The sequence below is a fragment of the Tenrec ecaudatus genome, chromosome 8 (genome assembly GCF_050624435.1).
Source record: "Tenrec ecaudatus isolate mTenEca1 chromosome 8, mTenEca1.hap1, whole genome shotgun sequence".
In the NCBI taxonomy this organism is placed as follows: Eukaryota; Metazoa; Chordata; class Mammalia; order Afrosoricida; family Tenrecidae; genus Tenrec; species Tenrec ecaudatus.
Genome location: NC_134537.1, coordinates 85007340 through 85068287, shown reverse-complemented (window position 1 = coordinate 85068287; position 60948 = coordinate 85007340). Strand labels below are relative to the sequence as shown.

General features: G+C 44.7%; 1 protein-coding gene across 1 annotated transcript; it reads right to left on the bottom strand.

Moving 5' to 3' along the window:
* Positions 1-21239: 21239 nt before the first annotated feature.
* On the bottom strand, positions 21240-28097 carry PNMA2 (PNMA family member 2). The gene is made up of 3 exons (XM_075556484.1): positions 27975-28097; positions 25240-25350; positions 21240-24927 (listed from the first exon to the last, which is right to left on the bottom strand). Exon 3 carries the CDS (start codon positions 24644-24646, stop codon positions 23552-23554), a length of 1095 nt encoding a protein of 364 aa, XP_075412599.1. The 5' UTR covers positions 24647-24927; positions 25240-25350; positions 27975-28097; the 3' UTR covers positions 21240-23551.
* Positions 28098-60948: the final 32851 nt, after the last annotated feature.

Here is a 60948-nt window from a genome sequence, read left to right as displayed (position 1 = left end):
CTCTTCTTGAGAGTCGTGGCCAGCACTGGCATGAGCTAAGGCTGAGGTCGCAGCAGACACAGTGAAGGCCATTCTCGGAGCTCTCCTTGGCAGAGAGGGGCAGAACTCCAGGTCTACCTCCTCGGGGCCACACTGGTGTTCACACAGGACTGAAAAAGATGGCAGAGAGAGGTCTGACAAAAGCTGACAGCATTAACAGCATCTATTTAGAGCCACACAGCCAAGCAGAGCGCTCTATTTTTGGAAAAGGGCCGTGTTCGCACATTCTAAGCAACCATGTCGGCCCTGGATGCCGACATTTGCTCGTTGTCTGCCTTAGCTGACGGGCTTCAGTTTCCCCGCGAGGGGTGCTGTCCCCGGCCCTCGCCCTTACCCCGCTCAGTAAGCCCCACTGACTGCAGACACTCTTTCTGAGACGGAGACTTGGAGGCACCAACGTGAGGCCATTCTGGTGATCGCCCTGCTCTTCCTGGAGGCCCCACCCGCAGCGCATCACTCTGTAGGGTGACGCTGTTCTAGCTCGACGCGCCTTCATGCCGGTGCTCTGCTGCGCGCTCCTGGTGTGCGCGGAGTAACTGAGGGTCCCGGGTTTATGGGTGGCAAATGGAGGCAAAGAAGGAGCCAAGTGGCTCGCCTTAAGGAGCCATGGAAGACAGGTGGAAGGGCCTTTGCCCCTTTCACACACCCCACCTTTGCTGGGTTGTTAGTGTCTGTGTCCTCCCCGAGCGGGAGTCTTTGAATCGGCATTGCTAGTATAGTTCTCTCTATAGCAGCCCTTGAACTCCCTCTGTCCCGTGTACAGTGTAACCAATGGCTCACATCTTGTATGTGTTACGTTTCATGAACCAGTATCGACAACTCACTAAGCGCAGGGTTTACATCAGGGTTACAAAGTCCCGTGGGCTTTTGGACCATGCCATATGTTTACCATTGCAGCGTCCTGCAGGATCAGTCCTTTCATCCCTCGGGCACGTCTTCTGGAGGAGGGTAAGCATCATCAGGCCGCAGAAAACTCCAGGGAGATGTAAAACTGAAGCGTTCTCGGACCCCTCACAGCGATGGGAGACGCACGCAGCATGGCTCTTTGACCGGACACCTGGAGGAGTCCTCACGGACTATCTGGAGAGGACTGCGAAGGCACAGGCAAAAGAATGGCTGCATCAGTGACGCCCACTGATGACACTGAAAAACAAGCCTGCACCAGTCCCTGCCTCCCAGAACTCGCGTCAACACGCTTTGAGAAAGCGAGCAAAAGCCACGATGTCCAGGCTCTTAGTCAAGAGTTCATCCAGAGGCACAGAACCATACGGAATGCCAAAACCAAACTCGCTGCCATCAAGTCCTTGTGGACTTATAGCGACCCCCGGTGGATTGCCAAGACTAACTTATCGGAGCAGAAAACCAGTCTTTCTCCGGAGAATCTGCCAGTGGTTTCAAACTGCTAGCCATAAGGATTGCAGCCCACTGTAGAACCACGACACCACCAAGGCTCCTACACACGCGCACACACACACACACACACACACAATAGTTATTATAATTATTATCACAAGGTTTGTTGCTTTATGCAATTGTGGGGCTGACGGAGCAAGCCTAAAGTGCACAAGGCAGCCAGGAAGGCAGGCAGGTTCACAGTGAAGCACAGCTATGAAGTAGCAATGAAAATAATGTTATGGTTGGGGGTCACCACAACATGAGGAATTGTATGAAAGGGTCGCTGCCTGAGGAAGGTTGAGAGCCACTGAACTATGGGAACCACATGCTGTTTGAATGAGATCGGGGGCGGATTAGCTATTGCAGATGACCAGCTTAAGGAACCAGAGGAGATAGCACAGAAGTGAACCAAAAAGTGAACCCTGTAAAAGTGAGTTGTGAAGCAGCTCTGGGACATACTGTGCCTGTGACTGGAATCCCCCAAACTCCCTGCCATCGACTCAGTGCTGACCCCCAGCGACCCTCTGTGGGTGCCCGAGCCTCTAACCATTGCTGGGAGGAGAAAGCTTAGAGCTGCTGGTGGGTTCAAATTGCCAACCATGTGGCTCGAAGCCCAAGACATCATCACGCCATCACCAGGGCCCCTCACTCAAGGCGAGGAAATAGGAAAACAAGAAACAATGGCCCGAAGCTCCCTATTTGATGAGGACTCTAAACCTGCAGATCCAGGATGCTCAGTGATCCCTAAGCACCAGCAACACGAAGACTCTACACCAAGGCACATGATAATGAATTGACTTGAAGCAAGTGATAAAGAGAAAATCCAAAGTCCGAGATAAAATATATTACACACGAAAGAACAAAGTTCCGATGACAGCAGGCTTTTCCTACTAAAGACAGGGAAACTCTAAGGGGCACAGCAACATCTCGAAAACACGGAAAGAAGAACGAAGTCGTCAACATGGAATTCCTTCTCTCACTGTCATCGAGTCGATTCTGACGCGCAGGGGCCCTATAGAGCAGAGAAGACATGCTCTATGGATTTCTGAGACTGTCTTAAGGGGAGCAGAAAGCCTCACCTTTAATTTGCAGAGAGGCTGGTAGTTTTGAGCTGCTGACCTTGCGGTTAACAGCCCAGTGCATAACCCATTACATCACCAGGGCTCCTTATCCAGCAAAAATATCTTTCAAAAGAGGCTGAGAGAAATGACATTTCCGGAATACAAAGGTGGAGGCACTCATTCAGCAAACTTACATTGTAAGTACAATGTACGAAATGCTAAAGGAAGTCTTTCAAGCACAAGGGAAAAGAATGACACGAGGTAAAAACGTGGATCTGTATAAAGGAATGGGAGGCAAGACCTTGGGAAAGGGTAGCTCCATGAGTCAACACATATGATGTTAAAGCGATTCAAATTGCTGTAACAATAATGGACTCTTTAAACCAGTAATAGTCGCGTTAGGCTGGGCCACTTAGAGAAACAAAACCAATGATCCTCATATATGTATTAGGATGAATTTTATATCAAGAAGTAATTTTATGTCAAGAGGGCATCCTGACTTGCAGAAAGATAAAGCGAGGAGCAGGCTGGTGGGTACAAGAGTCCTGTGGATCCAAGGCCATGGTAGCATGGCTGGGCACTGCCAGTTCCCAGTGTTGTTGGTGGCCCAGAAGAGGCCACTGCTGTTGGCAGACACTGACTCCAAGAAAGGAGGAAGGTCAAGGGTCTGAGAGAGAAGGTTCTTAGTGTCCTTCATAAAAAGGCCACATCTCCAAGGAGGAATTACTAGGCTACTTCATTGACTGTTTAGACTCCATCCCTACCTCCACATGGCCCTACCATCATACTGGCATAACATCTAACCATCACAATAAGCATTTGGTTTTTATAATATGTGTAGTGTTAAAATAATCACACAAAGTCTGGAAGGGAATAAAATGGGAGTGTACCAATATAAATATATGAAATAATATACCATCACTTGAAGATGGATGTGATAAATTGTATGTCATACATCCTAAAGCACCAGGAAAATAATACAGCAAATCACATTTAAGAAGCCAAAAATGAGATTAAATGGATTCGTTAAAAGAAAAAGCTCAATCCAAACAAAAGCAGAAAAAGAGGACAGGAGGAACAGAAAACAGATGGGCCAAATAAAAATCCAATAAGGAGATGGTAGAGTGACTCTTCACCACATTGTCTGCTTATAAGAGCTGCTACACCCGAAATGCCACAGCAGGTGGCTTTCCTGAAGAGAAATCCACTTTCTTACAGTTCCGGCGGGGAGGATTCTGACTTCAGGGCACTGGGGCTAAGGGCACAGCATTCTCTCTCAGTTGCCTGCAAGAAGGCCCTTGTTCCGCCTCGGCTTCTGCTTCTTCATCCCTTGGCGATCTTCATGTGATGCGCTATCCATTTTCCCATCTGTGCTTGCTTCTCTTGGTGCTGAATCTCTACTTTTTATACCTCAGAAGTGATTCGGCCTAAACCATGCCCTACACTGGTAGAGCGGCTCTAACAAAACATAAGCCCTATTCCCCAAAGGGAATTCCATGTAGCGATAGATCGTTCTTGTGTGTCCTGGGATCGCTTCAGATGTATGTGACCCTGTACAACACGGTAGAACTTCCCCATAGGCTTTCACAGGTGGGAACCTGTAGGGAGTAGATGTCCCTACACTGCCTAAGGAGTCTCTGGAGGGGATCGACTGCAGTTGAATTCTTAACCATTGTGCCAAGTGTTCTTTTCCGCTGGCATAAAACCTTCTGCCACTGGGTCACTTCTGATTCATAGCAGCCCTGCAGAGGGTTCCAGAGGCTCTCAATGTTTACAGGATCTCCCAGCCTCACTTTTCTTCCTCAGAACGGATGGTAGACTTGAACCTCCACTCTTGCAGGTCGCAGTCCCATGCTGACCTGACAGTGCCAACAGGTTGCCCTTTCCATGGGTACAGGGCTTGGGACTCCAACACAGATTTTGTTTGGGTGGGTGGGGAACACAGTCCCATCCCTAACCCCAAACCACAATCACATTAAATGTAACTGACCTTAAGATCCTAATTCAAAGAACCCAAACCAGCTCAAAATAAAGCACCCGCCCCCCCAAACAAAAACCTGTTGTCTTTGAGCCAGCTCACATTCATGACAACTCCAGGCCACCTTCATGTGTGCAGGGCTGAACTGCACTTCAGAGAGTTTTCAAGCCAGCTAGCTGTTCACCGGGTCTTTCTTCTGAGGCTCTGCTGTGGGTTTAAACAGCCACATTGTTGGTTACTATGTGAAGGCTCAACAGTTTGCAGCACCCAGGGACTCTGAATGAAAAGGCTTTGTCGTCGTCTTGCTAGATGCCATCAGTTCCATCTCAATTCCTCGTGACACCCTCAGCAACGGAATGGAATACTACCCGGTTCGGCTCCATCCTCACAACTGTTGCTTCAGCCTGTTGGTGCAGCCGCTGTGTCAATTCACCGCCGTGAGGTCGTCCTCTTCTTCCCTATTTTACTAAGCAGGATGTCCTTACAAGGGACTGGCCTCTCCTGAGAACATGTTCAAAGTACATAAGACAAAATCTCACCCTCCAGCTTTCTAAGAAGCATTCTGGCTACGCTCCTTTCAAGAGAGATTTGGTTGCCTTTCTGGAACTTCATGATACTTTCAATATTCTTTACCAACACTGGAATTAAAATGCATTGATTCTTCTTTAATCTCCCTTATTGATTGTCCAGCTTTCACACGAGGTGATTGAAAATACCATGCCTTGACTCAGGCACACGTTAGTCCACAAGGTGACATCTGTACTCTTTAACACTGTCTTGTGCAATAGATTTGTGAAATGCGGTGCATCAGGTTTTTGACTACTGCTTCCATGAGCATTGATTACAGATTCAAGTAAAATGGAATCCTTGGCAACTTCAATCTTTCCCCTGTTTATCATGATGCTGTCTATTGGTCCCATGGTGGGGATCTGGGCTTTCTTTACACGGGGTTGTAATCCATGCTGGTCTTTGACTGTCACCAGCAAGTGCTTTCAATTCTTGTGGCTTTGGGTGAGCAAGGTTGTGTCAGCAACACATCTCTGGTGGTTAGTAAGACTTTCTCAATCCCGATGCCACATTCTTCTTCATAAAGTCCAGATTTTCAGATTGTTTGCTCAGTGAGATAGTTAACGTTTACTGTGCCAACATGGCCAAGGAACACAGGTGGGATTCATTGAAGGGTGGTGAGATAAATGGCTTGGTGAGCCTCACCTTTCTTGTCTCTTGCTCGTTGATGAGCAGCTGCAGTGTGCAGCTGCCTTGCTTGTTCTGTGCCTAAATTTTCAAGTTACACTACCTGTGGGACACCTAACCCGTGTCGCTGTAATTTGAGGTTCCTTCAAGACCTGCTTCGCCACACCATTGGAATTTATATCTCTTGAGCTGGGGACTGTCAGACCCTGTCATCTGGCTGACTGTTGGTCACCTGCCTTGCTGTTTGCTGCCTGTGCCCAGATAGCCTGAATTGCTCTACAGAGAACTACCCGGCGGAGCTCAAGACTTGAAGGGCTGCCAGTGTCTCACAACTGTCTCACGGGAGTGAGTTGCACTGAGCCATTTGTACTGCTTTATAATTTAACTGTTATTCTTATGTTATCTATCTATATAAATATATATAAAATTATTAGCATTCTTGTTTTGTTTCTCGGGAGGACTTTGTCTAACATACTCAGTATACAAAGTAAATGAGTATGCTGAGAGGAAACAACCATGAAGCACACCGTTCCTGGTTTTAGACCACGCAATACTCCCTTGTTCTGTTCAAACTACTGCTTCTGGGTCTATGTGTAGGCCCCACATGAGTACCATGAATTGTCCTGGGATTCACACTCTTTTCAGGGTTATTCACAGTTTCTTATGATCCACACTGTCAAATGATTTTTCATTGATTTTGCAGTCAGCGAAACACAACTGAACATCTTCAAAGGGAGAGGTTTGGATAAGACCCAACTATATGCTAGCAACAAGCAACATACATTAAGTGAAAAGATTCAAATAAGCTGTAAATAAAAGAATGGAGAAAGAACTATATCATGTTCATACAGATCAAAGGAAAGCTGAAGAAAAAAGTAGATTTCACAGCAAAGAATATTCCAGAGATAAATAGAATAATTCTATAAAGGAGTCAGTTAATCAATAGGACAGAACAATCCTGCACAGACAGACCTTGTTTCATTGTACTTTACTGCATTTTGCAGATATTGCTTTTAAAAAAATGATACGATCGCCGAGGACAAACAGGTGCATAAGCAAATGTGGTAAAGAAAGCTGATGGTGCCCAGCTATCAAAAGATATAGCATCTGGGGTCTTAAAGGCTTGAAGGTGAACAAGCGGCCATCTAGCTCAGAAGCAACAAAGCCCACATGGAAGAAGCACACCAGCCAGTGCGAGCACGAGGTGCCAAAGGGACCAGGTATAAGGCATCATCAAAAAAAAAAAATCTTATCATAGTGAATGAAGGGGGAAGTGCAGAGTGGAGACCCAAAGCCCATTTGTTGGCCACTGGAAATCCCCTTGCAGAGGGGTCTAGGGGAGGAGATGAGTCAGTCAGGGTGCGATGTAGCACCGATGAAGAATACTGCTTTCTCCCAGATCCTGGATGCTTCCTCCCCCGCAACTACCATGATCCGAATTCTACCTTGCAAGTCTGGCTAGAGCAGAGGTTGTACACTGGTGCATATGGGAGCTGGAGGCACAGGGAATCCAGGGTGGATTATACCTTCAGGACCAGGGGTGTGAGGGGCGATGCTGGGAGAGTGGAGGGTGAGTGAGTTGGAAAGGGGGAACTGATTACAAGGATCTACATGAGACCTCCTCCCTGGGGGACAGACAACAGAGAAGGGGGTGAAGGGAGACTCCGGATAGGGCAAGATATGACAAAATAATAATCTATAAATTATCAAGGGCTCATGAGGGAGGGGGGAGCAGGGAGGGAGGGGGGGAAAAAGAGGACTTGATGCAAAGGGCTTAAGTGGAGAGCAAATGCTTTGAAAATGATTAGGGCAAAGAATGTACAGATGTGCTTCATATAATTGATGTATGTATATGTATGGATTGTGATAAGAGTTGTATTAGCCCCTAATAAAATGTTTTTAAAAAAACTCCAAAACAAATGGAAGGTTTGCGTCAAAGCTGCATCAAAAAGTGTGTGACACCAGGTTTCTGTGTCACACTTGGCAATTCACCCAACATCTCAGCCTTTTTCATAATGTACTAAGTGAATATAGCTTCTTTCTATATGTGCTGGGAAACCAAATAATTTCATGTCATTCACTTTATTGTGATGTTCACTTAGTTGTGCCTTTAAACACAGGAAGTTTGTTGTATCTAGGTTGAAACTGTTGAGAGGGTCATATGCTCTCAAAGGCGCTAAGGAGAGACCTTGCCTTATTTCTTCTCTCCAGGTCCTGCAGGCCCTCTCTGTGTGGACGCATCTTCAGATGGATATATCTCTCGCTCAGATTGGATTAAGTAAGACTCAATCTACATTGGTTTGATCTCATGTTAGCTAAAATCTTCAAAAATGCCATTTCCCAAACAAGGCTATGTTCACAGGTTCCATGAGTGAATATTTCAACATAATTCTTTTTATGAGTGCTAGTAGATTTTGTCAACTTAAACCTGTGTGACAGTGTAAGGGGTGGAGTCCAGCCTATCAATCAGATCATAGCCTGATGATGCCTTGTTGGGGTGTGGCCTTTTTAATAAGCGAGATAGTGAGAACTGCCTCCCACCTGGCTGGGACTCTGTATCTGCCTCCAGGGAATGGCTCCTCCCACCCCCACCCCGTGGGCTTCTGACTGGGAGAGCTGTGGGAGCCTGCCATGTTTCCCCCACCTTGGATCCACAAGGTGGCACCCACCAGCCTGTGAGCTCCCTACCTTCCACTTCATCTTTCTTCGCTACTGGTCTGCAGCTGTGTGAGTCTGGAGAGGGCTCCGGCTAGCATCAGACCCATGGGCTTGAATTGGACTAGGCTGAGATGTCTTCTTGATATAAGATGACTTCTTGATATAAACTTCTTTCTGATCCATATATGAGTGTCACTGGTTTTGTTTCTCTAGACCACCCGGCCTAACGATTCAATCCATGACAAATTCTCTATGTTTTTTCACCCAATAACAGAGCCTCAAAATGTGGAGCCCAAAGGCATGGGACTACAAGAGAAGATAGACAAACTCACAAGTACAGTAAAATATTCAACCACTCTTCAGATGACAGGGCAGAGGAAAAGTACACTGAAATTCAGTAGGGGTGGAAAACACTCGAACAAGATTGTCAACCTAACTGAAATTTATAGAACACTTCACCCAACAGAGGCAGAATGTACGTACATTCTTTGTACGTTTTTGAGGAATGCCAAACTAATCTCCATAAGTTAAAAAGAATTCTAATCACACCAAATATGTTCTTTGACTATAATGGAGTTAAATTATAAACCAAGCCCAGAAAACTATTGGGAAAAATTCACAAATATTTGGAAATGAAATAGCACACTTCTAAATAGCCAATGAGTCAAAACAAGAAACAAAAGCAGCCATTAGGAAGTTTGAACTAAATGACAATTTAAACATTAAAAAATTATTCTTTACGCCATCAGAAAAACGTCCATTTATTGAGAATCTTCAATATGTTCACACTTCAAAATATATAAATCCATTACACTCCCCTACCCCACCTCTCTCCTCCCCCTGAGATGTCTGGGAGTCGGGGCTCAGAGCCCACAGCCAACCTCCGGTAGCAGAACCCAGACCCACTCTGACATCCCAGGGGAAGTTCTCTGACAGCTGCTGGGCTCAGCAAAAGGCAGTTGTGCACGGCTCCTGGCAGATGGTGCATAGGTGCCTGAAGGAGACGCTCTGCACACCAGATGGCCACAGGGCACAGTAACCACACCCACCGAGCAGTCCAGGTGCAGGAACAGCAGCTCCTTCCTGCTCCTGGCTCCTGAGTACTCTGTGCCCTTAAGGTTGGACATCCCTTCTGAGGGTGGGGTGACCGGAGGGCCATCCATAAGAGCAAGGTCTAGAAGCAGGAGGGCCCAAAGGCCCCTCCTAGGGTTGCACAAATCACAATTTGTGTGATGCAATTAAAGCAAAAATTTACAGCGCTGAAACACACACACACATATACATGTTTTTATTAATTCATCATTTCACTGGGAGCTCTTACAGATGTTGTAACATCCCATAATTCAAATAGCTGAAGCATAATTATACAATTGTTACTACAGTTTCAAAACATTGTCTTTCTTCTTGAGCTCTTTGATGTGAGCTTCCCTTTTCCCCCTTGCTCTCCCACCCTTTCCCCCAGGAACCCTTGTTGTTATTGCTATATATTATTATTATTCTATTATATATATATATTTCACCTGCAATTCTGTTTTTGAGCCCATTGAGTGGAGTTATACCGTCATCATCATTTTTTAAAATTTAATAAATCTTTTTATTGGGGCTCATACAACTCTTATCACAATCCATACATACATCAATTGAGGAAAGCATACAGTCATCATCATTATCACAAAACACCTATATTTTAAAAGAAGTTACGTCTCAAATCAATGACCTCAGCTTCCACCTCAAGAAATTAGAAAATTAAGAACTCAAAGTAAGCAGAAAAAGTAGATTAAGAAAGATCAGCGTAGAAATAAATGGGGTACGGGAAAGAGAAAGAAATGGGGGGAAAAAACCAAGGAATCACAATAGAGAAAATCAAAAGAAAAGAACGGATTCTTGGGGAGCCGTTAAATTGATGAAACTCCTCCAGGCTGATGCAGAAAAGAGAGAAGACAGGTCACTAACACAAGCCAGGTATAAGAAACGTTGGCGTCCCCACAGAGTCTGTAGATATGAAATGGACTATAAAAAATGTTATGAAGAACTCTATGCTCATTTGTTTAACAGCGAAGGTCAAATGGTTACATTTCTTGAAAGGGACAAAATCAAACTGTACTCGGGATGGTACAGATAACCTAAGTAATCATCTATCCATCTATCATCTATCTATTAAATAAATTGGATTTGTGGTTAAACCAATTTCTGTAAAGAAAACTCTAAGCAAGCTAATTTTTTGGGGTTTTTTGCTTAATTTTTAAAAAAGAAGAAATAACAACAAAATGTCTGAACCAACGTTGTTAAGAAAATTGCAGAGGAAGCAATATTGGTTAACCATTCCTAAATAGTCCTTAAATCAGAGAAAAATTAGATGTTATTTTGAAATTACTAGTGATAAAAATACATATGAAAATTTGTGGCATGAAGGTAAAGCAACTTATGGAGTAAAATTCAAGACATTAGAAACATATGAATAAATTACACATGTAATAAGCATAATACAGAAGATAAAAGCACACATCAATGAAATACACTAATAATAGAAAAATTAATGAAACCAATATTTTTTAGAAAATCATTTAATTGGGGGCTTATATAACTCTTATCACAATCCATACATACACCTATTGTGTCAAGCACATTTGTACATTTGTTGCCATCATCATTCTCAAAACATTTTCTTACTACTTGAGCCCTTGATATCAGCTCCTCACTTTTCCCCCTCCCTCCCTGCACCCATACCCATGAACCCTTGATAACTTATAAATTATTATTTTGTCATGTCTTACACTGTCCGACGTCTCCCTTCACCCACTTTTCTGTTGTCCATCCCCCAGATAGGAGGTTGTATGTAGATACTTGTAATCCGGTTCCCCCTTTTTACCCTCCCCTCCCTCCACCCTCCTGGTATTGCCACTCTCACCACTGGTCCTAAAGGGATCATCTGTCCTGGATTCCCTGTGTTTACAGTACCTATCTGTACCAGTGTACATCCTCTGGTCTAGCTGGATTTGTAAGGTAAATTGGGGTCATGATAGTGGGGGTGGGAGGAGGAAGCATTTAAGAACTACAGAAAAGTTGTGTTTCATCATTGCTACACTGAACCCTGACGGGCTCATCTCCGTGACCTTTCTGTAAGGGGATGTCCAGTTGCCTACAGATGAGCTTTGGGTCACCAATCTGTACTTCCCCACATTCATGATGATATAATTTTTTGTTCTTTGATGCCTTATACCTGATCCCTTCGATAACTTGTGATCACACAGACTGGTGTGCTTCTTCCATGTGGGCTTTGTTACTTCTAAGCTAGATAGTCATTTGTTTACCTTCAAGCCTTTGAGACCCCAGATGTTTATCTTTTGATAGCCGGGCACCTTCTTCATCACATTTGCTTAAGCACACATTTGTCTTCTGCGATTGTGTCTGGAAAGTGAGCATCATGGAATGCCAATTTAATAGAAGAAAGTATTATTGCATTGAGGGAGTAGTTGAGTGGAGCAGGTCAAACTATTAATCAAGCTTTCTATTTAGAGGTTCTGAAAAGATTGCATAATAGTGAGTGACAAAAAAAGGCCTGATGAGGGACTAGTTTTGCCACAACAATGCACCTGCTCACACAGCCATCTTAGTGCACCAGTTTTTGGCAAAAAACAGCATGCCTTTCTTGCCTCACCAACCTGACTCACCTGACCTCGCTCTTTGGGACTTCTTTTTGTTTCTCCGAATGAAGAGGGCCATGAAAGGACAGCCATTTGATGATGTAGAAGAGGTGAAGAAAAAGATGAGGAAGGTGTTCAGCCATCCAAATAGATGAGTTTGAAAAATGTTTCCAAGAATGAAATTGCAGAATTGACAAATGCATTAAGTATAAGGGAGAGTACTTTAAAGGTGATAAGGCTGTTTTGTAAAACTAAATAAGTAAATATATCACTTTTGGGGGAAAATTACCATTTTGGGGGGGTACCTTCTCATATTGTGGGCAATTTATGACAACAAATTCCATTCCTTTGATGAAATGAACAAACTCCTGGAATGATATGAATTACCAAAATGGACTCAGAAAAAGTAAAAAATTGGAGTGATTTGGATTTGTAATTAAAAACTTCTCCAAGAAATCTCCAGCCCTTGTTGGCTTTACTGCTGAATTCTAAGCAACCAACTGAGGCAACAGTGAGAGTCTGATAGACCTGTGGCTTAACGAAGCACTCACAGTTAAATAGGGTATCCAGCTCCGGAGACTGTGATTGCAGAATGCAATGGCATGTAGACTTAGAATACCTGTTTTAGCTGTTTATTAGTGTTAATAGATCACTAGTAAAATTAGTGTAGTTCCTCAGAGTTTCTGTTACTTTGTTTGTAGAGTGGTATAAAGACAGTATTTATATCACAAGTCTTTGGGGAGAATCACAATGTATGTGAAGGTAATTTATTCTCTAAAATATTAATGTTGATAGTGATAATTTTAATAACAATAGGCTGGTTGTCTTTTCACCAGCTTTAACATAATTACTTTGTCTTACTTTGGAAGCACGGAGTTTACGCTCATGGAGAGGGAATCATTTGGAAAGAGAAAGTGAAGGATGTAGTCACTGTCGCTGAATTGTACATGGAGAAATTGTTGAATTGGTGTATGCTCCGCTACATATATATTCTCAACAATAAAAATAAATTATCAAAAAATTACTTTTTCTTTCTAAGTCATTTATTGGGAGCTCTTACGGGCCTGCTCTGGCTCCCCAGCTAGCCCCCACACTCTCGCGATTTTCTGATCTAACGAAGGGAGCACAGAGCAGGTGCTTCTACATGGGCGCCATCTTCCTGGACGTCCTCATCATGGCTTTTTCATGGTTGCTTGAAGGAAGTCATCATGATATTGTCTAGCTTTATCCAATAGGGACATTTATCATCCCCCATTATCAATCCTGACATTCCAAATTTCCAAAGTGCATCCTTCTCCTTTAGCCTGAATTTTGCCTGATCATTTATTATAGAGGAAGTCATTTGGCAACAAATTTCTTCTGCTTTTGTTTATCTACTATTATTTTCAAAAGGGTTTTTACACTGGTTATAAAATTCTGGTGTTTGAAACTAATTGTGGCAGCAATGGTACACTGCTTGGTGTGGTCGAACCATGGAATGTTATGATATCTGTCAGAGCACGCAATAAAATGATTTTAAAAATCCAAACCCATAGTACCAAAAAATAAATAATTAAAAATTTGGGTTGCCAGTTTTACTCATGTTTAATTTTGTTACTACTTACCATTGAGTCGGTTCTGACCCGTAACAACGCCATGCATAACAGAAGGAGACACTGCCTGGTGCTGCACCAGCCTCACAACTGTTCCTAGGCCTGAGCCCACTGTAGCCCCACTGCGTCATCTCCCTGAGGGCTTTTTGTTTTAGTGTGGTAAAAATGTTCCTCCCTTGTCTGTTGACCCTCATATCTCCCAAGAGAAGTCAGTCATATTAGAAGAATTAACCATTTGAGATTTAAAAAAAGGCAGTATTTACATAAGGACAAAGTTCAGAAGGGTTGCAGAAGGAGGGATGGAAGGAAATAAGAAACACAGGGAGGAAAGGGACCGAGTACTGTTTGTGGGGATTGCCATCAATGAGATGAAACAAAATGTCTATGGACTGTTGAACGGGAAACAAATCTGCTGTGTAAGCCTTCAGCCAATGCAGTTAAAAATGTGAATGAGAAGAAAAGTCATGACTATCATCGTGATTATTCTATATGCTATGTGCCATTTTTCCTTTTTTTTCCATATTGCTTTGTGATTGGTGACCTCACTTGCCATGTTCTTTGCTTTTTTTTTCTTTCTTTTTTTTACATTTTATTAGGGGCTCATACAACTCTTATCACAATCCATACATATACATACATCAATTGTATAAAGCACATCTGTACATTCTTTGCCCTAATCATTTTCTTTTTTTCTCCTCTTTTCTTTTTTTTACATTTTATTAGGGACTCATACAACTCTTATCACAATCCACACATATACATACATCAATTGTATAAAGCACATCTGCACATTCCCTGCCCCAATCATTCTCAAAGCAGTTGCTCTCTACTTAAGCCCTTTGCATCAGGTCCTCTTTTTTTTCCCCCTCCCTCCCCGCTCCCCCCTCCCTCATGTGCCCTTGGTAATTTATACATCGTTATTTTGTCATATCTTGCCCTATCCGGAGTCTCCCTTCCCCCCCTCCTCTGCCGTCCATCTCACAGGGAGGAGGTCACATGTGGATCCTTGTAATCGGTTCTCCCTTTCCAACCCACTCACCCTCTACCCTTCCAGTATCGCTCCTCACTCCTGGTCCTGAAGGTATCATCCACCCTGGATTCCCTGTGCCTTCAGCTCCTATATACACCGGTGTACAACCTCTGTCCTATCCAGCCCTGCAAGGTAGAATTCGGATCATGATAGATGGGGGGAGGAAGCATCCAGGATCCGGGGGAAAGCTGTGCTCTTCATCGATACTACCTCACACCCTAATTAACCCATCTCCTCTCCTAAACCCCTCTCTGAGGGGCTCTTCCTTTGGCTGCTCTTTTATCGTCACTTTCCAGCAGTTTGGCTTCCATATGCCAGTGTGGCTTCCTTCAGGCTCATTCTGCTTCGGGTTATTTACTCCCATCCTGACATTGCTAGGGAACACTTGCGGTACAGGGGACTAAGCCTTGGATCCTAACGGAGAGGTCGGTGTGGTTTGAGCCCACTGGACAGAGGAGACAGTCTGTTTCTGTGAAGATTTATCGCCTTGGAAACTCTTTGGGGGCGGTTCTACTCTCCTCGAGGTTACTGAGTCAGAATCAGATTGATGGCGATGTTTTTACATAGCTAGGTTTTAGTTTCCATCTATTTCTGGGCTTTAATCCCCATTGCTTTATTCACTGTTTCTGTTGGAGGTCTTGGAGTACGAACATAGGGGATGAGCATTTCCGTTGTCCCTTTTCTTAGTCCTCAATCTGTGTTTGTTGCCATCTTAGTGTCTATGAAGGTTCTGTCCGTAAGTAGATTATCTGCTTTCCACTCTTGGAAGTCACCACAGCCCCAGGTAACACGATGAAGTAAATGTGTACAGCCTTACATCCTAAATTGCAACTTTGATAGATTTCCAAGTTGAGCTAAAAGATGGACATTAGGCTTCTACTCAAGTACTCCCTCAATGCAAGAACACTTTGTTCTAATAACCTGTCATTCTGTGATGCTCACTTTGCTGACACCATCACTGAAGAAAAAATGGGTGCATAAGCAAATGTGCTGATGAAAGCTGATGGTGCCCGGCTATCAAAAGATATAGTGTCTGGAGTCTTAAAGGCTTGAAGATAAACAAGCAACTATCTAGCTGAGGAGCAACAAATCCTACATGGAAGAAGCACACCAGTCTGTGTGATCATGAGATATTGATGGGATCAGGTATGAGGCATAAAAGACCCAGAACAAAAAGCCATATCAATGTGAATAAAGGGGAGTGCAGAGTGGAAACTCAAAGCCCATCTGTAGACAATTGGATATCCCCTTACAGAAGGGTCCCAAGGAAGAGAGGATCCAGTCAGGGTGCAGTATAGCACCAATGAAACACACGACTTTCCTCTAGTTAAAAGTATTAAAGAATGCTTCCTCCATGACACTATCATGATCCCAATTCTACCTCACAAATCCGATTAGGCCAGAGCATGTAAATGGGTAGAGATAAGAGCTGGAAACACAGGGAATCCAGGACAGATAAATCTCTCAGGACCAATAATGGGAGCAGCGATACCAGGAGGGGAAGGGGAAGGTGGGGGAGAAAGGGGAAAGTCATAATGATCTACATATAACCCCCTCCCTCGGGGACAGACAACAGAGAAATGGGTGCAGGGAGAGAGACATCAGTCAGTGTAAGACATGAAAAAGTACTAATAATTTATAAATTATCAAGGGTGAGGGAGGAGGAAGGGAGGGTGGGGTGAAAACGAGGAGCTGATACCAAGGGCTCAAGTAGAAAGTGTTTTGAAAATGATAATGGCAACAGATGTACAAATGCACTTTACACAATGTATGTATTTATGTATGGATTGTGATAAGAGCTGTATGAGCTCCCAATAAAATGATTTTTAAAAAAGGAAAAAAGCGTTGAGCTAAAAATTATTCTTGTTATCAATGGAGTGCATGTTGGATACATGCAATTTTTTATCGTGAACTGTTAAAAAAATCTATGGACACTGGTATCTTCCCTACCACAGAGAAATGGGGTTCACCTGAAGGGTGGTGACAAAAGGGTGAGCATGAGTGCCCTTTCTGTTGATGCCCCGTGTTTGTGATGAGTAAGATAACTCTCTCGAAATTGTTAGCAATGCCTCATGTACCACCAACTGCTTGGCTCCCCCAGCCACGGTCATATATGATAACTTTGACATTGTGGAGGGACTCATGACCACAGTCCACATCCTTACTGCCACCCAGAAGACTGTGGATGGTCTGCAGCCATGGAGCTGCCCAGAACATCATCCTCACATCTACGGGTGCTGCCAAAACTGTGGGCAAGATTATCCTCGAACAGGAAACACACAGGCATGGCCTTCTGTGTCCCCACCCACAGCATTTCCGTTGGGGATCTCACCTGCCTTCTGGTTAAAGTTGCCAAATAAGATGACATCAAGAAGGTAGTGAGGTAGGTGTGAGATGGTCCCCTAAAGGGCATCCTGGGCTACACTGAGGACCAGATGGTCTCCTGTGACTTCAACAGTGATGCTCAGCAAGAGTGGTGGACCATATAGTCCACATGGCTTCCAAGGAGTAAGTGCCTCCCCAGACCACCAGCCCCAGCAATAGCACTAGAGGAAGATAGAGGCCCTCATCTGGGGAGTCTTTGCCTGAACTCAAGTCTCCCAACACACTGGAGAACATCCCATCATTGGGAGTTTCCATCCAGACCTCCTGAAGAAGGGGAGGGGCTTAAGAGAGTACACGGTATCTAACCCAAACAGAACAGAACCTCCAAAACTTGTGGACAACCCATTTAAGAAGAAATAATTCCCAAAGTGGTGAAAACTTTATGAGCCCTAGTGGGAAAGTTGACACACGGATTCCATGACTGCCAAGTGGTCCCTTTAGGGATTTGTAGCGCTAAAACTAATGTCATCACGTGGACGCCGTAGTCTTGACCCTGGCCTGGGCCTATAGCCTACAAGTGGCGTACAATATAGTTTGGTGCCATTGAGTCAGCTCTGACTTGTAGGGCCCCTATGTACAACAACACGAAACACTGCAGGTCCTGTGCCACTCACCGTTATGGTTATGCTTGACCGCATGGTTGCGGCCACTGTAACTGTGTTGATACATCCCATTGGGCATCTTTTTCACTGACCCTTTGTTTTACCAAGCATAATAGCCTTCTCCAGGGGCTGGTCTCTGATAGCACGTTCAAAGTCTTGCCATTCTTGCTTCCATGGGGTCTTCTTAGAGGATTGATTTATTTTGGTGGTTGGTCTTCTTAGAGGATTTATTTTGGTGGTTGGTCTTAGAGGGTTGATTTATTTTGGTGGTTGCTCTTCTGGCAGTGCACGGCGCTTTCAATATTCTTCACCAGCACCATAACTTCAACGCATCGTTTCTCTTGTTCATTAGTCAGCTTTCACATGCATGGTTTAGCTCAGGCACGCACTGGGCTACAAAGTGACATCTTTGCTCTTTAATACTTTACAGAGGTCTTGGGCAACAGATTTGCTAAGTGAAATAGCTGATTTCATTTCTTGACTTTTTCTTCCACGAGCATTGATTATGGATCCAAGGTAAATGAAATCCTGGACTTCAATTTTCTTTCCATTTATTATGATGCTATCCATTAATTAATTTGTGAAGATTTTTCCTTTCTTTACAATGAGTCATTATACTGAAAATTGTATTCTTTAATCTTCATCTTGGGTTTCAGTAAGCAATGTGGAGTCATCTGCATATTGTAGGTTGTTAATGAGCCTCCAGCTAATCCTAATAACAGTTTTCTTCTTCACATAGCCAAATTTCTCAGATTATTTGCTCAGCATAAACATTGAATTAGTATGGGGAAAGAATACAGCCTTACCTAACACCTTTCCCAATTTTAAATCACGCCTTTTGTTGTTTGAATAGCTGCCCCTTTTTCTATTTATGGGTTCTGCATGAGCACAAATGCTTTCAAACTTCCATTCTTCATAATATTGTCCATATTTGTTTTAATCCCAAAGATGAATGCCGTTGTATTGTCAATAAAACACAAGTAAACATCTTTCTGATATGTTTTCAGTCAATGTGATCTATGTGATATCGGCAATGTTTAATTTCTGGCAACTTCTTGTCCATATACTAATGCATTGTTTAAAATTATCTTCAGTAAAATTTAACTTGCATTTGCTACAATTAAATGTTGTTCAATAATTTGTGCTTTCTATTGAGTCACCTTTCCTTGGGAAGAAGACAATAAAGAATCTTCCAGTTGGTTGGCTAGATAGCTGTCTTCCAAAGCTCCTGACAGACTAGTGAGTACTTCCAGTGTTGCATCATTTTTTGAAACAAATCAACTGGTATTCTATCGATTCCTGCAGCCGTTTTTCATTAATGCCTTCGGTACAGCTTGGATGCCTTTAGTACCATTGGTTCTTAAGCATATGCTGCCTCTTAAAGTGGTTGAGTGCTGACCAATTCTTTTTGGTACAATGAGTTTGTGATTTCTTTCATCTTCTTTTGATGTTTCCTACATCATTCCTTCAGCTCTTTAAGCTTGATATGCTGAAGTCTTCCCTTTTGGTTTCCTAATGTCTAATTTCGGTTTGGTCTCTTCTGATATCCACTTTGATCTTGTCTTTCCTGTCTTTTTAATGACCTTCTGCTTTTTTCATGTATGATGTTCTTGATATCATCCAACTCATCTGGTTTTCCATGTGTTATGTTCTTGAGATGGTCTCTAAATTCAGGTAAGCTGTATTCAAGGTTACAATTTGGTTCTCATGCACCACCACTCACTAACATCGTCAGTGCCGACTCAGTGACCCTATAGGACAGAGTAGAGCTACCCTAGTGGGTTTCCAAGACTACCTCTTTAGGGAAGGTGGCCACATCTTTCACCCATGGTGGTTTTGAACTGCTGTCCTTATGGTTAGCAGTCCAACTAGTAATCACCATGGCCCTAGGGCTCTCATGGACTTCTCTTACTTTTCTTCAGCTTCAAAATGAACTTGCTTATGAGCAATTGATGATCTGTTCCACAGTCAACCTCTGACTTTGTTTTGAACTTCTCCATTTCAGACATATGTAGTTAATTTGGTTCCTGAATATTCCATCTGATGAGGTTCACAGGCATAATCACCATATTTGTTGTTGGAAAATGGTATTTGAAATAAAGAAGTAATTGGTTTTCAAAATTCTAACATGTGATCTCTAATTTCATTTTTATCACCAAGGTAATATTTTCCAACTAGTGGTCCTTCCTCGGTTTCCAACTTTTGCATTCCAATCACCAGTAATTAAGTATGCATCTTGACTGCATGTTTAATTTAGAATGAATTTAATAAATTAAGCTTGAGAAGCTAGTATAATTTCTTCATCACTGGCTTTAGTGCTTGGTCAATTTGAATAATAGTTGTATTAACTTGTGGTAGTTACATAATCTGGTTTCAATTTGAGGATTAAGTGAAGGGGTGGAGTCTAGGCTGTCAAATGGGATACAGCCAATGAGATTTCTATGTGGGCATGGCCTTCCCCTAAGGCAATGGTTGCTCAACCTTCCTAATGCCATGACCCTTTAATATAGTTCCTCATATTGTGGTGACCCCCCCAACCATAAAATTATTTTTGTTGCTACTACATAAGTTTGCTATAGTTATGAACTGTAATGTAAATATCTGATTTGCATGATACATTAGTTACCCCTGTGAAAGGGTCATTGGACCCCCAAAAGGGTCTGGACCCACAGGTTGAGAACCGCTGAATTAAGGGAATATGGGGGCAGATTTTTCTGTGAAGACTGATAATCCAAGCTAGTTCCTGTCATTGTAGAACGTCCAGAAAGTATGTTGGAAGGTCTCAAAGATCAGCGTCAGCAAAGAAATGCATTTCTGTACAGAAATAATACAAAAGAGAATTACCTAAGTCTTGCATTAAGATGAACAGAAGGTAAGGTGAGGACTGACTGGTGGTGTGTGGGTGGTTTCCAGGTGGCACTCAAATTCTGAAGAGGAAGGAAGATGATTTAATCACCATTCTGTTGTATACACTCTAATTCAGAGGCTCCTGGTGAAGTCATATTCAAGAGGAATTCCTATTTTCTTGGCGGTCTCAGTCTCCATGGGTCAAGACTGGAGTCAAATTGTAGAACGCCAAGACCAATCTCCTTGGAGGTTTTTGTTTAAGTGATTGGGGAAGAGTGTTAAGGTTCCCCCAGGACTCCCATCTTTTAATGGATTGATGTGCGATGTATGTGGTCCAGTGAGGGATGAATGACCTGCCATAGCACTACAGAAAAGAGGAAATGTCAAGAAGGCAAATGACAATAATATTTTTCATTTACACAGCCATCTCATAAAAGGTGACTGTGGCCCAGGAAGACAACTTCCACCCCTGGCTGAACAGAGGCTAGTGACTTGCTCTCCGCATTTCCCTAAGCAAATGTGTTGTAGGTCTCTGAGGGACCTGCCCTCCTTCTGTGGTTTTTGTGTAAGCTTTCAAAGAGCAATCTGCAGTGGGCGGGGCCAAGCTCGATGGAGCTCCTGAGACAGTTCAAATGTTGGTAACCTAATGCTTCACCCTCAATTTTCTTGCCTAGAGGTGCTTCGACCTTTTGGCTTGAACCTGTCTAACTTATCGTTCAAAAGTTCTTTTCAGAATGAAACATCTTCTCCAAGCAATAGTTTGTACAGACCCCCAATACATGAAGCAGAAAAAACAGTACTTTATTAGCATGTATTTGTTTTGTAACTTCACATTTATCACAGTTACATACGTTTAGTAATTGAGAACAATGAAGCCTTGTTCATGGCTACAAAAACATGAAATCGGAGGACAATTATCTCATTTTGAATAGCAATGAGAACCTGTGTAACTCAGAAAGATAAATCATCGCAAATGGTTACGGGTACATTTGGGAAAATGTGTCTCTTCCAATCTCTTCTGGTATTCTTCAGGTCAAAGGACCCGTAATCAGAAGGGTAAACGATTGTTTCAGAGTCAAATCACCGACAGTAATCAACAATGGGGTGACTACTTATCACAAATATAAAAGATAGCAAGTACTCAACACTTACAGTCAGCGCGAAAAAGGTTTCTAATGCAACGTCATTACAAGCTGACGGACAGATTACATATGTGCTTTTTACTGCACAACTCTTAACAAGAAAGCATGCATTCAACAGACAATCCGCATCACGAAAATGATGAGTGTCAACTTACTGAGGGCTTTCTATGTTCCAGGTATCATGCGACATGCTTACAAGGCATTCCGTCATTTGGGCCGATCCTAGCAACCCTCTACCTTTTTTCTCACACGGGGAAACAAGACATTTAGAAAAGTTAAGTAACTTGTATTTAGCTGAAAGGTGTGCGTTCAACTTTACCAGCACACTTTACATGACAAGACACACGGGTCTGATGCTGACACCAGGTGTGCTGCGGCTTCCTAACTCGATGAACAACGGAAAGAAGTTTGAATGTGCGCTCGGACTTAGCAAAAGCAGCTTTGTTCCAACGCCTGCGAGAAAGGAGTCCGTTTGGCAGTAACAGGGAGCCTGTTGGTAAAAGTCAACATGCTAAAATTTGGTTATAAACACTTTTGAGTCTGTTTGTTATCATGTGTTTCAATTGCATTTTAAAGTGTTTTTTAGTACCGTATGTACTCGTGTATAAGCCGAGTTTTTCCAGCACATTTTTTAATGCAGTTTTTGTGGTAAAATCAGGTGCCTCGGCTGATATTCGGGTTGGCTTATACTCGAGTATATACGGTATGTATTTAAATTGCATTTAAAAATTGGAACCAATGCGGGGAATCTCTGCAGAACATAATTTGACCAGCTCTGTCAGGGTGGGGGGTGGATTCACACGAGCCAGGCAGCTTCAGCTCCTGTTACTTCTACTTGCCATCTTTATTTTGAGAAGATCACTTAACTACCGTATATACTCGAGTATAAGCCAAGTTTCCAACACATTTTAAATGCAGTTTTTGTGGTAAAATTAGGTGCCTTCGCTGATATTTGGGTCGGTTTATATTCGAGTATATATGGTACCAGAGCATATTTCTCTTTGTAAAAGAACAGAAATGATACCATGTTAGGGTTGCTATTCACATTCAAGGAAAAGTATGTCACACACCTGGCACACAGTGGACAGACCCTCAATAAGCATGCGTTTCCTTCCTCTCCTCTTGGCGCTAGGTCCCCACTGAGCCTTCCTCTCTCATCTGTGCACTCGACTCAAACATGCCCTGCACGTCTCCACTCTTCTTTCTACCCCTTCTTTGAGGATGCTGCTCTGGTAGTGGACCTCTAGAAAGCAGGGGCCACGTGTCTTTAGTCCCTTACACAGTGCCTAGTCCTGGGACCACCTGTCCGGACAGCTCGCAGGGAAGCGATGGGAGCACTTCCCAAGGAAGGAGGAAGAGGAAGAGGAAGAGGAGGAGGAGGAAACCGAAAGGCCCAGATGGTAGTAATTCATTTGGCAGCAACACTTTTATTGGTGCTGTAAGCTTATTTACACGTATGGTTTTTTAACTTTCACAGGTCTAGGCCACCTCCTCCACTAGACTGTAAACTCCCTGAGGGCATGGCCCGTGTTTGGTAGGTGTCTAACTCTCCACACCTCCTTTGTAAAGTGCCTTACAATGCTAAGTACTTAGAAGGAATTTGCTGATTGGAGAAAGGAAAAGATGTGATCAGCAAAGCAGCTTAGATTTTCAAATACTATACAATTTTTTTTCCCTAAAGCCAATTACTTCTTCTGTTTATGGGTAACGTATGGTGTATTTTAAGGAAACTTGAAGTTCCGGTGTTTCTGATTCCTTTCAGTTTATGACCTAATTGCCAGAATGTCATCTTTTGTTAGCAATAATTATGTAAAGTCTCAAGAAACACTTGCATATTTTAATTATTTGACAGAGGGCTAAGACTTGGACTGAATGCTTTGATTTTAATGCAGTCCATTAAAAAAATTTTTTTCTTTTCAAATGAAACTGTCTTAGCTTCCTTGAGCATCCCTAAGCCTACTGTGATCTCACCCCAAATTGGTGCTTAGGCATCGGCCTGGTTAACCCACTGCCCAGAGCCTTCTGCCTCATCTGGATCTTCAAGGTTCTCATGTTCAAAAGAGGCCTCTTCCTCCTCCTCTTCCCGTATCACCTTCATTAACTCAAGGAAGCTGGGAGGTGGCCCCTGATCCTTGAGCTCCCTGAGCCGGCACCACAGTATTTCACTAAGGCTTGCCCCCGCCATGACTTGCTCCAAACGGACCTGATCGGCAATGTTTCTAGGGATGGCGCGCTTCGCGACAGCTTTCCGGAGCAAGGTCTCTAACCGGAGCACATAGGCAGAGACGTTCTCACCTTCCTCCTGAAAGGCCTTCAGATACCTGACCTGCGAGGTCCTGCGACTCTCCAGGCTTCCGAACACCTGCTTAAATGCCTCCAAACACTCTTCCACACTAATGGACTGGTTGTCCGCCTGCACTATGTGCATGAGGTCCAGGGCGGGGCCTCGCAGGCTTTCCATCAACCACCTTTTCTTTTCTGCCTCTGCCACTGGCCACTCTTTAACTATCTCAGTGGCCTGCTCAAACCAGATTTCAAAGGGCTCTTCCTCTGGGGCCGGAACAGCACTGCCTGAGAATATCCTGAGTTTTCGGTATCTCATGGGCAGTAGAGGCTGAGGTGCATGCGCTATTGCCTGTCCCACCAAATTGGCCAGTAACTCTGGTGAAATGGAAGGGACTGCTGCTGGAGACACTCCCTCATGTCCAAGGGCTCGGAACATCCCGGCTAAGGTCTGGCCCTCTTGTTCTAGAAAGAGGTTCAGTCTTTCGAGAAACTCAGTGTCCTGGTTAGGGGTCTTAAAGACCACTTTCCAGACGCCGCCTCTTGCCTGCACCTCACTGGGGATAGCCGAGGTATCAAGATCCTCCATGAGCTCCAGCAAGACAGCGTTGGCATTATCCTGCTTCCGGAATATTTTGCCGAGCAGCCTATAGCTACCCAGGGCCTTTAAATTCTCCTGAAGCACCTCCTGCACCTCAGCCTCGTCACAGTCCACTGGGATCCCCGTAACCATCAGTGACTTCAGAGTATCCACACTCATTATCCCACACCAGTCCTCCAACAGCGCCAGTGCCATGGCCCCAACTATCTGCTCTAACTCTTCCGCTATCAGCTAATTGGTTGTGAGGTAGGCACCGTCAGGTCACGCTCCGAGCGGTCTCAGAGTCTTACAACAGGCCACAGCAGTGCAGTCCTCCGGCTGCTCCTCAGAGATGCCGGCAGCCACGCCGCGGTGTTCCCGACCCTGCTTGGATCACCCAGGCACCTGGAACAGCTGCGCCCACCACTGTTTCCTGGTCTCTAGTTGGCGTTGAAACACTCTCAAATAGGAGTCTCCCAGTAGAGTGGCTTGGCGTCCTAGTGAAATAATGTTCAATTTAATCACGGGCCCTTCCTTTCCCAAGAAGCACACAGATTCTAGTTTAGGAAGGAAGTAGGGTCCCGGGGGGTTCTTCCTTACACTATACCTGTGTCTGACCAGATGAAACCTCTTTGTTTACAGTACCACCACCCCACACCCAGTGACTACGGCCTTGGGGACCCTCTGCACTCCAGTTTCCCCCATCTTGTGCTCATTGGATATGTCAATCAATGCCTAAACCCCAGTTGCGGTCAGGGTTCAAGATCTTATTCTCGGAAAGGATAAAAGCAAGAGGTGTCACTAAATACCTGTGTAGAGCTTCCACAATATTCTGCAAGAGCCACGAGCTTAGCTTCTGGCAGAGGAAGGTGTCACCCAACTCCACACATCGGTGTTGCGGTCCTGGCTCCAGACAAGCCCTGTTACAGCGAAACATTAAGAATGTGCGGTTATGGCTCAGTAACATGTAGTTATCAAGCCAGTTACTATGCTTATTAAAATCATGACAATATTCTTCACAATTTAGTTAGGACTACTGGAGCAGCTACCGAGTTACCTCTCTTCTTTGGTAAAACAATTTATCTGGTTAGGAATTGTCCAAACTTCTAAAAATAATTTAGAGCAGAGATTAGATTCTAATTACAGGGCCCGCCACATGCGGCCCACCGAGGACATTTATCTGGCCCACCTGGTGTTTTTTCCCCCCTTTTGTTTTTTTTACTTCAAAATCAGATATTCGCAGTGTGCATAATAATTTGTTCATAGTTTTTTTTTTAAACTATAGTCTGGCCCTCCAACGGGTCTAAGGGACAGTGAACTGGCCCCTGTTTAAAACGTGTGAGGACCCCTGAATTAGAACATCATCTGGGGCCAGTAAGTTAAATTTGGAATTAGGAGTTAATTCTTTCTTGGTTCTACCTCATTAGGCTTTAGCATTTCCTTTGTTGTTTCTCTCCAGCATTTGAGTTCACATGGGCCAGTGAGGAGGACAGCAGCTTATGTGTGGAGCTTGTCCTGGCGAGTCAGTGGACAGAAGCATTCCTCCGCCCTCCTGGTTACCTCCCTGGGGGAGGTCATGTTAGGGTACTACGATAATTTCCCCTTGGCATGAAAATCGGTATCGTTCTGGTCTTTATGTCACAATGCCAACCTGGAGCTCGAAGAGCAGCTGTCCCTTTCTGCAAGCACATTCCCCGAGTCCTCCTGGGAAGTGTGAAAGCCCCTTAAGAGAACTGCTACTTTATATCTAGGAGTCCTTATCTGCATGTGCAGGAGAAGATGGCAAGTGAAATGCACTGGATACCCAATGGGACACACAGGGAAAGACAAAACAAAACACCCTTGTGTTTCCTCACAAAAACAGAAGTGTTAGGATAAACTGGAAAAAGAATTAGACTTCAAGTCCCTCACCAATGGAATGGAATTGTTGTATCAGTGAACTAGGTGATCCTGGCCAAGGTCGCCTCTTCTTTAACTCTGTTTCTTAACCAGGAGAATCCTGACAGTAAACCTGTCCCATCCCCCTAGCAGGCTGTTGTGTAGGAACAGATGTGATTCAGGTGGAAACCTTTCATTTACACGAAGTCCATCTGGTACTACATGCAGAATGCCTGCCTCTGGAGTCTTGCACTCACTGGCTTTTCTTACTCATTCTCCCCTTCTCATTCAGAGATTCTTCTGCTGTCCTCCACATTTAACCCCACTCATTAAGCCACCACACAATGCGCGGTGGGGAATCCGAATTCAGTCTTTTCAGGGGAAAGGATTGACAAGGGACTGGATCCTTGACCAGCACTGAGGGCAGGGGTGGGGGTGAGACTGCGTCTCTTAAGCTGAAACCCACCCAGCTCACTGGGCATATCCTGATGTGTCTTCTAAGCCTCCGTAAGTAGGCATCAGTTCTGCAGAATTTTGCCACAGTGGGGAGAGAGCGGGGCTTCACTTGATCAGAGGCAAAGATGGATCTACGGAAAGGAGGGGCTTGAGGAGTCAGCAATGACTGCTGCTACTGACAAATCAAAATGGCACCTGTTTGCCCACCGAGCCGGCGGTCAAGGTTGAAACACCGGCATGTATGCACCGTGCCTCCAGTCTTGTCAACGCATCCCCGCACATCTTGTTCTCAGCACTCTCACTCACAGCCCGCATCCACTCCCTAGATGCCCGTGGCCGTGCACCCGCGTGCTGAAGCCCCAGAGTGTGGCGTCAGGTCGGGCTGTGGCGCAGTGCGCAACGGGGGCGGGGAGGGAGGGGGAAGGGGTGCCGGGGTGCGGGGAAGGACTGGAGATTAGGGGATCGGCTTTACTCTGTGAGCTTTCCAAGGCACACTCTGGGGCCCTTCTGGGCGCAGTGGTGCAGAAACGGCGTCCACAAGGTCTACAGCCGGTTTAGAGCCTGTCTTACCATTTTCAGGTGGCCCATCTGGCTCCCTCTCATAAACCAAAGATCTACGTCTTTATCATAAAAATTTTTAAAAAGTCCAAACATAACAGATACCGTCTAGCGAGCCCAGCGTATACGATGGTAAAATCTATCTCCCTTGACAAGGCAAGCTAGTGGATTCAAACCACTGACCCTTTGGTCAGTAGTCCAGTGTATTTACTACTGCGCCACCAGGGCTCCTACGTATCTCTACTCCCTCACGTCCCCCCCCCGCCATATTGTGCGCCCACCCCCACCCCTGAGGATACAGCTAAAAAGAATGCTCCCGCTTCCATCCTCGCGCCCGAAACCCACCCAGGTGCGTGAGTGGAGGGAGGCTTTGCTTTTCCGTGCCCTCCAAGGGCCCCTGCTCTGCGCCACCCTTTCCCCATCCCCAGTGACACCCCCCACCCCGCCTAGGTAACTGTGCGCCGCTTGCGCTTCGTGTCCCCATCCCTCAGCTCGTGCAAGTGGGGGTGTGTGAGGCGTCCCCATGCGCGTTCTCCCGGCCCCCGGCCCAGCGGAGAGGTGCTGGAGCTGGGCAGGTGGGGGAGAGGGTCTCTGGGGGCTTCCAAGTGCGTCCTCGGATGCTCGCCTGCGCGCCTCTAGACCACCGACTCACCCTGGCGCCCGAGAGCGGTCAGCAGGCCGTCCGCTCCGCATCCATTAGCTGGTGGTCTGGCGCCTTCACTTCCGGAGCGCGGGGCTCTGGCTGGCGTGGCCCTCCCCCCTCGGCGCCCCGCCCCGCCCCGCCCCGCCCGCACGCGCACGCGCACGCGCGCCTCCCCACCCCGCGCCGCTGCCGGGAACTGGCTGCCTCCGCGCTCGCTGCCGCAGCGGCCGCCCTCCCCGGCCGAACTTTGCAGCTCGCCGAGCTCGCGCGGCGGCGGGGGGCGTGGGCAGGGAGGGGAGGAAGAGGGGCCGGGGGAGGGGTGGGCAGCCTGCTGGAAAGCCCTCCTTCCTTTCTGTACACCTTGCGGTAGGCAGAAGGCAGCAGCCGGGGGATTTTTGCACAGCTAGAGGGAGACTTAGGGACTGACGGACGGACGCAGAGGACCCTTCCCCAAGCTCTCGCGCCATGGCGGAGAGGAAGCAATCCGGGAAGCCGGCAGAGGACGAAGAGGTCCCTGCCTTCTTTAAAAACCTGGGCTCAGGCAGCCCCAAGCCGCGGCAGAAATTCTGTGGCATGTTCTGCCCGGTGGAAGGGTCCTCGGAGAACAAGACCATCGATTTCGACTCGCTGTCGGTGGGCCGGGGCTCGGGGCAGGTGGTGGCTCAGCAGCGGGACGTCGCCCACTTGGGCCCCGACCCGCAGGCGCCCTACTCCCGGCAGGGCCGGCGTGCCGGCGGGGAGCCATCTGTTGAATCGGGCCGGAAGGTGGAGATCCGGCGGGCCTCGGGCAAGGAAGCGCTGCAGAACATCTACGACCAGGTTGGTATGGGGGGCGGCGGAGAGCAAGGACGGAGCGCGTGGGGGGTGCCCTCCCCCTGCCAGCTCAGTGCAGCCCCGAGTGTCCGGGGGTGCCCTCGTTGCTGCTGCTCCTTCCTTAATATCTCTGCATCGGCACACACACCCTACCCCACCCCGCCCCTTCTCCGCCCAGGGTGCGGGGAGGCTCGTCGGCGGGCGGCTGCACGCCCACAAAGGCGAGCCCGCACCTCCCTGGACCTGGGAGGTGGAGGGGAGGGGTACGGGGTAAAGGACCGGCTGATCCCGGACTGGGGGGTCTCGTGGAGGGCGGTGGGCCGCGGTTTCATTCTTCTTAAATCCTCCCGGGCGGCTTCCGATTGCAGCTGTGGCTGGGTGCCCCACCCTTTTTCGCTGCAGCTCACAGCGTGCGGAGGAGGGGTTCGCGTGAAGGCCCTCGAGTTCCTCCGGGGTCGAAAGGGTCTGAGCTCCCTACCCGGCCCTGAGCGCTCTCCGGCTGCCCCTGGAGCTCTCGGGTCCTGAGATCGGAGGCCAGCACCATGGTCAGCGCCACTCCGGAGGAGAAGCTCTCCACCCATAACTGTTGTTGGCCGCGGGAGAAGAGGAGGGAGACTGTGGAGTCACCCCAGGAAACCGAGACGCTGTTCAGTAGCCCATGTGGAGAACAAAGTTCCTCTAAGTATCTCAATGGGGTCTTCCTGGAACCATAACCCCACTGCTATTTGAGGGGCGTTTTGTAGAAGGGGACTAAGTGGATCCTGTTCCCAGGGTGAAAAAGGAAAGGAAAAAGCAAGGGAGGAAAAAAGGCGCTGACAGTTTTAATCGATCGTCAAGGAAGATTAGATCTCCTTTCTGTTCAGAGTGGGAACAAAGGCGTCCAATTTGGTGAATCTTGACGTTAGAACACGTGGACTATTTATTCTCTGACAAATATGGCCAAATGTGCATATTAAGGGCTGTGTAGTTCTATTACATCACTTTTTTTTAAAGTCTGGGTGACCTTCATACTGTGCTTTTTTTTCCTCCCCAAAGCCTCAGTTTTTCCCACGTAGGTTCACCAGGGAAAACTATTTTAACACTCTTTTGTGGCTTCTCTAGCTTTTTGTGAAGATGGGCAATCAAGGAATACTTACTGAATACCCCGTGCCTTGCCTTGTGGGACCGGACCATTAGGAATAGAAACTCCAAGACTGGTCTCTTCTCCCGGGGTTTGCGGAGTTGCTGGGAGTGGCCTGCTCATAGTCATTGTCAGGCTCAACAGCCTTTACTTGACACGCAGGCTTTGGTGCTGAGCAATTGCACGTCAGTGATAATGGCTCCACGTTTGCCACTGGTTCTTGATGGGAGTGTTGGGTTGGCAGCTTTTGACTCTTAGAGGGACAATTCTAAGGAAGGTAAAGCTTTTACCGTCATTTTTCTAAGGTGGGGCAACAAATCTCTAAAGTTATCTGCCTTCCACACCAGCTCTGTTCTTTGCTTTGTTCATACAGCAGAGTATCTCCTGTAAGTGTTTTATGCTCAGTTAACGAGAAGAACCCAAATGCAAACAATTCTCTTGGTTGCAAGTGACCAAATAATTGAGGCAAGGTTTTCTAATTGGGTAACCTATGCTAAACGCTGAATGTGAAGTACTGGCCTGTATGCATACTTTGGGTTAGGGCCAAACCCAGAGAGTGCCACTGTTAGGTGTTTGACCTCATGTACAGCAAGTTGTGCAGGTAATTCTAACAGCCCAGGGTCACAGTGTGGAGAATAAGGAAGAGGCTATTAGAGAATGGCACCTGGGGATGTTAATAAAGGCAATAAATTAAAACTCAAGTTTGAAAGGCAGAGTTGCACTGAGTTAGATAACACATCTCTTTCTCCTGTCCATGCAGAAGCTTAGGTGTTTGATCACCACCTATACTTAATAGAAATTCTAACCTGTGTAACTAAGACACATAGAGGGAGAGATTTCAAGAGACAATAGCCAACTAAACCTAGACGAGCTTACCCTCACCAAACGTTGGACTCACGTATGCTTCAGTTGGCTGCATATCTGTACTAGAGGGCCCCTCTGTTGTGACGTTCCTGCAGCGCTCCCTGAATTTTCGTCTTCAACCTGGCTTTCTACTGTGAAGACGGTCCCTCTGGCGCTCCTTTCCCTCAGGCCTAACATTTACCTGGATTGGTAAATGTGTTTCAGCATCTCACGTCTATAAGAGAGGGAAAAGACATTTGATGTCCATGTGTGTATACTTGTGTAACAATCGTGTGCATGCATGTGACTGAAAGGTTCGCGGTGGGAACCCACCAGCCACTCTAGGGGAGGAACAAGCCCGGTGATGTGTTCTTGTCAAGATGTCAGCCTAGAAAAGCCCGTGGAGCGATTCTGTTCTCTTCCGTAGGGTCTCTGCAAGTCGGAACAGACTCCCTGGCCCACGGCAGGATGGTGATTTTGGAAACCACAGCGGGGCCCACCATTTTGACCAAACTGATCAATCACTATGTGCTTTTCATCTGGTGGGTGCGGTGACTGCCACCATCTTGGGCATTCCTATGGGAAGGCCTGGCACGAGAGTGTGAACCCTGGGGTGCCTGACGAATGCTGTTCCCATTCCCCTGAATCTGAATTTCCAGGTGTTACTAAAGCACAGCTAGAAGAGGCTTGGCCACCTGCCCTCGTAGGGATCCTGCATCTGGCAACACCTGGCTCATGGGTATGGGAAGGGTGGCGTCTGCATTCCGGAAGTAAATGAGATATGCTGTAGGGTAGGAGTAGCTCGATGCCAGTAAAGGTTCCGATTGGCTGAGAGGGAAGGCTCAGGGCCCTGGATGTGAATGAAGAGGAAAGAGAGGCTCCTTGGCTGAGCCCACCTGGGGCTGCAGCGAGGTTAAAGGGACTCCCAGCTCAAGCTCCTGAGTCTCTTGGAGCAGAGAGCACAGGACAGCGGTGCTGGCCTAACCGATCCCTCGCCAGTGACCGTGGGTCTCTCAGCTTCCTCCCTTCCTTCTAAAAGTTCTCCTTCATTCCATCCCAGAGAGGGCATGGCAAGAACCCGCTGGACAGCTAGGCTCTTGGCACCGGAGCATCAGGCCCTGCTCACAGCAGCAAACATCCTAAGTAGCTAGAGGGCCAGTGGAGGGATTCTTCTCCGTCCTGTCGGCAGGGGCCTAGGGCCCCGCCCCATGCTGATGCTCCCTAGCCCGGGGTGCCAGTGCCACAGCCAGGGTCTGTCCTCATGGCGAAGCCTCTTCCATATCTCCCTTCCTCTGGAGGGTAATCATTTCCGAACAACTCTCTCCCCTTCCATCCTGTCTTCTTCCATTCAACATTCCTTCTAGTGACATTCGCAGCTATAGAGAAGGCCCCGTGAGTCGAGCCATCTGCACCTTGTGGGCATGAGTGACGGCACAGAGTGCCTGCCCTTGGAGACCCTTGTTTGGCCTATTAAACAAATTGAATGCCTAGTTAGTGGGATGTGTGGTCGAGATTTGGCTGGGTGCCTAGAAGAAGGGCAATGGTTTGATTCATTAGCGGTCACATTGGTCAAAGGGGGAGATAGTAATATGAACATGGTTCAGGTCAGGATTTCAAACACCTGACTCATCCAGGTGCCAAGGGGAGAGATCACATCAGGGCAGTGGGGGAGCTGCTGATAAATGGCTCTGGATTGCCCAGGTGATAATTGAATTCATTATATAATTAGGTAAAGCCAAACAAATGATTGATGCTTTTTTCGAATTGTTGCTTAACTAACAGTTCGGCAATTCATTTGTTGTAGATGGAAGTAAGAAGGGTTACATTTGAAATGAGAGTTCCCTACCTGGGTTCAGAGTACAAGAATGTTCCCACTAGCTCAACGGTCTCTGCCATATTTCTCCTTTAGAGCCTAGTGGGGAGAGGAGAATTGGTGTCATGGAACCTTCTGGAGCCTGCTCTTTGACCATATTGGGCCATGGCATCTTGAGCATTCCCTGGAACACATACCTATGGCTCTGTGCTCTGGGAGCCGGGGATGGGACAGACAGTTTTCCCAGCTCATGTAAGGACAGACCAGGGGTTCTTAAGGTATCTTCGGTGACACCCTCCCCCTCCGTGGGGAAGAAGGGGAAGTCAGCTTTCCTCAAGGACTCCAACATATACTACTGCAGAATGTCAGATCTCAAATGAGACCCATGGACGTTTAATCACCGTCTTCTGAAGGTCAAGAAAGTGCCCAGAAAACAGTGCTCCTTCCCTTGGCCCAAGGGGACAGTCCAACCCTAAGATGAAGCCCCTTGCTGCTGTCCATCCCCCTGGCACCCTTGCCAGCAGAGCCCCAGCAGTTATGTGGCAATTCAGTACTGTCGAGTGTGCGTTTACCTTCTAGAGCAGCGGTTCTCAACCTGTGGGTCATGACCCCTTTGGGGGTCAAACAATCTGTTCACAGGGGTCGCCTAAGACCATCAGAAAACACATTTCCGATGGTCCTGGTAACCGAGACACTGCTCCTCTATCCGTCTCCAGGTGGGTCCGCCCACATTACAGATACGCCCACATACGCGTACCCATGCTACGCCGTGCTTCAAGACAAAATTTCATTTATTTGTCATTAGAAATAAATATTTCACAATAATGACATTGTTTTGTGATTAATCACTATGCTTTAATTATGTTCAATTTGTAACAATGAAAATATATCCTGCATATCAGATATTTACATGGCAATTCATAACAGTAGCAAGATGACAGTGATGAAGTAGCAATGAAAATAATGTTACGGTTGGGGGTCACCACGACATGAGGAACTGTATGAAAGGGTCGCAGCATGAGGAAGGTTGAGAACCACTGCTCTAGAGCCTACACTTGAGGATGTATGGAATATAGGAGGTATTATTTTAAATTGTGTGCCAATACTGAGATGATAATGTGAGGTGAGATTGCGTCAGTTCAGGCTCACGGTGACTATATACAACAACGAAGCATCCGCGGTCCTGTGCCATCCTCACAAGAGTTCTGTTGGAGTTACAGTCACTTTGTCAATCCATCTGTCAAGGGTCTTCCTCATTTTCACTGTCCCCCTACTTACCAAGTGTGATGCACTTTTCAGGGGCTGCTCTCTCCACTGTTTCCTTGCTCTGATCATGTAGTGTTTATACATTGGGCTGCTAGCTACAAGTCAGCAGTTCGAAACCACCAGCCTGCTCCTCAGAAGAACGACAGGGCCCTCTATTCTTGTAAAGAGTTGCAGTCTTGGAAACTCACAGGGGCAGTTCTGTCCTGCCCTATAATAGGGTAGCAATGAGTTGACATTTACCCGATATCAGTGAGGTTTAAAATATATGTGGAAGCCAAGTTTTAGTGATGCCCGGGACTTTTCCCAAGTTCTTTTGTGCTATTTAATAAATTCCAGCACTAGCATTTGGACCGAGATTTCCTGACCTCGCCCCATAGCTCTTCCAGCATGGCATGTTGTGATTTAGAACCACTGCTAGAGATATTTAGTGAACTTGTAAGATACAGTTTTGCTTTGCTGGCGCAGTATGTTATCTCATTCAAATGTCATAGACCCTATGGGCTAGAAAACCAAACTCATTGCCGACTCCCAGCTACCCTGAAACATTGAGTAAAACTGACCCTGACGATTTCCCAAATTGTAAATCTTTATGGCAGTAGGGAGCCTCATTTCTCTCTTGTGGAGCAGCTGGTAGTTTCAAACAGCTGACCTTCTGGTTAACAGCCCAATGCGTAACCCACTATGCCCCCTGTGCTGACAGGGGGTAGTCTCTGTGCTAAAAGCTTTATACACACTATTTTAGGAGTACCCTAACAACGGAACAGGTACTAGTGTTATCCTAACTTACAAGGAGAAAAACCTGAAAGTAATGTGCTAATTAACAGCTCAAGCAGCTAGGATTTGAACTCAGGACACTGTGAGTAGAGAGCTTCTTAAAAGTGGTGATGAACCAAATTGTTTTCATGCTAACTACTTTCCTTCATTTTATCTCCAGAGAAAGTGCTGTTGCCATGAAGTCCCGAGTGCCGACTTTTTTTGTTTGTCAGTGTAGCCAACTTTGTTTTGTTTGTTTTCAATGAAGCCAGCTATTAAAAAGGACTTGATTTTTAAAATGAATATGCCCTGAATGGCTGATATTCTGTTCCATCCTTTTCCAAAATCCAAGAATCGCCTTTGAACATTCCCGAGACAGCAACCAACTCCTGCAGTGTGAATGCCTTGCTTTAGTGCAAAGTTTGTGCAAAGTTCGTTTTTTTCTTGGTGAATTTTCCCCTTGGTGTAATTCATGAATTACAAACAAGTCATGAAAGGGTCGTCAGTCAAAGCACTGGCAAGAGGGGCTGACGACCCTGGAGTGTGCTCAGTCGCAGCCCACTGTAAAGCCTAGAAGCTTGAGATCCTGACTGCCACTCTCCAGCTGAGAGGCTGGATAGGCACCCCCCAGGCTGAGCTAGGGATCGCCGAGGCTCCTCCGGTCTACTTCCATCCTGCCCTGGGTTCGTTTTGTTTTCCTTTTTTAGAGGTAAACTTCACGTGAAAGTATACAATCCCAGGACTTGTTGTGCAGCCATGACCACAAATCCTGAACATTTCAAGGTAGCCCTGTACCCATTAGCAGTAACTTTCAGAATGGCCTTTGCCATTGAGCGATTCTGACTCACAGTGCCCCAAGGCTGTGATGGAACTTGATGGAGGGAGCCCTCTGCGTGTTTCCCCCAAGGAGCAGTTGGTGGACTTGAACCACCGACCTGACCTTTCGATTAGTAGCCCAGTGCTTCACCACTGTGCCACCAGGCAGGACTGCTTTTCCTACCGCCTGCCTCTAGGAACTGCTCATATAAACCCTGTGGATTTGCCTATTCTGGGCGTTAATATAAGTGGGATCATACAGTCTGTGGCCTTTTATAGCTAGATTCTTTCATTAGCATATTGTTTTCAAATTGTATCCTTGTAGCATGAATCAGCATTTCTTTCTCTTTTTAATGAATGGGCACTATTCACTGTATATAGATATATGCCATTCAGCAGTTGATTATCCATTCAGCAGTTGATGGACAGTTGGACTGTTTCTACATTCTGGCTGTTATGAATATATGCTGCTATGGGAATTCATGTACACGTTTTTATTTGAGCACCTCTCTCCAATTTCCTGGGGATTTATCTGGGAGTGGAATTGCTGTGTCATATGGCAATTCCATGTTTAACCACGGTGGCTGAAGCCCTTTACATTCTCATTGGCAATGTTCCGGGCTTCCAATTTCTCCACACCATCACCAACGCCTGTTAATGTCCCTTTCTCTCTTTCTTTTGCTTGAAATATACACATGCTGGTGAGTGTGAAGTGGCACCTCCTTGTGGGTTTGGTGTACAGCTTCCTAAAGGTCACTGATGTCGCACAATTTGCCCGATGTTTCCTGTGCATTCGAGTATCTGCTCTGGAGAAACGTTTGCCAAGACCTCTGCCTTGTTTTAACATTGGGTGTTGGTGGTGCTGAGTTCTACAAGTTCTCTGTCTGTTTCTAGATACTAAAACCTTATTGGATACATTACTTTACATATTCTTCCTGATTGGGGGGCTTGTTTTTCCTTCATGATAATATCCTTTGATGCACAGGAGTTTTAAATTTTGATAAGGTAGAATTTCTTTATTTATAATTTATTGCATGTGCCTCGGGGGTCAGATTAGCCTTGGATAGTCTTAAAACGACTGGATTTTCCAAAATCTAGCAAGGGTGTTTCAGGGCCTTGTTCCCTAGAATGATATTCATGCAAATAAATCCTATTGTTCTATTCAGAGCTTTGAACTCTATTTACAATAAGGTTTGAGATAACCCCGTGTTCTCAACTGTTTTCTGCTCAGTGTAAGACTGATCTTTCTACCCTGTGGTCCTTTAAAAAATTTATTTTATTTTAATAAATCATTTGATTTTCAGCTCTTATAACAATCCATGTAGCAATTATACCAAGCACATTTGTGCATATGTTGCCTGTGGTCCTTTTTACGAAAGGTTTGTGGCTAGTTAATCAAGTCAAAAGTTTGTTTTGCAAACTCGTGATTTGAGAACTAAGGGATGATGTTGAGGAGGATAGCAATAAAAAATATGAATTGAAAACAATTAACTTTTGGAAATTAATTGAATTTCATCTACCATGGGTGGTAGATAACATTGATAAGGAAATTAAAGAAGATCAAAAGCATCCACAATCGTAACCTGGAAATAACCAATGATAGAATCTTGCTGTATTATTCTTTTTGGTTCTCACTAAAAACGATTGACAATGACTATATTTTGGTATTTCTGACCTACAAAAAGTACTGTACTTCTTAGAGTTGTTGTCCAAAGGGCAGTCTTACTCTGTCCTGCTGGGTCCCTGTGAGTCGTGATGGACGTGATGTCAGTGAGTTTTGTTTTCCTGTATTTATTACCTAACGTGCACGTGGCATGTGGCTTTCTGCTTTTGACCAGCTAGCTCTCCCACTAACGTGTTCTTACGTTAAAGATAGGGTCCTGGGGGTGATACCTTGTACTGCTAACCACAGGCCAGCAGGTCCTTAGAAGAAAGATGAGGCTGTCTGTCCCATAGATCTAGAAGGGACGTTGTGCGTTGTCCTATAGGGTCGCCATGACTCGGAATCGACTCGATGATAGTGGGCTCAGTTGGTTTGGGCATTTTAAATATTGACTTGTAAAAGTTACATATTAAGATGTTAGCGTCATTTGTTACATGTTGGGTCCTAATTTGCCTCTAATTCATTTTATGGTTTTTACTTTTGACATTTAAATTAAAATTGTACATAATTAATCACTGACATCTACTGATTTAGTTTCTGCCTTTGTTGCCATCCTAACTTCAAGAGTATAAAGCTATTTACCGCTATTTTTCCTAAAATCTTTTTGGATTTTAAGTTTATTTAAATTTTAAAATTCAGTAGTCCAAAAAATCACTAATTATTATTTTTATCTACAACTTGAAACGAAGTCTATAACTTAATTTTTCAAATTGATGGTTGAATAATTTATTCCCACCTCTCCCCCATCCATTATTTGGAATAGAAAGAGCCCTAATGGCAGAGTGGGTGACTCACTGGGCTGCTAACCACAAAGTCAGCAGTTTGAAACCACCAGCCGCTTTGCAGGAGAAAGATGAGGCTTTCTACTCCCATAAACAGTTACAGTCTGAGAACCTGCAGGGGCAGTCCTACCTGGTCCTATGAGTCAGAATCAATTCGATGGCAATGGTTTGTTTTCTTTTGGTTTAATTGAAATGTCCACCTTTTAACATTTTATACGAGGAGTCTTCAAATAAGTTCATAGAAAATGTGTACTATGAAAAGAATACATAGATTTAAAAATGTTTGTCCCCAAATAATCTCGAGCTAACTTGTTATAACTTGCCTGGACAGGATCTAGTAGGGGCAGTAAGAAGAACAACTGGACAGAGCCCCTATCAGAGCAACGTGAACTGTGCTGGTGTTGAAGCAAGAACACACACCAAACTATGGGTGAAGCTTGGGTGGGAGGATAGTGAAATCACGCCCCCCCCCCCAAAAAAAAGCATCAATTTTCTAAATGGATAATTCGTTTTACAAAGGGATGGGATGATATTGCAGATGAAGGACACAAGAATCTTTTTAAAAAAACAATTTTAAACAGTTTTGTCACACAATTCACATATCATACAATTCTATAGTTCAGTGACATCTAGAATGATCAAATCATCACTTGAATCAGTTTTAGAACATTTTCTTCATTCATATACTATTTTTTTTAATTCTTCTATTTGGGGCTCGTACAACTCTTATCACAATCCATCCGCCCATCCATTGTGTCAAGCACATTTGTATATTTGTTGCCATCATCATTTTCAAAACATTTGCTTTCTACTTGAGCCCTTGGTATCAGCTCCTCATTTTCCATCCTCCCGTCTCTACCCTTTCTCCCTCAGGAACCCTTGATAATTTAGAAATTATTATTATTTTTTCATGTCTTACACTGACTGATGTCTCACTTCACCCACTTTTCTGTTGTCCATCCCCCAGGGAGGAGGTCACATGTAGATCATTGTGATCAGTTCCCCCTTTCTCCCCACCTTCCCCTTATTCTCCTGGCATCACTACTCTCATTAAACTAACTACCTCATTGGTCCTGAGGAGTTTATCTGTCCTGGATTCCCTGTGTCTCCAGTTCCTATCTGTACCAGTGTACATCCTCTGGTCTAGCCAGATTTGTACGGTAGAATTGGGATCATGATAGTGGGAGGGGTTGGTGGGTGGAGGAAGCATTTAAGAACTAGAGGAAAGTTGCACGTTTCATCGGTGCTCCCCTGCACCCTGACTGGCTCGTGTCCTCCCTGGGACTCTTCTGCAAGGGGATATAGGACAAAAGAGTCTTGTTTATTTCAAGGAAACAGTTAATCTTGTGCATGACATTAACTGGAATTAACAGCAGAAACAATAGTCGAAAGCGTAGCCATCTCTATGGGTCCAGCTTCCCCAGGTCTGATTGGGACATTAAGTTGAGCAGACTTTCTGCGCCCCGGGTGCCGAAACTGTTGTAACCAGAGCAGAAGTTTCAACAGAAGTTTTAAACAAGTGGGATCAAGATCCTAAACCGTTTCTTGGAAGAATTGCAAGAGGAGGGGAGAGATTTTTAGCCCAGGAACCCTACAGGAGCATTTCTACACTGTTCATAGCAGTGAATGGTCATCTTCCAAAGGCACCCGTTTTTCTTCAGTTAACAATGTGAAAAAGACTGACTGCACTAACCTGGTTACTACAAGGTCAGAAGTTTGAAACCACCAGCTGCTCCTCGAGGCAAAGATGAGGCTTTCTACTCCTGTGAAGAGTTCTAGTCTCCGAAACCCACAGAGGCAGTTCGACCCTGTCCTGTCGGGTGGTGACGAGTCAGAATGGACTGCACGGCAGGGAGTGTGGGCCTGGGTCTTCATTCTTCAGGGATGGTTGTTGTACTAAATAAATGGCTAGTACACTGGAACGTGTGTCAGAAATAAGGTTCATATTTTTAACTTCAGTTTCACTTTCCCACAATTTTTCTTGAAGAGCCCTTCTATTACTGTCTACCACACGAAGGGATTACCCTAAATTACTACTGGGTTTTTTTCTCAATATCCTGCAGCAAAATCCCTCCAGAAACAGAGCTGTTGGTAAGCAAGTTGGGCTTATTACTTCGTGCCGTGAGGGAGAGTGCACAGCATGGAGGTGTAGGGGCATCTCTGACAGGGGATGCTATAAAGGACTTATTGTTGGATTTGGCCTATGGTTGGGTGATTGTGAGATTGTGGGTCCCTTATAAGAATTGAGTATTCCCTCAGGATTGGGTGCTGTCAGAAAGTAGGGACAGTGACATGACAGGACATCTCAAGAAAGCTATTATTGGTAAAGAATGAGCCGGCACTCATGTGAGCCAGCATAGAGGGAGCTTGGTATTTCGTGGCTTGGGCAAGGGTCATAATGACCAGGTATGATTCTGAAGTGGTCTTGTGTTTGTCTTCATCTGGCCTGGTCCCGGCGTGGCCTTGTAAGATGCTGTTGTCTTGTGAGATAGTTGATGTCAGCAGCAGTAGAAGACCCACGCCCAGCGGTGAGTCCCTGGATGTCAGTGACGCTCACTGTCTCTGTGTGCTGAAACCCGGGGTGGATGTGCTAGATCATATCCCCTATTGTTGTATCCCTCCTCCCGTTCTAGAAGTATCTTCCTGCCATCAAAGGTCTTCCTTCGGATTGTTTTCATGGCGCTTTCCCCATGCTGATGTCCCTTGAGAAGGGAGAAGGTTTATTCAGAAAGGAAAAGGGGAAAAGCGAAGGGACTGTAGTGGTCACAGGAGGAATTGACTTCAACAGGGACAATACTGTGACCAGGGACCAAAGAAAGGTCATTTTCTTTCACATCATCTGAGAGTAAACAAGGACTCCCCTGGTGACCATCCGTTCTAGCTCCTGGGTGCTAACCAAAAGGTTGGTGGTTTTAACCCACCACCTGCTCTGTGGAGACAGATGCAGCAGATCTGTAAAGATCGGAAAACATATAGTTTTTTCACAACCTTGGAAAACCTATGGGGTAGGTAGTTTGACTCTGTCCTACAAGGTCTGAGTTGACTTAACAGCTGTCGGTTTGAGGACTTTTTTATTTGTTTGTTTTGAGAGTAAACAGGGTTGAATAAACCCAGGTGTGCAGAAGGGATGAACAGGTGATACCATCAGCATGCTTCATGCTGAAGCCTGTTCTCCCGGAGGGGCCTTTAAGAGGAGCCATATGTTGGCTCAGACTGAGGGAGAGTCCACATTCAGGGGCTTGGAGGAAGGAGAGAATAATTAAAGTCAGGTTGACAAGTATTTAGTTTCTGATTGGTCAGTGGGGACCAATAATTCAGTTCCTCATTTATGAGGCAAAGGGTGTGCATTTGCAGAGGGCGCCTGTGTCCTTGTCATGGGTAAGCAAAGAGCATCCGCGAGTGTCGTCCAAGTCATGTGGTGCAGTGCCGTGACTTACTTATCATGACTCTTCTCACCGCAGCCTTTGGACCGGCCACCAAGTGACTTTTTCCTGATTGGATAAGAGATAGGGGAGAAGATACGGATAGGATTTTATGATTCAGTAGTAAGTGGTTACTTGTGATTTGCAAAATCTTGGAACACAAATGAGGGGATTGGTCACTTTTGCCATTGTGCTGGGTTTAAAACAAGCCATCTCAGAAGGAAGGAGGGAAGATCTCATTACTCATAAGAAAGAGGAACCAGGAGTGGCGTATGTCCTTGGGACCCCGAGAACCCTACACATTGAACCTCCTTGACTCAGGACAGAAAGCTCTGGCAGCAGACACGGAGCAGAGCAGCAGCGGCAGAACCAAGAGCCAGAGCACAAGACAGAGCAGCGGGTTTCCCGTTTCAAGGAGAAACAAAGCTGAGGGCCTTTGGGCAGGAGACTCACTTGCAATTAAGTGCTTCCAGGCTCTGCATCGAGAGTTCAAGGTTTGCTGGCTCCAGCAGCTCTGGGCCAAGGCTTATGGTGGGGTAGGTGTCTTTGGGGCATTTATCAACAGCACTAAAAGAGCTTTGTAACATTCTCTGAGCATTGGAAAGGTCGGGGGACCATGGGGCTGCCAGGCCAAGGACCAGAGTGAGGCACCGCGGAGCAGAGGCTATTCTGCCTAAGGAACTGTGTCCCGAGCATTGATGGTTCTGAACTGTAACGTCCCCAGTGCGCCGCGGAATCATCAGTGTAGTCTCTGGGTTGCGTGTGGCCAATGCGGTGAAGCAGTGAGCCCTGCTGAGATCCAGAATGCTGTGGGAGAAATGCTTGGGGTAAAGAAGGCTGAGGGTGGAGGCGTGGCTGACCTCTGACTCACAGGAGTTGACCTTGGGCAGAGGATGGTGGGATGGAGATTCTCCCAAGGCAGTGGTTCTCAACCTTCCTCATGCTGCTACCCTTTAATACAGTTCCTCATGTTGTTGTGACCCCAACCATAAAATTATTCTCATTATTTTATAACTGTCATTTTGCTACTGTTATGAATTGTCATGTAAATATCTGATCTGCAGGATGTATTTCCATTGTTACAAATTGAACATAATTAAAGCATAGTGATGAATCACAAAACAATATGCCACTAAATATTGTGAAATATTTATTTCTAATGACAAATAAATGAAATTTTGTCTTGAAGCATGGTGTAGCATGGGTAATGGTCTTCACTCCGGGTGCTTGTATATGGGTGTATCTGCATGTGGGCAGACCCATCTGGAGATGGAGAGGAGCGATGTCTCTATACCTAAGACTATCGGAAATATGTGTTTTCCGATGATCTTAGGTGACCCCTGTGAAAGGGTCATTTGACTCCCAAAGGGGTCGTGACCCACAGGTTGAGAACCACTGGATTAGAGAGCTGGAAACAGTGCCTTCAGTAGAGTATTGATCCAGCTAAGTGTTTCCCAGAGTGGGGGGTGGGGGCGGAGTTGGGGTGGGGGTGAGGGGTGCTGCAAAAGCAGGTTCTCTACACTTTATCCGGGATTATGGACTGTAGTAGAAAAGCGTGTAATTACAGTGTGGGTGGGTGGGGGAGGGGGGGTACACTGAGTAATTTCTTTTTCTGAAAAGGAGGCTGTAGGCCAAGTCCATTTGGGAACCTATGCGCTCCATGGGGGCTATGCTGAGAAACAGTAGCTTCACGTTTTGACATTTTTGTCAAAGGTTTCCGTGATTTTTGTAGCAATAATTTAGATGCGTCATCCTGATTTGGTGTGGACTCTGAAATTATTATGCAGGATTCGGGAATTAAACCTTGCAGGGATCCCAAGTCCAGCGAACACCCTCATCTCCTGGCTCCTGCTTGGAATGAGATGCCGCCTCCTGCTTCTCAGGGGCTCATTTTATACACAGCAAGCACTCACAGGAGAATCCTTTCCGTGTCCTCACCCCACCCCAGCCCCGCCTTTTTACCAGACCCATGCAGGATACTGTTGTTTGGTGAGAGTTCGAGCCTTTGCCTAGAAGAGCCACATTGAATAGCTCACTGCCCCTGCAAGGAGCAAGGAGTAGCGGTGTCAATGGCTTCCTCTTGCTTCTATCCAGTCAGTGCTCATGGAATCGGCAGTCAAGACATCAAGCAGGACATGTTGCATTGGATAAATCTGCTACCTCTTTAAAGTATTGAAAAGCAAGCATGTTGATTTGAGCACTACTGTGCACCTGACCCAAGTATATTCAATCATCTTATGTGAAAGGTGGACATTGAATAAGGAAGATTGAAGAGAATTGGTGCATTTGATTGATGGTCTCAGTGAAGAATATTGGAAGAACCATGGACTGCCCTGTCATGGCACCTGGTTTGCCAAAGAACGTCTTGGGAGAAATACAGCCAGCATGCTCCTCAGAAGCCAGGATGTTGAGATTTCCTTTCACACACTCTGGACATGTTTTCAGGAGAGACCAGGCACTGGAAAGGACATCCTGCTCGTCAAGTGGAGAGGCGGTGAGAAAGAGGCAGACCCTGGGCCAGCTGGACGGACGCCGGGTCTGCGACAATGGGCTCACACAGAAGAACAATTGTGAGGCTGGTGCAGGAGCGGGCGTGCTTTGTTCTGCTGGAATCGGGTGGTTATGAGTCAGAACCGACTTGATGGCTCCTGACAACAGAGAGTCAGGCTGGGAGATCTGAAAATCAGACAGTACAATGCTATAGATCACAGCAGTTCATAACTATCCATAACCGATCCTGGGCTGGTGCAGGAGCAGGCAGCGTGGCATTCCACAGGCCAGGCCTTGCCACGAATTGGGGGCTGTGTTAGACAGGGTTCTCAGAGAAACAAAACCAGACCGCTAATAATTTTATATATATTTATACAAATAGATATATAACATAGGAAATAAACAGTTAATTAAATTATAAAGCAGTACAAATGGCTCAGTGCAACTCACTCCCATGAGACAGTTGTGAGACACTGGCAGTCCTTCAAGTCTTGAGGGCCGCCGGGTAGTCCTCTGTAGAGCAATTCAGGCTATCCGGGCACAGGCAGCAAACAGCAAGGCAGGTACCAATAATCAGCCGGATGACAGGGTCTGACAGTCCTCAGCTCATGTGTATATGTGTCTTAAAGAGCGTGGACATGTGTATTAGAGAACGTGTTTTAGAGAACGTGGACATGTGTATTAGAGAACGTGTGTTTTAGAGAACGTGGACATGTGTATTAGAGAACATGTGTATTAGAGAGCGTGGACATGTGTATTAGATAACATGGACATGTGTATTAGAGAACATGGACATGTGTATTAGAGAACGTGGACATGTGTTTTAGAGAACGTGGACATGTATATTAGAGAACATGGACATGTGTATTAGAGAACATGTGTTTTAGAGAACATGGACATGTGTATTAGAGAACATGTGTATTAGAGAACGTGGACATGTGTATTAGAGAACATGTGTTTTAGAGAACATGGACATGTGTATTAGAGAACGTGGACATGTGTATTAGAGAACGTGGACATGTGTATCAGAGAACGTGTGTTTTAGAGAACGTGGACATGTGTATTAGCGAACGTGGACGTGTATTAGAGAACGTGGACATGTGTATTAGAGAACGTGGACATGTGTATTAGAGAACGTGTGTATTAGAGAATGTGGACATGTGTATTAGAGAACGTGGACATGTGTATTAGAGAACGTGGACATGTGTATTAGAGAACGTGGACATGTGCATTACAGAACGTGGACATGTGCATTACAGAACGTGGACATGTGCATTAGAGAACATGTGTTTTAGAGAACGTGGACATGTGTATTAGAGAACGTGTGTATTAGAGAACGTGGACATGTGTATTAGAGAACGTGGACATGTGTATTAGAGAACGTGGACATGTGTATTAGAGAACATGTGTTTTAGAGAACATGGACATGTGTATTAGAGAACGTGGATATGTGTATTAGAGAATGTGTATTAGAGAACATGTGTTTTAGAGAACATGGACATGTGTATTAGAGAACGTGGATATGTGTATTAGAGAATGTGTATTAGAGAACATGTGTATTAGAGAACGTGGACATGTGTATTAGAGAACGTGTTTTAGAGAACGTGGACATGTGTTTTAGAGAACGTGGACATGTGTATCAGAGAACGTGTGTTTTAGAGAACGTGGACATGTGCATTACAGAACGTGTGTTTTAGAGAACGTGTATTTTAGAGAACGTGGACATGTGTATCAGAGAACGTGTGTATTAGAGAACGTGGACATGTGTATCAGAGAACGTGTGTATTAGAGAACGTGGACATGTGTATTAGAGAACGTGGACATGTGTATTAGAGAACGTGTGTATTAGAGAATGTGGACATGTGTATTAGAGAACGTGGACATGTGTATTAGAGAACGTGGACATGTGTATTAGAGAACGTGGACATGTGCATTACAGAACGTGGACATGTGCATTACAGAACGTGGACATGTGCATTAGAGAACATGTGTTTTAGAGAACGTGGACATGTGTATTAGAGAACGTGTGTATTAGAGAACGTGGACATGTGTATTAGAGAACGTGTGTATTAGAGAACGTGGACATGTGTATTAGAGAACGTGGACATGTGTATTAGAGAACATGTGTTTTAGAGAACATGGACATGTGTATTAGAGAACGTGGACATGTGTATTAGAGAATGTGTATTAGAGAACATGTGTTTTAGAGAACATGGACATGTGTATTAGAGAACGTGGACATGTGTATTAGAGAACGTGTATTTTAGAGAACGTGGACATGTGTATCAGAGAACGTGTGTTTTAGAGAACGTGGACATGTGCATTACAGAACGTGTGTTTTAGAGAACGTGTATTTTAGAGAACGTGGACATGTGTATCAGAGAACGTGTGTATTAGAGAACGTGGACATGTGTATCAGAGAACGTGTGTATTAGAGAACGTGGACATGTGCATTACAGAACGTGGACATGTGCATTAGAGAACGTGGACATGTGTATCAGAGAACGTGTGTATTAGAGAACGTGGACATGTGCATTACAGAACGTGGACATGTGCATTACAGAACGTGGACATGTGCATTAGAGAACGTGGACATGTGTTTTAGAGAACGTGGACATGTGTATTAGAGAACGTGGACATGTGCATTAGAGAATGTGGACATGTGTATCAGAGAACGCGTGTTTTAGAGAACGTGGACATGTGTATCAGAGAACGCGTGTTTTAGAGAACGTGGACATGTGTATCAGAGAACGTGTGTTTTAGAGAACGTGGACATGTGTATTAGAGAATGTGTATTAGAGAACGTGGACATGTGTATTAGAGAACGTGTGTTTTAGAGAACGTGGACATGTGTATTAGAGAACGTGGACATGTGTATTAGAGAACATGTGTTTTAGAGAACGTGGACATGTGTATCAGAGAACAGTTTGATGAGTGCTGCAGCGAAGGTAAGGAGCTCTGGTGGTGCGGTGGGCTAAGCATTGCCCACCTTGTAGACCACAAGGTTGGCAGTTCAGATCCACCAGCAGCTCCAGAGGAGTACGCTGAGGCCGCCTGCTCCTGTAAAGATTTAAAGCCTCAGCAGCCCTGGGGGACAGTTCTAGACTCTCCTTTAGTCACTCTGATCGAAATTTGACTTGATGACAATGAGTCTGGTTTTTGTTTTTATTTTTTGTAGCAAAAATATGGAAATATGTCTGTGGGAGTACCAAGAAGTAGGGTTCATGATATTCTTCTTTCCCGGATGGCCACAGATTACAGAGAGCCCTTCACAGCTGAAAGACAAATGAAAGGCACACGTCTTCTCATCCCTCCTCAAATCTTGCACACGTTCCTTTCCCTCCTTCTCAGGGAATAACTTCGCGGTGGGGGCAGCAAATCTCCAGAGAAGAACCCACACAGCCGCCCACCACCCAATTTGTCATCCTGCACGGGCATCTTTCCATAGGCTGGTCACCTCAGAAGACAGATCCCTGTTCTGCTTGAGTACCACGATGTCCTGCATTCTATCCCTTCCCGCTGGACTCTCTCCGCCGTACCATCATTCTCTGCTGGATCATTTTTCCAGAACACAAACTCTCTCTCCCGGATCTCCATGGAAACATCATCATTGTTAACACATTTCACAAAACCCTCTCCTGACTCCACAGTCCTCTCTAGATCCTGCTCCTTTCTCTGCTCCTTTTCATTGCAAACTTTTCCAGAGACTCGTCTAGTCTTGGAGCCTTGGTGGCATAGTAGTTGGCCCAGTTGGGCTGCTACCAGCAATGTCAGTGGTTCGAGACCACCAGCCACTTTATGGGAGAAAGGTGAGGCTTTTTACTACCGTAAACGGTTACAGTCTTACAAACCCACATGGGCATTTCTTCCCTGCTATGAGTTGGAGTCAACTCAATGGCAGTGAGTTTGTTTTGGATTTTTTTTCTATCTATACTTACCCCTGGGTGGTGCAAACAATTAATTTGCTGCTGCTGACTGAAAGGTTGGAGGTTTAAGTCCACAGTTGGGTAACTGATGATCCACTTTTGAAAAACTTGTCATTGAAAACTCTTTGCATCTATGTCTAGCTCTAATCCAAAAACAGTTAATTCTGATAACATGTCCCTGCTTGATACTTACCTTCATGAAATGATCACTGAAGATAATGGTGCTACAGCCAAGTGTAGTGAAGACAGTAGATGGTGCCTGGCTAACAATTGGAATTGTGTCTGGGGTCTTAGAGGCTTGTATTCAAACAAGCAGCCATCTAAATGGGGAGTCAACTAATTCCACACGGAAGAAGTACGCCAACTTGTGTGATCCAAAGATGACAATAACAAAATTCAAATAGAACAAAAGGAAAAATTGCAGAGCTAAAATTATGAACAACCAATTTGTAGAAGGCTGTGGAGGACAGTGTGAGCCCAAAACCCATCTGCAGGGTGTCTAGTCAGATGAAGCCACTGGCAGATCCCCTCTAGCCACAGGCAATGGTCTCCAACAGCCTGGCTATCAGACAGTGATCACTGTAATCTTGACTATGCTGGATTGTACTTGATGCTTGGTCAGTTGACCCCAACCTGAATTCCTTCTAGGTGCAGGTATCTCTCGCTTGTCCCATGACAAAATTTGTTTTTAAATATTGATGGTGGTCTTTTCTTTCTTACTCATTATTTGTACTTTTATCTTTATATTATTATTATTTTATCCTTACCAATTTATTTTTGTTTTTTTATTGTGATTGTTGGGTTTTCCAGGTTGTGAAGCACAGAAGGAGTGGATGCATGGAGATAATCGCTGATGCAAGGGTTTTAGCAGTGGTTCTCAACCTTCCTAACACCACGGCCTTTTAATACAGTTCCTCATGTGGTGGTGACCCCCAACCATAACAGTATTGTCATTGCTACTTCAAAACTGTCATTTGTTACTGTGATGAATCAGGCAACCCCTGTGAAAGGGTCATTTGACCTCCAAAAGGATCAAGACCCACAGTTTAAGAACCTCTGGTTTAGAAGGAATGTAGGGGTAGGGGATGGGACAGAGGAAGGGTAGGGAGATTTCAGGAGTAAATAATGAATGGGGGAGGGAGCACTAGAACTGATTGTGATTACACAACTCATTTTAAAGGTGATTTAGCCATTAAAATGTTCTAAAATAGATTGTGGTGGTGATTGTACACTTCTTGATGTGATTGAACTATTGAATTGTGTGATATGTGGATTATTATCAACTCCATGGCAAGTGTTGAGTTCATCTGCCTTTTCCTGTTGTTTGTAAAAGTTGTTACATATTGGACTGCCATGCAGTGCAGGACAGCCGGCTGCAGGGCTGCCCAACCGTGCCGCAGACTCTCTGGCTTGTGTTCTAGTTATTGTCGTCCCTGAAACTGCTTCTAATCTTTATAAAACTCATGCAGATCACAAACCAGGCTTCGGCTGGTATTTCTCCCATGAGAGAGAAAGCTAACAGCAGGATGGGGGATGGGAGGGCAAAAACGAGGAGCTTTTATCAGGGGCTCAAGTCGAACATGTTTTTAAAATGATGATGGCAACCTATGTACTAATATGCTTGTTACAATTGATGTATGGAATGCTGTAAGAGCCCCCCAATAAAATGATTGAAAAGAAAAATTATCTCTTGCCCCACTCCCCACTGAGTTCTTCTGATTAGGTTAAGGGTCAACGTTTAGTCAGTGCCCAGGGATGTGTGCGTGGCACAGACACAGGCTTATCTGAGGCTCATTCGTACAGCCCACTGAGTCTATGCTTTGGCAGACTTGGCATGGGAGTCCTAGGCGTGCAAGTGAGGATGCGCGTGACTCCTAGCTAAAGGGTAGCGGCCTGCAGGCTGGGACCCACTGTATAGCAACAAGAACAACCGTGAGATGGGGTGTGGTGGGCATGGGAAGGCACGCTCTTGAAAGAAGCAAGCCGTGACGGCCCCCTCCGTAGAGGCGTCGCAGTTTGTTCCCAGGGACATGGGGGGAGGCGCTGAAAGTTATGGGGTGCTGGGGACAACAGGGCACCTGATTGCAGGTCTTTGGAAGTCAGTTTCAGGGCCTGGCTCTAAAGGAGGGAAAAGGAAGCCACAGCAATGCCAACCAGGTGAGAGGAGGAAGCAGGATGTGGTTTAAGGGGAAAAAAGGAACGCTCGAAAGCATCTTGGCTGGCCCTGGGTGCCGAGAAGAGGGGAACCTCCAAAGACAACTCATTTGGGTGGGAACTTTAAAGCGGAACAAAGAAGGAAAATCTGTTCACAGGAGGGCCGCTGGATGAACGCGGGTGAGGATTTGGTTTGGTAGTTCACTCCCTTTCCGCCCTCCCTCCCTCATTTCACTGCCGACATTTCTGGAGGGGAGAGAGTACAGACGCTAAATGAGAAGTATTACTTCAGCACGCCTTAGCAGCCGACATGGATGTTAGAAGGAAAAGAAAGTTAACTTAAGAGAGGTTCGACGGGGTGCTAATCCATGGGCTCCCAAACCCATCGATTTTCTTCTTACTCCATCACCAAATCACTCGAGCACGTGTGTGATACACACACACACACACACACACACACACACAAAGTTGTTACATATTATGGCCACGACACCCACTTCCAGGCAATTCTGACGCAGGAATTCTATCTAGGACAGTAGCACTGCACCTAGGGTTCCTGAGACCAAATCTTTACAGGAGCAGACGGCCTCCTACTTCTCCCACTGAATGGCCGGTGAGTTTGAACCATTGACCTTGCGGCTAACAGGGCAATGACTAACACACAGCATCGCCAGGGCTCCTTCCAAATCCGCTTCCACAGGACTTCATATATCCACTGAACGTACCCTGGTCAAAGTCATAGTCTCCTCCATGTAGCTGAATGCTTCTTTCCCATTAGCCTACCCCTCCACCCGCCAGTTAAGGACCAGGCTCTCCTTTTGGAAAACATCTCTCACTTCCAAACTCTCACTGCATCTCCTGTGTCCCTCAGCCCTCTTTGCTGACTCACTCTTCCGTCTGTCCTTTCACTCAATGCTTCTCAAAATTTTTGGTGTCAAGACTGCCTTATGTTTTAAAATATTACTGAGGGCCCCAAAGAGCCTTGCATATATAAGTTAGATTTATATGTAGTATGTAATAAATTAAAATTAGGGAATTAAAATATATTATTAATTCATTTTAAATAATAATAATAGAATCAGAGTAAACCCTCACCTAATTTACAATAAAAATGCGATTAAATAAGTATATATAGATATGCACACACGCACTGAATATCCTCGTGTATGAGCCAAGTTTTCCAGCACATTTTTAATGCTGATTTGGTGGTAAAATTGGGTGACTCAGCTGATGTTCGGGTCGGCTTATGCTCGAGTATTTACTGGATATGCTTTTCCTTGTGTGAAATCGAGGAGAGGTAACGCCACAGACAGTAACTGGATTAATAGTCTCTCGAGGGTTATGGCAGGGGAGATTAGGGGTGAGGATAGGCAGCTAGTAATAAGAATGAAGAAAATCTCCTGCGATTGGTTATGGTGATGACTGCACAATTCTTTTAAATATATTTGAACCATTGAATTAGATGCTATGTGAAATCTGTGTCAATAAAACTGCTAGCTTACCACCCCTCCCCCCACCCGCCTTGTTGGAGCCTGCGGAGGATGCTGGGAACAGGACTTCTAAACAGCAAATAGGTCCAGAAGGCCCTGGTCCAAGGCCACTTCTTCTGCCTATAAATGGGGTTTCTGGGACCAGAGAGCACACAGCTTTTCTTAAAATGGAAGGTGTTGATGCCTGGGATGAAATGGACTTTCTTTAGGCAAGAAATGTGCTCATGTGCACAAAGCGAAGAACAATCATAACACAGTGACTCCTGGCGGCAAACCTAACAGAACCAGTCATCTGGGGAAAGGTAACTCGTGGGAGCAGTGGCATGGTGCAGGCCAATTCCCAAGCAACCTGCAGGCTAAGGCCATTGGACACACAATCTGTGTGAAGCTGTACCCCTCAAGGATTTAAACTTAGTAAAAAGTAAATAAATACAATTGTGTGTTCATTAAAAAAACTTTAAAATTAAAAAACATGTACACACTAAAATAACGGTAGGACTAATTGTAAATGAGCAAAAATAGGATTTTTAAGTAAAAATGAGAATATTCTAATATATCGATTTGATCATTTTTAGAAACTTCAAATGTAGACAATGCCATCGGTGGGCTTAGAAATGGAATCTTCTAGTTTCTTTAATTAAAAAATTTAGAATAATATGATTACTTTTTAAATAAAGGTTTTAGATGAAAATTTACATTTAGAAAATAAGACACCATATCATGCTTAATTGTAGTTGTGTTTCTACAAAGACACAGGACAACTTTGGGATTTCCTGAATGATAGTGAGACTCTAGAGATTATAGCAAGTATAACCAAAGATAGCTAGCAAAAGAGCAGAGTAGAAATATTAAGAACAGAGCTAATTCCTGAAAACACATTGTCACATACATAGAACCTAGTTCTATTACTTTTTAAAATTCTGGAGAACACAGGAATGCACAAGAGCATATTTATTAGTTGTTAGAGTTATGACATCAGGTATTAAGTAAACAAAAAAAAAACAAGCTCACTGCTATGGAGTTGATTTCAACTCATAGCAACTATATAGCAGAGAGTAGAGCTGCCTTTGTGGATTTCTAAGACTGTAACTCTTTAGGAGAGTAGAATGCCTCATCTTTCTCCCAGAGAGTGGTTTTGAACTGCTGACCTTGCAGTTAGCAGTCTGATGTGTAGTTTCATTTCCTGTACCTCTCTAAAAATTAGTCCAGTAAAAATTGCTGTGTCATAGGACACAGACTAGGGATTTAATCTTTTTTTGTTAGTTTGTGATTTAAAAAATTATTGGGGGCTCTTAAACAGGTCTCAGTGCCATCCATCCATCCAGTGTGTCAAGCACACTTGTACACATGTTGCCATCATCATTTTCAAAACATTTTCTTTCTACTTGAGCCCTTGGTATCAGCTCCTCATTTTTCCTCTTCCCCCAGTTTGTTTGTGATTTTTAAAACCATTTTCTTGACATAAAATTCACATACTACAATTCAATGGTTTGAATATACATAAAAGAGTTGTGTGATCATCGCCACAATCAATTTTAGAACATTTTCTTCATTTTTGTACTCATTGTTAGTAACTCCCTGCTTTCTCCCAACTTTCCATTCCATAACCTTAAGAATCTATTCATCTAATTACTGTCTCTATAGATTGACCTATCCTGAATTTCATATAAAGAATATCATGCCCCACAGCAATAACAAAACAAAACAAAAGAGAAAAACCTCAATCTCAAAGAAAGCAAAATATAATAAAGACTAGGACAAACTAAAAATGGGCCCAAAGGGGAAACAAATGATAAGATGTTAAAATTTAACTGTATCTGCATTAATTCACTTTCGGATTCACTTTGAGAGCAATGCTATGTACATCCCTGGTAAATGTCTGAGGGAATTCAATGGAGGCGTAACCCTAGGGAGGACTCTGAAAATGGGTTTTGGGCTTTCATTGTCATCTATAGCCTTCTGCAAACTGGGTGCTCCTCTGATCTTTGATTTTATTATTTATAGTACTTGGATCGCACAGAATGGTGTACTTGTGTGTGGGCTTAGCTGACACCACATTTAGATGATTGCTCATTTTAAGACAAGCTTCTAAGAACTCAGACATGCTTCTTCTGTTTGTTAGATGGGATGATATCAGACCTGCTCCTTAGGGTTTCCAAGATCAAATCTTCATTTATTTATTTTTTAATTAAAAAATTTTTCAAGATCACTTTATTGGGGGCTCTTACATTTCTTATCACAATCCATACATCAATTGTATCAAGCATATTTGTACATATGTTGCCATCATGATTTTCTAAATGTTTACATTCTATTTGAGACCTCTGTGTCAGCTCCTCTTTTTTTTTAATCGTTTTATTAGGGGCTCAAACAACTCTTAGCACAATCCGTACATGCATCCATTGCAGACACTCTTCTTTCTGATAGACCAGCAGCGTGTGTTTGCTTCACCACATTTTACTATTGCACCCATATCTTTTAAAAAAAAAACATTTTATTAGGGACTCATACAACTCTTATCACAATCCATACATACATCAATTGTATAAAGCACATCTGTACATTCTTTGCCCTCATCATTTTTAAAGCATTTGCTCTCCACTTAAGCCCTTTGCATCAGGTCCTCTTTTTTCTCCCTCCTTTCCCCACCCCCTCCCTCATGAGCCCTTGATAATTTATAGATTATTATTTTGTCATATCTTGCCCTGTCCGGCGTCTCCCTTTACCCCTTTATCTTTAGCGATCCCTTCATGAGGGTAAGTATCAAGCAAGGCAGATGCATAGAGCTGATTATGCTTAGGTTAGGGCTTACGGTTAACTACAAGTGCAAAATCTATTCCTACATCTGAAGTTTACATATATCCTTATTCCATGGCAGGATTATCAGCTTTTTGATAAAGCAACCTCTTGAGGCCTTTGTTAATTCTAATTATCATGTCATTAAACTAGCCAGTAGTACAGGATTTAACATGCTATTGATATAAGGGGAATATTCATATATGGAAAAGCTTTTTAGAGTAAAATACACGGGATATTCACTTACACATATTAAAAACTTAAGCGACTGAATTCTGTTTTAGAAAACAATGAGGGTGAGACACCGGGCACAAAATTCAATGATGCTCATTCACTAGGGCAAAACAGTGTCTGCAGAACTAAGGCATGTCTTTAAAAGCCAAGGTCATATCCAAGTGGCAAGTATATGGTCTTTAGTTGCCTGTGACCTGATACGTTAGACTCCACCCCATACTTTGTGCAGGTGCAAGTTGATATAAAATCTAAGTACAGAGCTTCCCAACAGCTTTTCATGACTTGGCGCCTGCCTTCCTTTCCAAACCTGTTCATTGTTGACATTCATTTGGCTGCAGTCCCTCAAGCTTCTATCCTGCTCCTGGGAGCCGGCGAACTCTTTCTCACCCCCCTGCCTTTGTGTTACCTTCGCCCTCTGCTTGCATTGTTCTTTGCATGATGAGCTAGTTCCTTCTTATTCCTGAAGTGTCTCCTTAAATGTCACCTCTCAGCAAGGTCTTTTCTGACACCTCTGTCTAAGGTAGTGCTGTCCAACAGAAATTTGAAGAAGTCACAAATGTAAGCCATGCATTTTTACATGCTGGTGGCCACCTTAACAAAGTAAACTGAAACATACGCAAAGAATTTGATAATGCGTGTTATTTCCCCTGATATAGCTAAAAGACATTATTGGGCTATTTCTGCATGTCCTTTTTCACATTTTGACAAATGTGACCACTATGTTTTATTCAACCTAATACATCCAAAGGAAACCGGTGGTTTAGTGGGGCTATTCACTGGTCTGCAACGTCAAGAGCAGCAGTTTGAATCCATCAGCTACTCTGCTCCTGAAAAGGTTACGGCCTCGAAGACCCTAGGAAGCAATTCGATTCTGGCCAATAAAGTTGCTATGAGAATCGACTTAATGGCAATCATTTAAAAACATCCAAACTATTATGTTTGAACACGTAACCAGTATAAAGACTATTGACATCTTTTGCATTCCCCCTTTTCACACAAAGACTTTGAAACCTGGAATGTATTTCATTCTTATAACACATCTCAGTTTGAACTGGTCACCTTCCGCATGGGGTAGCTTTCAGGTGGCACTGCCCAGTCCCTGCCCTCGTTGCTCTCCATCACATCGCTGTTGACTCGTCATAGTGGCTCTCCTGCTGCAATGGGAGTTGCTGTGCGTATGGCCTGTGGGACTAGATCTGCTGAGTTCACATAGTGGTTCCGCCAGGTTCTAGCTGTGTGTCCTCTGGAGAGGTCCCTTCTAGGTCTGTGCCTTGTTTTCTTACAAATGAATGGTGTTAATCATAATTATCTAGAGTGGCTATAATTCTTCTACCTTATTCACATAAAAAAGGTAACCCATTTCCAAATGGGATTGTAGTGATTAGGATTTACAACACACACAATTAAATGTACAACATTCTACCCTTTGGACCCCCAAAATTCATGCCTTTATCTTATGCAAAACCCATTCACCCCATAATATAATCTCCCAAATCTTAAATCAACTTCAAGTCCCAAATCTCATTTTCAGAGTCACCTAAATCGAATATGGGTCAGACAGGGCAAAATTCCTCTTCATTTGTGTACCTGTGAAATCCAGATGATTAATTAGCTATTTCCCAAGAACAATGGTGAAACAGACTCAAAGTAAGCACTCCCAGTGAGAATGGGAGGAATTGGAAGGAAGGAAGACAGAACAGGCACAAATCCCAAACCCAGCAGAACAATTGACACTGACTTTCAAAGTTGTTAGTCACCTTCTGTTCTCTGAGACGATCGAGCAGTGTCCTCCCCTTCCAGACTCTGGGTGTTGGTCATGGCCTTGGGCGTCAGGGTGGAGACCCTTTGACCCTGGGTCTCAACTCCACCTTCCAGGCCCATGGGGATAGCACCTCTGCTCCCATGGATTCTCCTCGTTCATCTGAGTGATGCCCCATCCTCCTGGGCTCCGGCAAGCCCCATTCTTCTACCCCTTGAGCATGGCCACCGTGCTCCTTTGATTTCAGTGGCAACCCCACCCCTTGGCACAATGTAATGGAAGCCTCACACCCTGGAACAGAGGTCTGGAGATCTGACCGTGAAGCCCACGAGGCTGTGGCCCCACCATTTGAGCTCCAGGAGACCAAAAAAAGCCCAGACTTTGGATCTGAGGACTCCCTGCTTCCTTTGCTCTTTCCAACAACTCTGCTGATCTCTGAGCTGCTCCAGGGACGGTCTTTTTTTTTTCTGGAGGTACAAGCAGATAGAGCTCCTTTGGTTTGTTTCCTGCTGCTAGGATTCCAGGAGGCAGGCAATGAATGCTCTTTCCTATCTTCTTCCTCCTTCCCTCTAGTGTAATCCGTTGGGTTTTCTGCTGAGGTGGTTGGTTAGATCCATCAATCCCAGGCTTGACCTCTTTAACAAAAGAAGACCATTCCGTTATTACCATACAATGTTGTGCTAAGGCCACCTGAAATCAAGACACTCCTACAAGAGTGGTAAACTTTACTAGAAATTCAAGTCAAGATAGGGGGAGAGGGAGATGTATGTCTCAGAGAAGGTGATGTGAGAGAGGAGCAAATGCCCATTGGGGGTGGGGGTGGGGTAGACACTACTGATATAGAACACAAAGGGAGAATACACCAGGTACTATGTTCCTAATTAGACATGTTTGACCTAGTTTCTAACTAGCCCAGTGGGGCTTTAAACTCTGTCCTTTCAAGGTATAAGCATCCTTCATAGTCCACGCCAGAAGGATTTGATGTGGAAACTTACTAAGTGAACAGAATTCACTTTAGCACATTTATGGAACTGACATACTACCTTAGACGTAAGGCTGGAACGCTCTAGGGTGAGGAGAATGGCTATCCCAAGGTTATGGACTTCACGGTCATTGGACTGTGGTTCAGATACTTTGCTTTGAGGGTGAATGAATGGTGGTCTGGGGCTACCATATAGTCACTTGATTTCTTGCTGTCCTTGATTTCTTAGGACATGTATTAACCTTGTAGTCACAGTTCTGCTTTTGTGAATGAGTGTTGTTGAAAGTTTGCCCTATCACCCACCCTCATTGTGTGTGTAAACTGTGTACAGTAAATTTTAAGTTTAATCTGTATAAGTCAACAGTTCATGCATTACTGTCTGAAGCTGGCCTATGCTTGTGTAATTTCCTTTTCTCAATAGTGTTTTCAACTCTATACCATTGGCTAATTTAATGACATTATCAATAGAATTACCTTATGCCCCAGGGATGTTTGTATGTGTATATATATACACTTTATTATAGAATGAACCATATATATTTGGTTTTTTGGCTCAAATTTAGTTCTAGCCCCTGTCTAAGAACAGTTAGTTCATATGTATACTCCCTCGTATGAAGAGATCATTGAAGATATGATTGCTATAGCAAAGTATGGTGAGGAAACCAGATGGTGCCCGGCTATCAGAAAGGAATAGTGTCTGGAGTCTTCAAGGGTGGTCTTAAAATAAGCAGTCGTCTAAGTGAGGCGTCAGCTAAGGCTACATGGAGGAAATACCCCAGCCTGGATGATCCAAGGATCGTAAATAATAAAACCCAAATCTGAAGGAGGAAAAGGTATCAGAACTTAAACTGTGCACACCTGGTTTTCAAAAGGCTGTGTGGATGACAGTGGAAGCCTGATATCCGTTCTCAGCATGTCCACGTGGATTAAATCTCCTGTCAGTCCCCTCTGCACATGGTTGAGGGGTATAAATAGACTTGCTGTCAGACAGAGACATTGTAAGTTGATTATGGAAGATGTAGTTAGGTTAAAATATAATACCCTATTGTTTGATCTCATCTTTGACCCATTTTAAAGTTGTTTCAGCTTTTAATATTTTCCACTTCTCTTTGACTGAGGTGGTTCTGTGTTTTGTGTAGTTGTTTGTTTGCTTTTTATGATTTTGTATGATCGTGTTTGGTTTTCTGTGTATGAAATCCGGAATAGGCAGACCTGTAGGCAGTGACGGGATGGGGCATGACAGCGGGGGGGGGGGGTAAGAAGCCAATAACAAGGACTATGAGAACAGAATGTTCTGAAATTGAGTGTGGTAATGATTACACAAATCTTCTTTATATGATTGAAAGATTAAATTGATTAAATATATAAGGTATATGCCAGTAAAACTGTTTTTGAAAGATTGTTAAAATTCTAAGAGAAAATTCACATGCCCTTAATTATACAACAGAATTTTCCAAATATTTAAATTTAGCTTTTATTTGCATTATTCAGTTTTAAATTCACCTCTTTCTTCTTGAACTTTACTATAAAGAGCAAGGAAAAAGCTCTTCAAGATCTTTCTTAGAATCACCTCAGCCAGGTATCCAAAGTTCCATGTACAAATTCTACCTTCCACAAACGTTTGCATTTTTGAATATAATATTTATGTAAAATTATATTTGAATACAACTCAGACAAGTTCTTTGCCACTGCATAGAAAGCATTGTCTTTCCTACATCATCCAATCACATGTTCATAATTTTTATTTTTTATTGTTTTATTTATTTAATTTTATTCATGATTTCTTTTTAAAGCAGTGGTTCTCAACCTTCCTAATGCTGTGATCCCTTAATACAGTTCTCCTCATCTTGTAGTGACCCCCCAACCATAAAATTATTTTTGTTGCTACTTCATCACTGTAATTTTGCTACTATTATGAATCAGATGACCCCTGTGAAAGGGTTGTTAGACCCCCCCCAAAGGGGTCGCGACCTACAGCTTGAGAACCGCTGTTGTAAAGTCCCATCAGGAGCATATGTAAGTCCCACCATTCCTGGCAGCCTTCTATTGCTGGCACCCCTGTGTTCTCTCAGGCAGGAGGGAATCTGCCCAGTTCTCCTCACTTCCTTTGAGGCCTCAGCAGACTTGCGGTTGGCACTCTCCACAAGGCAATCTGGGGTTTTCCTGCTAGGCATCTTGAAACTCTTCCAGCCTCTACCCATTACCCAATTCCAAAATCCTGTTCGCGTTAGGTATCTGTTAAAGCAGCACACCACTCACATGATCAAATTGTTGTAGTCATCTAGTGCCACATCTGTGAACAGAAACAGCCCAGTGGGTGGCTCTCATAAGCAGAGATTTATTGCCTTACAGTTTAGCAGGCTACCAGTCTGAATTCGGGGCACTGCCTCTGGAGGACAGCTTTTCCTCTGTGTTGTCCGTGGAGGAACGTCTCTTCTGAGCTTCTGTTACTGGGCAGTTTTCCTGTGGCTCGGTTCTGCTTGGCTCCTCTATTTAATTTCTTCTAAGTTTCAAAAGAAGCATTGATGATTATTGGCAAAAGGAGTTCAAAAGTTGGAAACCTAGAGGAAGGGACAGTAGCTGGAAAACATGTCCTTGGTGGTAGAAACAAAGCTGGAGGTCCCCTGATAGAAGTTTGCATGACCAATGGCTTCTTCATCGAAACACCTGCAAACACAAAAGACGGTTATACATGTGGACTTCTCCAGAATAGGTGTGTTCCAATACACAGAAATCAACCTGCCTAGATCTGTGGGAAGAGACAACGGAGAAGCTCAATGCCAGCAGCTAGAAGCAGGCCAGGGCAGACTGTGGGACAGACCATCCGTGTCTCCTATGAAGTTTCAGGTTGAAACTGAAGAAAATTAAACAAGTCCATCAGTGCCAGAATACAAGCTGGAGTCTATCTCACCTGCATTTTAAGAACTTCTCAAGGTCAGATTTTCCCCAATGAACACTGATGACAGAAGATGGAGCGATGCCATCAGGAATGCCATCACGGAGAAAGAACAAGGTCATTAGAAGGCAGGAAAGAAAGAGAAAGGGTCACTTTGAAGTCAGAAGAGGCGCCGAGCCTTGCTGTTAATCAAGTTAAGACACATGGAAAAAGAGTGATGACATCAGAGAATGGAACAGAGGAAGAACCCCAGCATATCCTTAAGTGAAAGAACCCAAGAAGAAATTCTCGCCTCGAGTTGGAATATTGAAAGATTTTATGGGCAAAATATTAAACGATACTGGAAGCCTCAAAAGAAGATGGAAAGCATGCACAGGGTGTACCCAACAAACTAGCGACACTCCCCCGTCGCAGCAGGTAGCAGATGCATAAGCACCAAAGATGCGGGAGGACGAAGTTCAAGCTGCACTGAGAGCATTAACTAAACACAAAGCTCCGGGAATTGATGGAATACCAATTAAAATGTTTCAAAAAGCAGATGAAGCGGTGGAAGCACTCACTTATCTATGCCAGGAAATTTGAAAGACAGCAGCTACTTGGCCAAATGACTGGGAGAGATCCGCATTTGTCCCCGTTGCAAAGAAAAGGTTAGCAGTTCAAACCCACCAGCCAATTCTTGGGGCAAAGATGAAGTTTTCTCTTACGGTAAAGAGTTACACTTGCCATCCGCAGACATGCCGCTCGGGTGTGCCGTCGTGTCTGGTCCTGCTGCATCCTGCCACCGCCGGCCCTGCTGTATATTTCTGCAGAGCCGTCGCGGCGAGCCCCTGAGCTGCAGCTCTTTGGAGCTGTGTGCGGAGAGCCAAAGACAGCAGAAAATGTCCATGCTCTTACTACCCAGGGAAAGGATTGGATTATAAAGGTTCCTGCTTCCACAGACTCGTTCGGGGGTTGCGTGCCAGGGT

Excerpts from the sequence above, each read along its gene's own strand:
- PNMA2 (XM_075556484.1), bottom strand. The coding sequence starts at position 24,646 with ATGGCACTGGCGCTGTTGGAGGACTGGTGTGGGATAATGAGTGTGGAT.